Source organism: Haemaphysalis longicornis, unplaced genomic scaffold (genome assembly GCF_048455015.1).
Source record: "Haemaphysalis longicornis isolate Haplotype H1 unplaced genomic scaffold, Haemaphysalis longicornis Haplotype H1 scaffold_1, whole genome shotgun sequence".
Lineage (NCBI taxonomy): Eukaryota > Metazoa > Arthropoda > Arachnida > Ixodida > Ixodidae > Haemaphysalis > Haemaphysalis longicornis.
Window position 1 is genome coordinate 157,542,307 of NW_027526203.1, and position 60,948 is coordinate 157,603,254.

General features: G+C 45.1%; 1 protein-coding gene across 2 annotated transcripts; it reads right to left on the minus strand.

Annotated features, from left to right (window-relative positions):
• Nucleotides 1-17,129: 17,129 nt before the first annotated feature.
• Nucleotides 17,130-60,672, minus strand: LOC144166828 (putative ferric-chelate reductase 1 homolog). Of its 2 annotated transcripts, XM_077696318.1 has the most exons (5): nucleotides 60,408-60,672; nucleotides 29,461-29,633; nucleotides 22,258-22,482; nucleotides 18,010-18,220; nucleotides 17,130-17,241 (listed from the first exon to the last, which is right to left on the minus strand). In XM_077696318.1, the coding sequence occupies exons 3-5, from the start codon at nucleotides 22,460-22,462 to the stop codon at nucleotides 17,178-17,180; spliced, it is 480 nt and encodes a 159-aa protein (XP_077552444.1). In that variant the 5' UTR covers nucleotides 22,463-22,482; nucleotides 29,461-29,633; nucleotides 60,408-60,672; the 3' UTR covers nucleotides 17,130-17,177. The 2 variants fall into 2 exon arrangements, with proteins under 2 accessions (XP_077552444.1, XP_077552447.1); XM_077696321.1 differs by lacking the exon at nucleotides 29,461-29,633.
• Between the last annotated feature and the right edge of the window lie 276 nt (nucleotides 60,673-60,948).

Genomic DNA, 60,948 nt, shown 5'->3' on the forward strand with positions numbered 1-60,948 from the left:
GCTACCACCATGGGTGAAGACTTTTTTTCTTTAAACTTCACGCTGGCGTGCTACCCGTAAAGACGTTGCAGAAAGAGAAGGGTTTGTACCTTCCAGGGGGCGTTCAGTGTTATCCGTGCAAGAAACCCGAGTCGATCGAATATGTGTTTTAGTGTTGGGATGGGGTATTTTTCTGGGACGTGCTTCAGCGCACATTAAAGAAAGATTTCCCGCTAGACGCACAAGGAATCCGTTTTTTTTTCCGTCGAAAGTGAGGACGGTGTACCCTTCGACCTCGTCATGGTTCTGAACCTGCACAGCATTTGGAAGTCACGTATGGCCATACGCCATCGTGATGTTGATGCCAAACGCTCTAAAGAGTATTTTTCTGACTCCATTAGGTTGATTATTGCAGTATGGAGGGCTCAGCCTTAGCCTCCAGAATGGTTGCCTGTGATGGAAACGTTAACAAGCATGAAACAATTTTAGCTGGCTTTCTGCTACCCAAGTGTCGGCTAGCAGTTTTATCAATGTAGTGTTTTGTTGTGGGATTTTGTATTGTCAAAGTAAGGCAATAAAGAGAAAAAAATGGTCGTAGCCCAATGGGTCAGACGACTGACACTAACACAGTCTGGTCCAGTAGACGCAGGCTCGAATCCTACCAGTGCCTGTGTGATTTTTGCGATTTTAAATGCTGTGCTGACGGACGCGGACGCCCATTGTGTGGTCCTAAGGTACTGCACACCTAAAAGCAATACAGAACCGGCAATTGCTGATGCAACGGCGATAAGCCTGCCATAAGAATAGAACTTCCACAGTGCCCCTGACGCATCAATAAAAAGTTCGTCGAGCACGTAACGCCGAACGAAACAATATTCGGAAGTCTAGATACACGTTATGGTGATTCCTAACCTTGAAAACCAACGGAAACTTTGTAGGTGCTTTAGGTAACCCCGCAATGTTAGCCGCTGCGATGCCAGGTATAGACGGTACCCGTATCTTTTCGGTAGGTATTTTTGAGACAATCGCATGTGTTCACTCATGAATCATCTCCACTGTATGTTCATTGTTGGGAATAGCAGGTAACTGTAACAAACGTCGGGCATGATATCAAGCCGGTAGTCCAATACAATGGTCACCGGACATTCTGGAAGCGGTCATTCTGTTGAGTGGGCAAGGTTGAGCTGCGAGGTCTTTGTTATGCATGCTCGTGCTGGAGGGCACGCCTGTTAGCAAATTCTCTCTTATGCGGGCATGTTTTTGCCCGTGTACTGTGGTGAAAATGGCAACCCACTTGACGAGTACTAGTGCTGGCTTCTCTGTTCAATAGCTTCTCTTTCGTTTTAACTCAGAGCAATTTTTTCTCCGCACAGCACCAAATTCAGGACAAAATTAGATAAACTAATCGTCTGAAATTGCGTGAGTGACAAGGCAACGGAAAAAAGGTAAAGGAATACTTTTTCGTCCCCCTTCTGATTGTTAAAATGCTTGTTAACATCTTGCCATGCCTCGTTCGCGACACGTAATAGTAACGTTCTAGCCTTTTGAACTCATTGAAGATCTCGTTGGAATGAATCAAGTCATTAAACATTTACAGCTGCTCTTCCCTCACCAATCCGAAGTAGAGGGAGGATTTTCTCTCGTCAGAAAGAAAATCCTGCAGCCCAATATATCGCACTGCTATTTAAAGTGGCAGCTTCAACCCTACGAGATCACTCTCAATTTTACTCAGCCTTGCACAGGGCAGCAACCGCATTTGGCAAACTATGGGTTTGCCAAATGAAAAAGATATTAGGCGGAGGGGGGGGGCAGAGGCGACGGAGGGGGAGTACGATTCACCTCACAACCAAGCGACACCAATGCTATGAGGTGTGTTTTAATGAAGGAAATCTGATTAATTTAACCATCTAGACGTGTTTGTGAAAGTCGTGACATACAGGCATTGTTCATTTTCACGAAACGACTAGAAAATATCCAAAAATTTTGAGAATTGTTCACTGCGGCCTACATATTCGATTGCCGCTTGAATCAATTCTGAGCTATTTAAGACAGATATGGTTATGCGTAGCGAAATGCTTTGGGGTGATCTATTCTTTAATACTGGTCCCTTGTTTCCTTAGGCCAATGATGTACCTTTGCCCCATTACCGTTATTAAATGCCTAAACTTCGACATTTATGTATTGTGAATATTCAAGGTGTACTGTACGGTTGCGGCTTTTTCGCGATTTTACAAGGAAAGCTCTACTGCGCCATGTCTGAAAATGTCATTCATCGCGTCGCAATGACCTTGCATGGCAGGAGCTTCAGTGTGGCAGGTGTGACTTCGCGCCACGTGATCCGCTGCGGGAAAGCGAGGCACCTAGGCTCACTCGAAGAATCACCGGTGTGGGGCCACGTGACTAAGCGGGAGTTTAGTGGCGGCTTCGCCGGGCCTTATTATGAATAAATTTAAAGTTATTATGAATAAGCATTTCACAATTGTCCTATTTGCCATGTGTAACGAAACGCTAGAACAACTACAAGTATATAATGACCCCAGACAGGTGGTCAGTGCTGATTGAAACCATGAGAAAGAAATCTGTCGCAGTAGAGGAATGGGCTGGGGTGTACTCGGTCAGCACTTCAAATAATGAGAAGTAAGCTACCTCTATCACTGGAAGAATACAGAACCAATGCGTCCTGCCGGTGGTGACATAGGGTGCGGAAGCTCGGCGCCTTAGTAAACAACTGGAAAGCAAGCTTAGCTTGACTCAATGGGCAATGGAATGAAGAATGATAGGAATAACGCTTAGGGACAGGCAAAGAGCTTCCTGGAGAGTGAAACACACTCTAATTGAAGATATCGGGGTTCAAAAAAGTTGGCGTGCAGTCGCTTCTTTTGAAAGGGGGGACACCTGTCTTCTATAGAATGGCTTGATGTAAAAATATCACCAGGGCCTGCGTGTATTCCAAATAGCTTCTTTAAAAGGTACGCTGAGTGGGTGTGAAAATATCTCGAGGTTGTATTTTCTATCTCTTTGTGTTATGGAGAAATTACCCTATGCACCATTCTCGAACATATATTTTACAATTACATCTGCGAATTTCTGGACAGCCATAAAGTTCTCACAAAACAGCACGTTTTAAAAAGGCTATTCAACGAGCACCCAGTTAGTCGAAACAATGAATAACTTAGCCAAATCAATAAATAGTAAAGCACAGACCCAGGTTATTTTTATGGACTTTTTAAAAGCCTACGGCAAGGTTTACAACAGAAAATTAATATACAATAAAGACCAGATAATCAAAAATTCTGAAGTAGTTATTTGCATTCGGCCTCTCTAAGAAATTCTGAGCAATTTCTTGTCTTTGGAGACCAGTGCTCCAACCGACAGCTTGTTGACTCTGGCGTTCCCCAGAACTCCGTGCCGGAATCGCTCCTTTTTCTCCTCTACATTTATGATATTGCTGATGGTAGTTCTGGCAAAATCAAACTTTACCAATCAATGAAATTGTTTATTATCAAGGGGTACATACAAAGGAAAAATGGCCTTTCAAAGGCTACAGGTAGGCTTGTGCGGCGTCGCCCGGCAGCAACGGCCTTCACTTTTGTAAAAAGCACTCATTGACAGTGACAGTGAATAAGGAAGTAAAAAAAAGACAACAAGAAAAGAAAAGAAAGAGAAGAAGAGAAAAATAAAAGGCAGGAAAAAAGCAACGAAAGAACAACAAACACACAGAAAAGACAAAGACAAACAGGCAGACAAAAAATACAATAAATTAACGTGGGTTCTATCTACATGGCGGCATTTTCCCCATCACCAAGAAGCGATTAGACAACAAAGAAATAAACTGTCACCGCGCTTACATACATACTGCAGCATATTTCTAATGCTAAAATAGCAGCAAGCAAGTGTTTCCGCGTAGTTGGGAACAATTCGTCAGGCAATTCGTTGAGGATTCTTCAGGTACATTATATGGCCTTGCACCCATTCCGTAATGGGTACGGACCCTTGGCGTCATATAGCGAGGCATGTGCCGCAGAGGTATAGGTTTAATGTTGGGAGTTCGGTAATCCGTATACCAGAAATATGTCAGCGCGACGATGTGCTTAAACAATATATCGAATGACGGTAAACCGCTTGCATTAAATACACCGTCCGAATCTGGCACGTGTGACTTACAAAGAACACTCTTGACTATGTTTTTTAAAATACTGTTAACTCTGCTTTTCCAGGTGGCGAACCAGTTGAAAAAACAGCACAAAACAGCACAAAGAAGAACACAATTACCCAAAGTTTGAGCTGGTATTTTTCGAACAGAGAAAGGCAGAAACACTTTTAAGTTGTACAACATACAGGCAGTACTTCTATGCTTTTATATATGTGAGTCATGTGTTTGTTCCGCAAAATATCCCCATCAAAATATACACCGAGGTATTTAACGGACTCTACAAAGAAAATATGGGCACAGGAACAAGATGTATAATTTGATGTGTGTATCGTAACGAAATAGTTATTCGGCACTATTTTCTGTCGATTTCGGAAACAAACTAGCCGACTTTTTACAGGGTGGAGTGTTATTACATTTGCTTTATGCTGATGACTGTGTCCTTTATAAAGAAATATGTTGTCACTCAGACCATCACGCGATAACTAATGCTCTACAAAAAGTGGCCTTTTGGTGTGACAATTGGCAAATGGCGATTTGCCAAGTGCAGAAACACTACAAAAGTAGTGTTTCTGCAAATTACTAATAAAACAATTCATTACAGTTTGATTACGGTACTAACCACTGCAAACTATCAAAATTCGCACAGCACAAAATATGTAGTGTTGTGGATCAGAAATGACGTCAACTGGGCCAAACACATAGATACAGTGACTAACACTGCTATGTGAAAACGTTTTTCCTCAGGGGAGCTTTACAACTTGCAACCCCCTCAGTCTGTCTTTCTCAGTCAGTCGAGCACTTATTGCTCGAACAAATCTCCCAACATTATACAAAAAAACCGTTCAAACAGATTAAACCTTTTACATCAAGTAATAAACGGACAATACCAAACAGACCTTGTCCGGGTACGCTACTCGGCAAAGGCATGACCTCACAATAACGCTGTTTTCAGCCCGTAACAACTGCGTCAAATATTCATTATTTCAGTGAACTATAAACGATTTGAACGAACTAGCCAGCACCCATGTTTTACAGCCATACTTTACACTATTTTCTTCTATCCTCAACAAGAGTGTATAAATGTATATGTCAATTAAGCTGTGTATCACTGTATATGCTTCAATTTTGCACTGAGGAATGCAAGCACTTCGTTAGTATTGGAGTTTTGGTGAATACTGTTGTGTTTTTTTATATTGCCTTGCTTCATTTGTTGCTTGTATAAATCGTTCTTGTTTGCCTTGTTACCCACTCTGCGAAAATCTCTAACAGTGATTGTGGTATTCATAAATAAAAAATGGCTCCTCCCGATTTTATTTTTCCGTCCGCTCCCTTTGTGCTGGGAGAGTGTTTTCCCCTATTTCCTGAAATGCGTTAGGAAGACGAATTTTGAGGAAATATTCATCGTCGTTATGACCAACATCCCATTTTGGGTTATTGCAGGATGAAGGCCTCCCCAATTAACGTTCACCCGCTCCTGTCCTGCGCTTTCCGAGTGTATTCATTGCTCAAAATATTGTTATTTCATCTCTTCATGGAGTTACTTGCCTTACCGGCCTTACTTTCCTTCGCAGGCCGCTCCCGAGGTCGAAGAGACAATGGGTAACGAATGGAGGGGAATTTACTGTCCGTGTAGTGCCGTGAGCGTATAGCCTTGCCTTGGGGGGACTGCTCAAGATGTTCTTGAAGACGTAGCTTGGTCTCTTCGATGGGGGTATCAGGGGAGGGAAGGTGTACATTTTGGTGAAGAATTTCTATGGTGGTAAATTGAGGGAGACCACTAATTGTACGGAGAAGGTGCGGATTTAATATATGGAGATCATTTACGTGCGCTGGGCGAAGATCATATACCGGAAAGCCGTAAGTTAGGCGCCCGTGTGCTATTGCACGGCCGAGCATTGTACAAGCGTGTTGACGGGCACCACCAATCTCATTGGATACGGGGAGGATGGCATGCATGGTGTTGCGCCAAGTTGCTATCAGATTAAGGATCTTGGGGAAAACTTAGTGAATCCCGTTGTCTTACATTGGTACTCCCGCAGTTTGTGAACGTTATCGAGTCGCTCAGATAAAAGGTAACTGTCCCGAGGAACAGAGGTTCTATATAGGTATAAATATATCATGGCCACACGCCTAACGCTGCGTTGTTAGGCGTGTGGCCAAGTGTTCCCATTTTAATGTTCACCTTCAAGGCGTCATACTTAAAGGGGCCGTGAAGACAACATGCAATTGTGTTTTAGTTGTAGCATTTGGCGTTTTATAGTGCGGTCAGCGAATGTCAGGTAGCAAACGGTGCTTTCTTCACTGAGAAAAATAAACATTGTAAGCCAAAATTTCAATTAACCCGCTAACGCACCTGTTTCGTGATGTCGGCAATGATGTAGTCATCGAAGGGCTCACCAGAGCAGCTATACTCGGACAAAACTTAAGAACTGCACCGGAAGTTGCCGCTGCGCCTCATCACCGCAGGCGGATGTTACTCCGTGCGGCGCAAGTAGTGCGTGAGTGGGAATACCTTGAACACGGCACGAGCCTTTTCCGTGACTTGATGGACTTAATTTGCTTATAAACTACTGCAGCGACGACAAAGAAACTACGTGAGAAAAGGCAGACGATATCACGCATTATTAGAACTCTCCTTTCAAAACGCGCGCGCTCGCTGGCATCCAGGTCTGTCGCTTAGGCGGCGTGATAGTGTACTTGAGCTATTCCGTTCTTTGAGATCGAACGCCATGAATAAAGCATAGCAAGCTTTCATTTTAAAAACCCGCCGCGGCGGCTCAGTGGCTAAGGCGTTGTGCTGCTGAGCACGAGGTCGCGGGTTCGATTCCCGGCCGCGGCGGCCGCTTTTCTGATGGAGGCGAAAAGCAAAAACGCCCGTGTGTACGAGATTTCGGCGCACGTTAAAGATCCCCAGGTGGTCAAAATTAATCCGGAGCCCTCCACTACGGCGCGCCTCATCGCCTGCGTTGCGTCGGCGCGTTAAACCCCACAATCATTCATTCATCATTCTTTCATTTTAAAAAGCTTCAGCTTTACGACTTGTAAACCTTCTTATCACAAACGAATCGTCTGTTTGGTTTGGTTTGGCAAAGGCTATGCAAGTGTGCACGAAAAGTAACATAAGGAGCTTAACGACTAAAATTGTAATGCCATATATATCGCTGCTAACACGAAAACCTAATGTCATTTGCTGTAACGCAATTATTGGTTTATGGGGCACCGCACAACCCATGCGCCTTCATGGTCGCCTTAAATACGCTTGCTCTCGAACGCCGTAGGCAGCAAATGAAACCAACGAAATTCTCTACAAAGAGTTTTGACGCGAAAACGTAGCTAGGGTTACCAAAGCAAGTGGATTTTTTTCTATCCTGTTGTTAAAATAATTTTATCTCTGGGACTTTATTCTCTACTTCATGAATTAACTGTAGCTAGGTCTGATTGGCTTTTAGTTTTGGTCATGTGCTTTCGGTTGACAAGGCGCTTGCGTGCGCTTCTGTTATTTTGACGTTTCATGGCATTTGGTAGCCCTACTTCTAATGTTTGCCTTATTTCTCTTCATGCAAGCGCATAATTGTTGGCCGGCAATGAAACCTAGTACGAAATGCAGCAGGCATGACAACGTAGGCCTGTATTTGCTATTCAAAAAAATTCCCCCGCATTTCCCCGAAGGGGAGTATGAGGAAGTGCGAAGCACGGGGTGATGCTATGAGGGGGAGTTTGTTGAAGTTTGGTGGCATTTTGCCCGTTAGTTACATTAACACCCCCTCGTGATCACGTTCGGCTTAACACGCCTCGTTTGTCCCTCTGCGGAAATCTTGGTGAATTAACGTGTATGTTCGAGAGATTTTCGAGAGGGAATGTAATCACGCACACACACACACACACGCAAAGTAAAGTGAAACGACAGTATTTATTTCAGCACTTGTTTGTGTTGTCGTTGTATGAGACGGTCATTACGACCGCCTTGTGATCGCTAAAGTGGACCGTTAAGGGTTGTTGCAGGACAGCCCTTACATTACAGTTCCTAGCAAAGGCCAGGTCTATATACCCGCCGTTGACGGTGGTCGGAGACTCCAACGGTAGGCACGTCATGGAGTGATTGTCGAGCATGGAGTCCACCAACCACTCGCCGCCCTTTCGCACGTCCACGTTAAAGTCCCGACCAAGACGACGGGGTCCGAGTCTCTTACGCGCGCACTCGCGCGTTTGAATGCGTTAAAGATATAAGGCGCGTTACTAACACTGATATCAGCGTTGCGTCCGTGGCTTAGTCGGTAGAGCGTCGCGCTGCGGCCGCAAAGTCCTCGCAACGAAACCTGGCGCTGGATGCTGTTTTTTTTTATATAGTGTAGTGGCCTCGCTGGCGCGCCAAGAGAGGGTGTTGCGAGCTGGAGAGTAGTAAAGGGGCTTTAGGAGAGTAGGCGAGGGGGGAGAGGAGGCGCTATGCGAGCGCCCTCACGCGTCGGAAATCCGGCGCCGTTGCTAGGCACGGTAGCTAGCTCCGTTGCTAGGCTGCGGACGGAGGACGGCGGTGGAAGCAGGAGTAGGCCCGACTAAGAAGTGCTTCCCACTTAAAACATTATGGCTCATAAGTCACGCGTTCTCTGTGATGTGACGTAACATAGAAAGTTGGCGGGAAGGTTACGTCGCACAGTGGCAAATTCAGCCTGCGTAAAAGTGACATGGTGCTATAATAGCTTGCAAATGGCAGGGGCTGTCACCGTAAAATTGGGAAAAAAATTTCACTGTCCTTCTCCGCCGTGAAATCACTGTGAATTTGCATAAGGCGCAGTTTCGCACGACTCGAAATTTAAGAGCCCTGTTCTAGACGCACTAAATCCACCGTGAATTGTGAATTCCCCGGAAGTCTTTTGTGATTGGCTTTCAATTTCTGTTACGTGCTTCTGGTTGGCGAAGGGGTTGTGTTTGCTGCCGTCATTTTTAAGTTTCGTGGCGTTTGCTAGCCCCCGTTTTACACATTGCTCTATTTCGCTGTAGTGAAAACGCATAATTCTCGGCGGGCAATGAAAAACCGGACGAAATGCAGCGGACATGACAACGTAGGCCTTCCGTTGCTATTCACCAACGATAGGGCTTGTATGCCACGCCCTCTAGGGGATTGGCAGAGAAGAGGTGACGTAATTTAAATACTTGGCGGGAACGCTTACGTCACACATTGGCAACTCCGCCTGCGTAAAAGTGGCGCGTTGTTACGTAACAGCTAGGAAATGGCGGCTCCAGTCGCCGTGAAATAGAACAAAAAAATTCACCCACCTCCGGCGACATAAATCCCTGTGAATTTGTAGCAGGGGCCGTTTCTCCATACGGGCGGTTTAATGCTGTTTTCTACCGAAAGAAATGTTAATTTTGAGTGTTTCCAAGTTATCGATCACGGAGCATAGATATAAGGTGCCTTATTTTGTTTGTATATTGGGCAATAAAAATAAAATTATTTGTTTGCGGTAACACCAACATAAGTGGGCAGTACCAGCCTCTCCATGACCAAGAGAACGCAACGCGTGGCATTTGTCCACACTCCTCCTAGTAAGCTGGTGGGTCATATGGTCGAACTCACGAGAAAACTAACAACTAAAAGTGACTGCTTTATTCCTTACTGCGCTGACTGAGTTCGAGCTTGAAGAAAAATTAGTGCCCTTCCACTCTGTGAAGAAGGATGACCCAAAAGTTGGGCGGAGTCCACGCGGTGCACGAAAGAAAACACGTTTGTTCGTAATTTGCGATGAAGCATACTTCCTAGCCAATTAGCTGAATGAAACTTGGAAGGACTCAAGATTCAATCTACCGGACAAACATGGAGCTGCCTGTTTTGCTCCTTCGTCGTGGGCATCTAATTGTCTGCGTAACACACCAACCCAATCCGTTCGAGCGCTGAGTCGCATTGGGCCGTTTGACGTCCACGTCTAAACCTTCCGCCAGCACAACCGACATGTGATCAGTAAGGACACAAAACCTATAGCTTCGCATGCATGCCCACCCTCCCAACCCGTGCATTCCGGCAACCGGTAATGTGCGTAGCCTTAGAAGTGAAAGAAACCGCCGGAAATGTCGCTCTAAAAGGCCATTGGGCTGAAAAAGTAGTAGAGAGTTTTAGCGTAGCGTGCTCCGTCCGCTAACGCTACGAGGCGGGTAGCGGGGCGCGACTGGGGAGAGAAAATTCGTCACGGTGGGGTGGATTAGTTCCGCGCGGCCTGCCTTCGCCATGCCCGCTCTTTGCCTCCGCTGAGGGGCAACCTCCTCGCACTCCCCGCGCGCGCATGCGCAGTCCGGTCCCGCTACCCGCTAACCTTAGCGTAGCGTACGCGAGCCGCTATGCTAAAACTCTCTAATAGGCAGTTTTAGCATATCGGTACCGTGTTTGCGTTACCGTTTACCGTGGGAGTGCACAGCGCGAGAGTTACCGCGAACGTTAACTTACCGGCACAGGCTTCACCGTCGCCAGCGGCTTCCGGTAACACGGTAAACGGTAACGCAAACACCGTAACGATATGCTAAAACTGCCTAATATCACCCCAAGTTGGCATTCCACGCGGGCATGTCACCGTTCATCCGGGAGGTATTCGCAGCTATTCGACGAGCTGAAACTAGAGGACGCAATGGCGGCGACAGCGGCTTTCTAATGCTTCCGCGCCTATTCGCGCTTCTGTTGGGGTCTGCGCTTCTTCAATTCCCGCTCTTCCTCTAAGCGAATGACACGCGTCCCTCCCATAGCGAGTTAAAGCTGTAATGTCTCCAGCTTTATTCTAGTGGTGAAACGTGTGACTGTCTGTTTTCGTCCCCATGGTAGGCGTCTTACTGTCTGTGTAACACACCAACCCAGACCGAAACCGTTCGATTTCGAGGGAGAGCTGCCAGGGCGCATTGAGTCATGAGACTTCTACGTTTAAGACTCGAACCAGCACAACGGGCATTATCGGTAGCGGCATGGAGTCCAGCTGTGTGTGCTCGCCCCACTTCCCTTCCCCCGCTACCCGCAACCCGTGCATGCTTAAAACGGCAACCAGTGATGGGCGCATACTGGTCAATGTTCGAATGAATGTCTCGAATACACTGGTGAAAATGTCGCTTGGAAAGCCTTTAAAGTTGAAGAAGAACTATAGGCTCACTCCGGCGTTCCAACTGGGCAAGTGGCTCTTGAAGTCACTCCTACTCGGCGAGGTGGAATATTTAACTGAGGCGGCTTTCGAGGCCACGGTCAGACGGCTTTCGGTCATTTTTGCGCCCATTCGAGTTTCTGTGTGTTCTCCGCAATCATCTGATAACGGCGCTAGGGCCGTTATCAGCCGATAGCGCAACCTGTGAAAGGGGCGGCAATAATGGTGGCGAGGGGAATGGCAGTTGTGAGATAGGGCGGTCGGCGGTGGCGAGGAGGAGCCCCGGAGCGGAGCCGAGTAACTCGGCTTCACCAGACTGACACACGGGGGGGTAGGGGGTAGTCATATACTGCTTCACAGTAACAAGCGATTCGGCGGCACCGGTACGCTCTGCCGTTATCAGGCGTAGCGTTTCGTTGTCCTTACCGCATCATACTCCCGATGGTCACGGCCGTCTTTTAAATGCAGAGCATTTTAACTCACGATGTCACCCGGCGTTGTCGGCGTGCCTCGGCGTCCGCAACAGCCGTTCCAGGTGCGCCATCTCCCCCACTCCTCCTCTCCCGCATCACGCTACCCTCATCGCTCTCAACAACAGGTCCGCGTCCCTCCCCCTACACTTTATAAAAAAAATAATACTTACCGGCGCCTGGTTTCGATCCCACGACCCTGCGGGCGGAACACAAGGTCCATGGTGCTCTACCCACTGCGCCACAAAGCCGACACAGAATGGAAGGCTACGAACGCGCCTTATATCCTTGACTCATTCAAACTACGTCAAGAAGCTGCTGATACAACGCGTTCACTACCTGTGGGCGGAACGCGAGGTACATGGCGCTCTTCCCACTGCGCCACAAAACCGACACAGAATGAAATGCTACGAACGCGCCTTATATCCTTGACTCATTCAAACTACGTCAAGAAGCTGCTGATACAACGCATTCACTACCACCAACTCCCCAAACACTAAACGTTAACGCAATACACCCACCCCCTATGCGACGCATTTACTCGAGTCCCCTCGCGGGGAGATGGGCCCTTTTTCTGTGATCACGCCATCAACTTGTAACACAGCAGCAGATGATAGCGTGGCGGCGGCGATGGCCGGGAAGGTGACAACGCAACAAAGCTTACATGAAGCACAGAGCTCAAGGATGTTACTAAAAGCGATTGAAATAAATAAATAGGTAAGGTAAAAAAGATTGTGCGATGTTCATTAGCACAACACCCGCCTTTCGCTCGCTTTTGGATCGACGTTTCTCGAATGCCATATGGTGTTGACGCCTTTTTTTACCCGAACAAATGTGCTCTTCCTGCCCACCTAAGCTCGCGTCCTCCTGTTTATAATACATGGCAGGTATTTTTACATCCCTTATGCGCAATATTTGATCGTCTGGTTGTAATCTTTAAAAGCTAAGCGTCAATTACACTGCAAGTCGTCACAGCTATGCATGCATCACGTCACTGATTGCAACTTTCTCTTTACACAAAGAACATGAAGAATTCACTGTGAATTTATGCAGTCGAGAATAGAGCCTTAAAACTGTTTTGATATTATATTTTACTTTTTCAAAGTCAACAATGCTTGAGCATAAAGATAACGTACAATATTTGCTTTTTATGTTGGGCAATGAAGTAGCCATTATTTGTTTTGCCGCCGTAGCAGCAACAATAGATGTCATGCGTGGGGTTCCTTGCTGGGTTAAATAATTTAATGGGCCCTATTCGCGACTGCATCCATTCCCAGTGAATTCGCCATGCTTTTGCGTAAGCACAACGTAAGCATTCAGTGACGTATAGCTATAACGACAGGCAGTGTAATATGATGCTTCATTCATAAAGATAACAACTAATGTATCGAATATTGCACATAAAAGACCTAAAAACACTTGGCATGTATTGTAAAAATGAGAACGCCAGCTAAGGATGGCAAGGAAAACACATTTCTTGGGGTAAAATTGGCGTCCACTCTACAAGGCGATCAAGTAACGTTGATAAAAAAGCGAGCGAAAGGCGAGCGTTGAGCTAAAGAACATCACACAATCTTTTTCATCGTTTTTACTAACATAGTTGAGCTGTCTGCTTGAATGCAAGCTTCGTTACGTTATCACCTTCCCTTCCGTTACCGCCGCCAGGCTATTGTCTTCTCTGCTGCTTTGTTACGAGTTTATGACGGGATTACAGAAAACGACGGCTGTGAGCATCGCTTGTATGACGCAGTAAGGGCAGCAAAACGCTACGCCTGATAACGAAGGATCGTACCGATGCCGCCGCTCATTCGTCAAGCCGGACCTCAGTCTGTGCAGTAATGAATAAAAGATTCAGTTTTCTTTGTTATTTTTATCTCGAATTCGACCACGTGACCCGCCAGCTTACTAGGAGCATAGTGACTAGGGGGAGTGTGGAGATATGCCATGCGCTGAATTCTTTGTATTGGAGAGGCATGCACTTCCCTATTATGTGCCTGTTACGCCAAAAAAAAAATAAATGCTACTGTATTGCAAAACATAAAAACAATTTACGGGACGGTATTTTTATGCGCCGTTATCGCTGACTTCAAGCAGTCAAAAGTATTATTTCTTTCTTTCTCTGGAAAACAGTTTTAAATTGCGCATCATGTGAAACTGCGCCTGCTTCAAATTCATGGAGATTTCACGACGCCCAAGGTCGGTGAAATTTTTTGCCCTATTTCACGGTGACAGCAGCCACCATTTGCAAGCTGTACGTAACATCACGTCAATTTCCGCAGGCTCCACTTGCCAATGTGTGACATAATCATTCCGGGCAACTATTTAAATAACGTCACGTCTTCTCAGCCAATGCCAGAGATCGCGTGGCATATAAGCACTATAGTTGTTAAATAGCATAGAGAGGCCTACGTCGCCATGTCCACTGCATATCATATGGTTTTTTATTGCCGACCAAGAATTACGCGTTTTCAAAAGAGAGAAATAAGGCAAACTTTACAACTGGTGTCTGCCGTAATCAACGTGACCCTAGCCGGGCGTGCATTTGAGCAGGCGGCAGCTGCCGAGTTTACAGAAGCAAGGACTGGTGTTCGCAGAGGTGTGGGGGCTGTAATGGATAATCGTAAGTCTACCGCAGTTTTGAAGGCGAAGAAAGATAGACAGCTTAGGCCAAGGGATGCCGAAGGGGAAAAGGAATACCTCGGACTTTATTGCTTCCCAAAGATGACAGCTAAGCAACAGTTCTCTGGAATCCTATCTCGGTCATAAAGTGAATTTCGGCTCCACGTGCGAGTAATAATTAACGCATGTAGACTTAAGCTGTCGCAGAAAGCGTTATGCAAAGGAGACCTAACATTTGCATGAGTAAATCACAATTAATCGATCGTTACAAGTGGTTGGTCACGAAAGCAAGTGAGTTCTCCATAACGAATACGCTGAATCTTATCGTGCTTCTCTGGTACCCCTGCCCCGTCTTTAGCGGACGACCAACAACTGCCGGGGCGCTAAGTCATTTACAAGCAGGGACCGCGGTGGAAGCAAACTACCACCAGTGACCTCCTGCTGCAATATCATTGTTAGGATGGAGGGTGGCATTGCGTCTGTTATTCTAGCAAAGTAAAGGAGACATTGATGTTGAAATATTTATACCCATCCCATCGATCTAGTAATAAACCTTGAATAAAAAAAGAAACAGATGTACCGTTGTTGCATTGCTGTGGGTAACATTAGAACATATAAACAATATACAAACACTTCGACATGCGTATGAGCTTCTTAACAAAATTGTTTTATCCGTTGTAATATTAAAAAAACATAACTAAAGACAAGCCCCCGCAAGAAGCAATTCCATTGTGCTAGCCGTCGCAGCCGCCGTTTACTCGAGCTTTCCGGCGCCCAAAGCGTGAAACTTGAGTGAGCGACTACTGCGAGGCCGTCATTGCGACGCCGCCACGAACAACCGAAAAGAAAAGAAAACATGACGTCACGAGTGCGAGCAACCTCACGCAGCCCGCTCACTCCCCTTTCCAGTTGTTGCCATGACGGCTAATCCAAAGTTTTTTGAATGCCACGTGCAAACTCTCTAGGATTTGGCGCCGGTGGCGTCAATTACGAGGGGCAACGGTGGATGCTGCAGATCACTCCCCAATGGCTCTGCTGTTAAAAAGACGAAGTGACTGTCTTGATTTCGCTCCCCTTAGTCTTCGATGGCCGACAACAGATGGGCGTAATTTCTTCCTATTTTTTTCTTTTTCAGGCTGCAACCAGTGCTACATTCAGGTGTCAATGGCATTCGGAAGAACACGAAGTTCGCTAAAACATAGGCGAAACATAAAACATAGGCGAAAGGAGAACGTCAGGCTACTCGTCGATGATATCGGTGAACACCTGGGGTCCTATTCTCGACTGCACAAATTCCCAGGCAATTCGCCATGTTTTTTTGCCTCAGCACTGCGTAAGGAATCAGTGACGTGATGCACCTACAGCTATGAAGACATGCAGTGCAATTTGACGCTTCACTCATGAAGACCCCCGCCAAGGTATAAAATATTGCGCATTAAAGATATAAAAAGACTTGGCATGTACCATAAACATTAACGCGATAGCTGAGGCTGGCAAGAAAAACACTATTCTGGAGGTCACAATTGGCGTCAACACCTCAAGGCGATCGAGTAACGTTGATCTCAAGGCGAGCGAAGAGCGGATGTCGAACTAAAGAACATCACACATTTTTTTTGCCGTATCTATTTCTTTCAATCGCTTTTAGTAACATAGTTGGGCTCTCTGCTTCAATGCAACCTTTCTTGCGTTATCACCTTCCCGGCCGCGACCGCCGCCACGCTATCCTTTGCTGCTATGTTAAATGTTTATGGTGTAATCACAGAAAAAGACGCCTGTGACTGGCCGTGACCATCGGTTGTATCACACATAAGAGCGAAGCCGCGCGCCTGATAAGCGCGGAACGCACCGATATCGCCGATTCACTCATTCGTCAAGCTCGACTTCACTGTGCGCTGTAATGATCAAAAGGGTCACTTTTCTTTGTTATTTTCCGGTTTAGTTTGATCATGTGACCCAGCAGCTTACTAGGAGGAGCGTGGACAAATGCCACGCGTTGCGTTCGCTTGTCATGGAGAGGCTTGTACTGCCTTCTTATGTTGGTGTTACTCCAAAAAAATATTTTTATTGCCAAACATAAAAACAAAATACGCCAGGTTATGCATGCTCCGTGAAAGCTAACCTGGAAAAACTAAAAACTCTTATTTCTTTCGTAGAAAACAGCTTTAAACAGCGCGTCTTGCGACACTGCGCGTGCTGCTAATTCACGGGGATTTCACGGCATTTGCTCGTGCATATACCAAATGTTGGTGTTTCCCAGGTAAAATGCCACAACGCACTCGCTTAGTGCACCAGCCCAGATTAAGTCACGAAGCGATAGGGGCGCCGGGATACGGCCTGTACTCAGTTGCCGATTCCGGGGTTCCGTTCCTACCCCGTCCCCACCATCGGCTATTTTTGGAGCCGTTTGGCTGCTGCAGACACCAAATGGAACGATGTGTTGCTTTCGCATAAAACTATCGGTACCGTTCACTGGACACTGTCGCATAGCCGTACAATCGCACAACATCACCGAAGTTGTGAAACGGCGAAGAGCCTCCTGCTTACCACTAAAGCGCGGGTTCGACGCTGGCTTAGTACATTTTTATGGTGGTGGCAAAGGACAAAACACCTTTATATAGGAGAAATAAACGCAACCAGATGGTTTAAAATTATCTGTAGTCCGCCAGTACAATTGCGCCTCACAGCCACAATGCGAGCGAATGCGGGGGTAATGCCCTTAAAATATATTTGGGGGAAAGTCTCGGTTTGTGTAATTTCCGGGGCTATTCTATGATAAAAGTCACTGGAAAGCGAGGATATGCGACATTGGATGGTAAAGTTTATTCGATAAGAATGCAGAGCAACCTAAGGCTGGAGTGTGCTGGTCAAGTTCATGTAGAACTCGTTGTACCTGTGAACCACAGTGGCCCTGAAAGGAAATGAGAACAAAAGCTGCTTCAATACGGTTGCGTGAAAGTTAAACCGTTATGATCTTGAAGCTGAGGTAAAAAACGATATAAGGAAAACAATACGGCGTTTCCATTTTTAGCTTCTCAACATGCCGCCAATGTATGCGAAACATTAAGTCTATTTCACAGCAGTTTCCAGTGAGTGGCTAGAATATTGGAAATCGTTTCTAGGCACTGCTGCATGTGAAAACTGTTTAGCCTGATAACTTTCACTTCTAACAAGTATAAAAATTCCGTGCTACTCAGCGATCCGCCTTTACATCCCCATGATAACATCGACACAACGGCCTCGCGGGATAATAATTAATCGTTTTCTAGTCTTCAGCACCTTCTTGGAGTGCAATGACGTCGTCACTAGAGACAAGGATATTGCTACTAGGTGTGCCACCAGATCAGCTGCAATGAAGTTTTTCAGTTGTGTTATTTACTCTGGGTAGCGTGAACTGTTTTCATAAATCTAATTCATATCTGAAAACAAAACGATCTCCATCACTATCGCGTGAGTTAATCTCTGGAGCAGCAGCGCTAATTATGAAAAACTAGTCTGTTCTGTCATGCAGGTAAAAAAGAAACAGCATAATCTGCCGGAAATATCGGCGTTTGCTTCGAATTACATTGCCGCATTATATATTAGTCAGACGGCGTGCGCCATGAAGGCGCACACGCTAGGTTTACCCAAGACTGCTGGCCAGAGTCTCGCGATGCGGCGAGGAAAAAAAACTACTCACTTGAAGTGCACTCGTCCGCACTTGTCGGCCGGTGCCAGCCAGTGCATCTCTACGCGCTCCTTGTCCGCCCTGCTGACGTGCGTGGCGGCCGCGCATTCACTAAGAGTCTTGTATCCGGCACCGAGCATGAAGCGGCCCACTTCCTGGCCCTGCTCGTCCACCGACTTCACCTTGAAGCCTCGGAAGGGCTTTCCCACAGTGTATACGGTCACTGGAGCGCGCAAGCGGAAAAGCATCAGCGTAAGCTTACAGGCTGGCTCGACGCAGTGAACTGTATTTCACGTAAGCATACACACATCTTCTAATTTTTGTCGTCATTGCTTATCTCGCTGATCTCTAAATAACGCTATATAACGATACTTCTCCTACATTTTAACATTATTAAAAGCCGTTTTATGGAAAGGACCATACGTATTTTTGATCATTTTCCATCACACAAACATGGGTATTAGCCATTCTGTCGTAGATGCAGCACTGGCGCTAAACACCAGCATATCGGTTTGTAATTTATTGAGTGAATGATTTCCTTCTCACGTGGAATTCTTTCCTTCCAGGACCCTGACTTAGTGGCTATAACGGTAGCAGACAGTAATATCCGCTGGAGGTTGGAAGGTCGGCGCAGGTTCGGTAAAGTGTTCTCAATTTCTTCAAATGCAAATTCATTCAAATTGCAAATAGGACACAGCAACAATGTCACATCATACCTGAACATATTGAATTTGCTATAAAAGGAACACTTTCATGAACCTTAGGTCGTTATATGTACCAGAACGGCGGAATGAAATACGTGAATATTAAGAAATATCTCGTTAAGTTTTCCCATGATTAAGTGTGTGGATTTTGTTTATTGCTAATTTTAATTTTTGTTACGTTCACTTCTTTTGCCTACTTCTAAGGAGTACGAGCATTTTCTTTTGATAAACCTACCTGTTATTAACGGCGTGTTTTATTTACTTCACCTGCATTACGCGAGAAGAGCTGACTATGCGAGAAGCAATACATTCGCCATGTTGTACCTACATCTGCAACGTGGAATTTTATGTATAAGCCGTGCTTTTGCCTTTGCAATGCCTAAAATTGTGAAACACTATAAATCGATTGTTCCCGTTTCGGAGAAATTTGTTAGTACCTGCAATCACGCCCACGTCTTATTTTTCTGTTATTCACGGTTGTGACATAGCTTTGAATCGTCCTACCCCAGTAACATGTCATAACAAGTGTGCGAGCATATTCTTGAGTAGTTCGGTCATAACGACATTTTCCCCTCTGGCTTGAATCGTTCACAGGCCGTTTTGGAAATCTGTTCATTATTATCATTTATTCGCGTACTTATGACCATTTATAACCTTGCCGCTCTTGCTATCAGACGAGGCATAAAACGTATTGTAAGGGAGACAACTGAATGAATATTGAGCCTACACTTTACAGTAGGAGAGGTAGTTACTTAAAAGAGAGCTCTTCTTAAGCGGATGCAAATTCCGAAACCGAAAACATTCGCTTGTATCAGCTTATGGCATTTTAAAAGCAGTGAATACGCCAGCTACTACCTCTTGTAATTTTTACTAAGGCTGTTTTATTTCGAGCTAGAATAGCACTTTAAGGTGATCTTCCATATTGACAACATGCTGCGTCGAGGTTATCTTAGGCCTGAACTCAACTTTCAAGTTGCGCAATATATATTTTCTGAAATGTACTGAAAATACGGCATTACATAGGGGAATCACGTTACTTTATTGTTTTCGTAAAATTTGCAGTCTCGGAACCAATTTGGCATTTTTGAAACCTTAGTTTCTTGTTAATGATAATGCATATTGAACAGTGTCTGCTGAAGGCTTCCACAATAAATATTTTTACTCGTTTCTGTGTGCTGTAGCTACAGCAGAAACAGTGGGATGTTCTGGTGAACAAGAACCCGTATTTGTTGGAGTGAAGTTGAGAGGTGTTTGTGATCTAAAGTACCAAGCATTTGTACTCGTATACCTGAATCTTTCGCATCAGGTTGAGGAAAGCAGTGAAACAGTGTGAAAGGAAAGTACACGCAAGTAATTTGTGGAAAGTTATTTATGTACCGGAATAGAGTTATCTGAACGCAGATGTTTTATAGCTCTATCAGAAATCGAACATTTGCTTTTATGTTTACTTTCTCGAAATAAACAATAAATAAATGTTGAAGCCCGAATTTTTATGGCTATTTTACCGTGCGCTTTGCTTGTGTGTGTGCGTGTGCAAAAATATTACTGTGAATATGCTCAGCGCATAACTGCCGGAGCTCCTGTTGTATCCCAGCAATTGCAGAAATTCAGAAATTCAGAAATATGCAGAAATTCAGAGAATTGTATACTAATGCGGAGCATTTCTTATGCCGCTGTCTTGAGTGTGAGTTCTTTAAAACCACATTTTTCGGTTTTTACATGTACGGACCGAACAATTATTTTCATTTACTCTGTTACAAAGATTACAGGCGTCACTTGCGCCAAATCTGCATTGTTTTGTAACGGAAGGGCGTTACAGGCCACGCCATTGTCCTTATTTTTTGAATATTTTTAGGTTCTTCAGTTTTTCAAAATTTTGTTCCAACAATTAGCTCCATTTACGCTAGTGCAACGATTACAGGTAGAACTTCTGCCAAATCTGCATTCTTGTAGAAATGCAGGGCGTTACACGGTTCGCAATTTTCCATACTTTTTTATATTTTTGTTATTTTTCAGTTTTCCAATATTTCGTTCGACAAATTATCTCCGTTTACGCTATTGTAACGAACATGTGGAACTTCCGAAAATACACATTACTGTGGAAATGCCTGGCGTCATACGGCTCTTGAATTTCTTCATTTTTTGTTTTCTGTTTTTTCATTTTTCTGAAGTCTCTCTCGGCCAATTACCTCTATTTACATTATCATAACGATCACAAGCGGAACTTTCGCGAAATCTGCACTGTTGTGGAAAGGGAGGGCGTCACACAGTTCACGCTTTTGCGTATTTTAAATTTTTTTTTCTCGTTTGTTAGGTTTTCAAAATTTTTCTGTACCGATTATCTCCATTTACGCTATATAACGATTACTGGTTGAACTTCAGCGAAATCTGCCGTATTGTGGAAATGGAAGGCGTCATAAGGTTCGCATTTCTTGTAACTTTTTTTATATTTTCTTAATATTTAGTTTTTCAAACTTTTTTGTGCGACCAATTGTCTGTATTTACGCTGTTATAACGATTGCAGGTGGAAGTTTTTCGGTATCTGCAGTTTTACGCGAATGCAGATCATTACCTAATCCTGGATAGGGGGGGTTGTTACTCGGCAAAGAAGGTTACGATTTAGAATTATCTGACAATTCTCCGCGAAGAGAACTCAATCTCATTTCGAGTTCATTTTATTAGTCGTACTAAGTTTGCAGTGAAGTTGTAAGCGTTTCACAATTCGCATCTACTCAACACGTGGCTGTGTATAGCAGGATTGTGGTCACAGGAAATGGTTCACACTCTTGTTTTATCAAACCTTACCCAAAAATAAATGACAATATCTTGCTAATACGTCCATTAATATGCCGGGTTTTAGGCACACTCTTCATATTTAGTCCATTCACATTAAATGAGTTTATATGTGTGTTCTAAAGTAGTTGCTTTGCCGAGCTCTGAAAAGCGTCTCTGGTCTTCCCGCTGCGCAGTGCGGAATGGCCCATTATATAATCACAATCACATATAATTTCGTAGATGCTGCTAATAGACCAGAAATGACGGATCTTCGTACGCATGTTCTTGTGCCTCGTTCCAAACCTGAGGTGCCAATAAGCTGACCTCATGTCTCATTCTGCAAATCTGTTTTAGCGTGGTTTTACCGCCACTCTGCGATGTTCTAGAACTACAGCTGACACGTCGAGGTACTTTTTCAAATCGAAGGGTTGACCGCATGGCGCACAAACCCTAGCCTGTTGTGAAGAATTGGCCGGAAGCTTTTTAGGAATGTCCCCCTTGGCCACTCTGGTGGCGCCGTGGCTAAGGCCTTAATTGTGCTGTTGAGTCCGACGACGAGGGTTCGATAGAAGCCGGGAGGCCGTTTCCCTCATGGAGGCGAAAGACGGGAATATCCGGGAGCCGATGTTTCAGCATATATTTCAGATCTCCCGGTGGTTTAATTATTCTGTAGCAGACTACAATGGCGACCCTCGATCCCTGTAAGCTTGTAGCTTCTCGGGGAAGACCCCCGCTGGAAAGGAAGTAATATACGAGCTCGGAAGGCGTTTTCAGTGCGTACCCTTGACACTTTCGTTGGGTGCAAAGTCCACCTTGTCCTGGATCAGACGGTAAGGGGAGATCTTGGCGTCGAGGGGTACTATTCCTGAGTGTAAGGGAAGCAGGTCGACGAAGGGATAACATGTGAATTCCGATGCCCCGTATGGAAACGCCTTGGAAGCAGCCAAGAACAGCAGCACCAGCAGAGGCAAACCGAGGCCAGCCATGAATGTTCCTGCTGAAAAACCTGGAGCAAGTACAATAATTCGTAACCTCAATGATTAAGTAAACAGCTCATAAAACTTCTGCGACCAAGACACAACGCGACACGTTTCCTAAGCCGTGCTTGGGCAGTTGTATCGCGCCTCCAACAGATGGCGAAACGATACCCGCCCGATCGCGGCGAGGCAAAGGTGCGGTAAAACTGCAGTGCCGGCGCACGCGATGACGCCATCGCTCGGAGAGGTTTTCCTCTGCACATTCAACGGCCCAACCACCAGCTTAAACAGCATCGCTGTTAAAAATTGAACTCAGTTCGACCCAGTGTGGAAATCTTAAGTAGCGGTGGTGTGTTTCCTATGCATCGCCTCGAACGTCAAAGGGCTCTCGCACGAGAAGGGCAGCGTCGCCACGCAAGTTCTGAGGTTAGCGAAAAATAATCGGTAGCTTAACTTCACAGGCATTAGGCTCCCTCTACTCTTCCTACCTTCGCGAAAGGGAGAGGAACCCTCCTCTGCGAGATCACTCCGAACTCTATCGGTGGTCAGTGCACTGTATCTGCGAGAGTTCTGGCGGGCCTGGCAACCTGCGCCTACCAATGCGTGACATGTCATGCATTGGTAGGCGCAGGTTGCCAGGCCCGCCGAACGCAGCGAACGCAGGTAAATGCGTTCGCGGGGGTTATTGACCGGAACATGAGCACGTAAAAGAACAACCGCATCGCTTGTTTGACAAAACAGGTTTGCGTTCTTATTTATTTGAAGGATGCGGTCTTTATCTGGTGGCTTTTCACAGCTCGGATTAGGATGAAGTTTTTCGCAGTGTCTACGCACGAAAGGGCGTTTTCTACTTGCGCTGTTTCGGACGTCGGGAGTTTTTTCAAGTCTCTTCAAAATTATGTGTTATCTTAAAATTTTTATTTCGCTACATGCTAGCTTCCGAGTTTTGAGCCGCGTGCTAGCCAAATATTGCTTCATTACAGCCGATATAGCACGCGGCTTAATGTTTCAGTTCTGTTATAAAAAGAATGTGCCTCTGAATTGAAGTGTGACCACCCAAAGTTCGTATTCAGTTCGCTGCAGCTGATAATTCGCTATATTAGCGTTCATTATAGCATCGTTCATCTGTACTCCACTGGGCATTTAAATATAGCTTACACATCTTAATAAAATAATATCCACGGGGCTTTCACCTATACTTTAAAGAAAAGCCGGTGAATATAAATGCATGCTAATGAAATCTTAGAAGCACTACCGCCATGTCAAATCTGCCCGAGAAATGTGCCCCTTGCATGAGCATGCTCTCCTGTTGAATTTTGTTAATGAATTTTCGGTTATTTCTGTTTCTTGTTTTCGGTGTTAGCACTACAGTGGGGTGGAATAATGAGGTGCTTTTTTGCCTCGTTAGATTCTCCAGAAAAGGTTTAAAAGCCAAATGTTAGCACATTCCAGCCATCCAGCAGACACCTCTCCATGCAGAAATTCATGCCATTTTGGGCCGCTTTTTTCTTCTTATCTCCATAAGCAGAAAAAATGTTCGGTAGGCTGGAATGTGCATTTACATTAGACGAAGTGATTAGCTGAAGTGCATTTGTTTAAACCTCAAGCTGAATAGTCCAAATGAGGAGGTCTCGATTGAAACGAATAAAATTTATTAAGTGTGAATACACTTTATAAGCGACCCCAAACCAGCCACCGCCGGCGGCGGCGTCGGCGTCCACAGTGCTCCTCTATAAAGAAACAGCATCCGGCGCCAGGTTTCGATCCGCGGACTTTGCGGCCGCAGCGCGACGCTCTACCGATCAAGCCACGGACGCGACGGTGATATCAGTGTTGACGCGCCTTATATCTTTAACGCATTCAAACTACGTCGTCAGCGGCGTGCGTTGGTGACTCAGCGGCGTTATAGCGGCTTGATAACTGCGTGGTGTACACGTGATACTACAAACCCGATGGAAGAGATGGAAGAGAAGGCGGCGAGGCGGTGGGCTGCGGGGGCCGAGCGCAAGCGCCGCAAGCGGGCCGACAACCGTGCATTCGCACTTTCACATTCTCCCCATCGGGGAAATGCGCGGGAATTTTTTTGTAAAAGTTGCCTGAAGGTTGTAACTTGGACTATGGTGACAAAATTGCAAGGAATTACCTTTCAGCACCATCAATAACAATTGTGCTCTGTATCCTGTTGTGAAGAATGTAAGGCAGAATAAAACTATTACCAAGGGTGAGAAATTGGTTCAGGCCCTCTAATTATTTCAGGACGTGACAGTACCTTTTACGAAATTTATTTTCAGGACAAATGAAAAAAGAGATTAGACATTTACTACTGATAACTCCATTGGTTTCATTTCATTTGCAAGATTTAGTAAAGTCACAGGTAAATACAAGAGGTAAATCTAAATAAATGCATTAAGAAACTTGTGCTTCCATCAAAGAGGGCCAAGCTGGCCAAGAAGAATGCAGCCACTGACCCATCGCCACATCAAAGCAACCTGCAACCACCTTAATTCGCATGCACGCGCAGCATTTTGTGTAATAAAATGTGGAAGGTATGTGATGAAGTTTTTGTCAGCATTTGGGGTGCAGCATTAATTGCTGCTGTTAAGTGAAATTCATTATATATGCTATCCACGGGGTCATAAGCTCAATCCAAATATAGCCATATATAATATTAGGCCACCATATATGGCTCACCCATTTATGGACTCGCCCATATATGGCCACGTCAGGAATTGGGCATATAAGGCCATATATGGCCCACATCCATATATGGCCTCACCCATTTATGGCCATGTCAGGAATTGGAATATATGCCCACATATGGCGCACCCATATATGGCCACGTATGCCCAATTCCTGACATGGCCATATATTGCAATTTTTATATATGGCCATATATGGCATTTTCGTAAGGGACATGACCCTGTGCAGACTTACGAACACGCTCCACGTATGACAGCTCCCCCCTTGAAAGCTGAAAGCGAATCATTCATTCTGTTAGGAGCGTGATTTTTGTTGTGTCACCCTTACTCGTTTTCGTTCACATAGGAGTACGGTCGCAAATGCAGTAGTTCTTGTGTTGACTCCTCTGTTTACAGTAAAATATTTGTCCAACGCGCGGGCACTTCTTGTTTATTTTAATCGTTGTGGTCGCACTTTCCTAATCTCATTGTTCGTAGTCTTACTGGTATTGCTGCTAAATTTAAGCTGTGAAGGGGCGTGAAAAAGCCTCCATCCTCAGTCGGTGTTCTTGTTAGGATTTGTCTGTGAATCACTGGCCTACCCTTACGAAAATGCTATATATGGCCATATATAAAAATTGCCATATATGGCCACGTCAGGAATTGGGCATATGTGGCCATATATGGCCTTATATGCCAATTCCTGACATGGCCATATATGGGTAGGGCCATATATGAAAGTAGGCCATATATGGCCTTATATGCCCAATTCCTGAGGGGGCCATATATGGGTGAGGCCATATATGGGTAAGCCATATATGGCGGCGTAACATCATATATGGCTATATATGGATTGAGTTTATGACCACGCGGATAGCATATATAATGAACTTCAGTTAACAGCAGCAATTAATGCTGCACCCTGAATGCTGACAAACACTTAATGACATACGTTCCACATTTTATTACAAAAATGATGCGCGTGCATGCGAATTAAGGTGGTTGCAGGTTGCTTTGTTGTGGTGATGGGTCAGTGGCTGCATTCTTCTTGGCCAGCTTGGCCCCTTTGATGGAAGCACAAGTTTCTCACTGCATTTATTTATTTTTACCTCTCGTATCTAGCTGTGGCTTTACTAAATCTTGCAAATGAAATGAAACAAATAGAGTTATCATTATTCAATATCCAAGTTCTTTTTTCATTATTCCTGAAAATAAATTTCGTAAAAACTAATGTCACTTCCTCAAATAATTAGAGGGCCTGAACCAATTCTCCCCCTTGCTAATACTTTTATCCTGCCTTGCATTCTTCACAACAGGATACAGAACGCAATTGTTATTAGTGATGCTGAAACGTAATTGCTTGCAATTTTGTCACCATAGTCCATGTTAAAACCTTTATGCAACTTTTACAAAAGAAATTTTATTTGTTTAAATCGAGAACTCCTTATTTTGACAATTCAGCTTGAGGTTTAAGCAAATGCACTTCAGCAATTCACTTCGTCAAATGTAAATGCACATTGCAGCCCACAGAACATTTTTTCTGCTTATGTTGATAAGAAAAAAGCGGCCCAAAATGGTATCAATTCCTGCATGGAGAGGTGTCTGCTGGATGGCTGGAATGTGCAAACATTTGGCTTTTAAACCCTTTCTGGAGAATGCGACGAGGCAAAAAAGCACCTTATTATTCAACCCCAATGTAGTGCTAATACCGAAAACAACAAACAGAAATGATCGAAAATTCATTAACCACATTCAGCAGGAGAGTATGCTCATGCAAGGGGCACATTTCTCGGGCAAATTTGACATGGCGATAGTGCTACTAAGATAGTGCTACTAAGATAAAAACTGTTTGTGGTGCTGCTGCATATATGACACATAAAGAACTAAGGCAGCTGCATTAAATATAATTGCAGTTTTGAAGTACGCAAGGAAAGATCTCTGTATAGTAGAAAAACTATCAGCAACGTATCTGGGTAATTAAAGAGAAAGTGTTTTCGGAGAATTTATATTCACAGGGAATTCATATTCCTGTGATTGTTAATTAAATAGTTAGAGTATTTGCATATATATATATTACTTTGGAACTGCGTTAATCAATTGTATATATCAGTAACTGGCCGCATATCTGGGTGCATTTTGTGTAAAACATAAATCTGATTGTGTCATATAGTTGTTGTTCAAGCCATACAGGGTGTCCCAAATATCATGCACCAAGATTTAAAAAAAGAGTAATGGCGTAACTCGAAGAAACCCTAGTGCATAATGTTCGCAGTATTGTGAAGTGGGCAGCATTTTTTTGGTAATGAGAGTTAACTAATTCTTTGTAATTAATTTTCTAACTCGAGAAGTACTGTCCTAATCACTAAAGTGTCAATGAGGCACTTGCAGGTACCCACGAGGGGCATCTAACTGCGGTATTTTGAGTGGCGAACCAATTGCGTACTCATTTATTCTGACTGATAAAGAAAACCCGCGAAATACGAAACATACCATGTGACGGCGCCTCCGCGTGCATCGTAAAGCAACGCCCTCAAACAGGCGGCCTCTGAGTTAGCCACAATTAAATAAACAAAAGAAAGAAAGAAGAAATCGCGACCGAGTTTGTGCCTTATCTGCACACGTGCCCCGCAAATCTTGCTGTTGCTGCTCCTTCCATGCATTCCATTATCAAGGTGATGCGCTGTCTCTTCGGGCAGGTGACAAGGGAAGCAGTTCCTTTCAATCAGCTTATATGGGAATGCTGCTTTACAATGCGCGCGGAAGCGCCTTCACGTGGTATTTTTCATATTTCGCGGGTTTTCTTTGTCAGTCATAATAAATAAGTAGGCAATTAGTTCGTCGGTGAAAATACCGCAGTTAGATGCCCGTCGTGGGTACCTACAAGTTCCTCATTGACACTTCAGTGATTAGGACAGCAATTCTCGAGTTAGGTAATTAATTACAATTAATTAGTTAATTATCATTATCAAAAAAATTACTGTCTGCTTCTCCACAGTACTGCAAACATTGTGCACTAGGTATTCTTTGAGTAACGCCATTGCTCTTTTTTTAAATCTTGGTGCACGATAGCTGGGACACCCTGTATAACGAAGAACGTAGCGCCATATATGGATTAGAAGGCGCCATATATGGGTTGACCAGGCCATATACGGCTGTACTTGGCGCCATATATGGATGAAATTGGAGCCATATCTGGGTTGGACGTGCCATATATGGCTCCACGTGGGGCCATATATGGGCTGACCACGCCATATATGGCCCTATTTGCCCCCCCCCCTATATGGCAAGTTATAGCCTGATATGAACACATATATAGCTATATATGGCCACATATAATTTATATATGGGCCATATATGGCATTTCTGTAAGGGTAATAGGAACTGAAAGCGGTAATTAGACACAGACAAAGAAAGGAGACAACAGGTCGAGCGCTCGTCCTGTTGTCGCCTTTTTTTGTCTGTGTCTAATTTGCGCTTTCAGTTCCCAATATGCATCACCAACAGGCCCAAACCATGACCCTTTGAATCACTGGCCATTTTCCTAATAATGCTACTGAACTAACTCGTTGAAATCCAGGGCACCTCTGCCATATGGTAGTTGTTTTCTAACAAATATCAGTCTATTTCGCTTTATCAGTAAAGGAGCGTTGGCTTAGCCAGTCCTGCAATTTGCTACCACTGGTGACAAAAACTTATTCGGAGCTGCGACATTCACAAGTCTAGCGTGACATCTTTCAATGTGTTTGGCCAGAATGGGACACAACCGTAAATATTTCTGTAGAATATAGAGTGTGCCGTAAAACGCACGCTTCATTTAAACAGTAGTATTTGGTCGATAGCAGGCGCACCTGTGTGCTACCACAGTTACCATTACGTTTCCGTCTTCCGTAATAATGATTATTCGTTCGGGAATGGTGTAGTGAAGGGAAGTCAGATATGTTTGTATTGTGTACTTGTAATGGTAAGCTGCACTGGACTTAACTCCGTGCAGGTTTGTACTTCCCAACCTGTATATTTCATGTTAATGTGTGGTACATAGCACACTAACCGCAGCGTAAATTAACAAGAGAAAATTTAAGCGTAATAACTCTAGGCTACCATTTGTTACCTGCTTGCACACCTTCATACAAACTAAGCGAAGGTTAATGTGAAAACCTGCGGTATTTATACTGCTATAGTTTACTTCTGCAACTTGAACCAATCTTTGATAGCGACGCATGAAAAGATATGCAATTACAATGTCTTTACCCAGGTAAGACTATCGTACTATTTCAAACAAAATACATTGCACAAAAACCGCTCTGAAGACAAGCTGAGCAGGGTACCCACCGAAAACGCGGTGCAAGGCGACCTAGCTGTTCTTCTCCTCCACCGAAACGGCTTGCCTAAGGACGGCTGCCTTCAGTATTTATACAAGGTAGGACTGTTACGTGTTTCCTACACGTAAAGATTACAGCACATCATTGCCGTGAGTAGGACCGATAAACCGTGGATATTGCTCACTGAAATAAGACAAAGGGAATGCGCTTAAAACGTATTGTTTGAAGTGGACAATTCAATGCCCTATTATTTTCGCTAGTCGCGACTATCATCCTGAGTAAGTAATTTATCGTTACGCGCTGCACATTGCTTCAGAATTGGATTGAGAAATATGCGATCACGAGCACTAGATGTAAAAAGCGTGATTCAGTCGGTGAACCCTTAACGTCCCGAACGAACGCCCTATTACGGAATGAAGATAAAGAAAGGGAGAAGGAAGTGACGTCAGTAATGGGAACGGAACCCGGGGCAGTACACGGCCGTGACACATCTCACTCCTTCCTTCTCCCTCTCCGACCTGGTCGCTTCGAGCAACGAAGCGCGATTTTATCCTTGCGGCCTTTTCAGTGGGGAGTTTTTGGCCGCTTAACAAATAATTATTTTATTTTTTCATAAATGCTTAAAGTTAGGACTGGTCCCACAGAACTCCCTATTCAGCGAAATCTCGGATCCTGCGAATATGTACGCATTTTTCTTGTAGTTGAAAGGCAGAAAAGGAGGAGCGTACCATTCTTAATATTCAATCAATCAATGTTTATTAGTGTGCCCAGAGAACGCCGGAGGGCCTCAGTGCTGGCGCACGAAAAAAAGAACAGGCAATGTACGTTGCCGACACCTTACAAGTAATGCAAATAAGGGACATCGTTTCTGACACGCACACAAAAAAATTACACACCATCATACACCTGAATATACATGCACCCACGAAAAAACCGTCACAAACACACATCTACACAAAAACAGGTACAGCGCCTTCCAGTAAGGCATGCGTCTCCACGTCAGTGGTTGTAATACAGAGATAGGTTAGAAAATATACGTAAATGATAACAATGTTTAGTTGTGAATCAAAGAGTGAATCAAGATTGCCTATATGTAAGAAAAGTAGTATATACTGAATATACATGTAGGCAACACCGGGCATTCAATAAAGGGAATTGTAAAAAGATAGAAAGGAACGTTTTGTAAGCATTTAATGCTCAAGTGAGGTTGTTATGTAAATGTCATTTACATACCAACCTCACAGACCTGTTTATGGCACTGTGTCAGGGACATGTCCAGCTTTCCGGCTCATGGCTAGTAGTACTGGCTTTGGCCACCACGTGCCGCATTGAGTTCCACTTTTAAAATTCCCGGCTTCAGCGTCAACGTTTGTTTATCAAGCATAAATGTAGAAAGAAAGGAGCCGACTTCTTAGCGGCCACGCGATAGTCGAGCCTTGAGCAGCTGACTGCGAATGATGAGGCAGCTGTAGCACGCGGCGTGTTGAGAGTGAGAGCGAAGCGTGGGTACAGGTGAATTGTTGGCCGGACGAAGAAGGTTGCTTTGGTGGTCGAACTTTTTCCATGTTTTTTCTTCACGAGTTAACGCGAGAGGCTACTCGTACTAGAGCCAACCTCGCATAGAAAATGCAGGCAAAGGTTAGCTGGCCCAAGCTTTCCTGATTCTGGGTTGAGCCCAGTTGAATTGGGTTGAACCTGCTTGCTCTCAAAGGGCTAAGCATGATGTTTGCCCTTCGAGAGCAAGATGATTTTTGCTGTTCAACTTGCTACAGGTGGCGGGCACAGTACCGGGGCGCCGGTTAGACCCTGACAAGTTTTTTCTACGACCCACTTCGCTTTATCGCAGTTGTCTTGTATATACGCTCTATATTCCTGTACTTTATATAAAGTGTGCATAATTTGGACACCACATTTTGCCACGTTCCTAACGGCGACACTAGACACGACAACGCGTTCCTGAAGGATTAAAAGTCCTAAAATTTACTGTGATGTATACACTATTCCGAATATATGACGCGTATGTGTATTGTCCCAGTCTTTCACAAGGCCATTCTTTAAGGGCCAATTCCTCATAGCTAAACTGTTCGCCAATGCCAGCTTCTCATAGGGCATTTCGCACGAGGAATACTCGGGTTTCGGGAATTGTCAGTACACGAAAAAGACTCATGAACAGCTTGTTTTCGACCATTAAACAGTGTTTGCGCCTGCTGTCGCCTCTATAAAAAAGGTATAGGCGAGTGTGCATAGCTTTTGACGTAGGAAGTTAGGTTGAATATACGGTCACACCTCATTAGTTATATTGAAATGATAATTGGATTCAAGCTCTTATTATATGACACAGAAAAATTAAAAAATAACCGTACAGATGAAGCAGTAAACAAGTTCAGTATGAAAATAACAAATCTGTTTATTGATCTCGGTTAACACGTCAGCTCAGAAGTGGATGTTCCGGGCAATATTGCGAAGCGTATTGACTGGGACTCCGCTGAGGAGCACACGGGTTGACGAAATTGTTGTTCACGTGATTTGACCGTACCCAACCAATTCTTTCTGGCACTTTCCAGCCAGGGCTTCGTTTACAATGTCGCCGAGCAACGAAATCCAAGCACTAAACATTTAGGAAGCTCACACTAACACGTAAGATTTGAAGGTAGCGAAGCTGTGCGCCACCTTCACGTCTATCACGACAGTTTAAGTCTACGACTGCAGAGGATTCGCTTCTTATTCGCTGCCGCAACGACCTTTACTCCATTCTTGTTGCTATAAGCGTGAGCTTCCTTCGGTTTTTTGAAATTGTTGCCACGATTATGGTGAACGCTAGAGTTTTTTGCCGACCTTCGCCAATCGTGGCCAATGCTTAGCTTGATAAACGTGCGCCGGAAACGCTGGGCGCTCGCCGCGAGGCACACACTGACGAGCGCTCAGAATTTTCTTATTTTTTAACGTTCGGGTCGTCGCCGCGAGGTATAGGCGCTCACGTGCGCTAGGTATTTTTTTATTTTTCGGGGATTTTCGGACGCCGGAACCCACGGATTGCCCGACAGCTTCTCTGTTAAAAATACACTCTTCCAGGTGGACGTACTTTATGTGCACAAATTTCCATTGTGGATTTGTCTGGTATCAGCCAGCGTCCAGACACACGTGCAGGACGTAACTGATTTCTTCCCCTCCCTCGTGGAGAGTGCTTATTTATTTTTTGATCAATGCTGTAAGCCTTTTCAGGCTCTTACAGGAAGTGGGCACTTGGGGCGCGCTACATGGATGAATACAAAAATGGGTGCACTGCTCGTTCGTACCTTCTCGGCGGTAAAATGAAAAAAATCGGCCACGTCACTGCCAAAGCACGCACAAAATATAAATGCGCTTTCTCAGCTGTACGGTTCAGTTACCACACAGCTGTGGGGAAAAAGTCATAATAACATTGTGCAGACTATTCTAAAACACACAACACAGTGAGACACCCCTAAACGCTACAGATCATCCGTAAAACAAGGCGATCGAGTGTAAAATTAAAAGCATGCAAACAAGAACAGGTGACGACCTGCTTGCCTTGTAATCTCGGCTGTATTAGGCACAACAACAGGATGAAAGAGTGTGCAGGAGCCGACATAAGTAATTGTAACAAGGATTTGAGAATATCACAAACCAGTGGGTCTTATTGGCTTTATGAATTACCGGTTTATAGGAAGCTTTTTCTATTGCGAGGACCTATGTAAGCGCACACCAATGCAGCCAGGCAGTTTCCGGAAAAATAAATGTTTGTAAATTCCCGAAATCATGCTCCAATTACATTTGACGGCGCCTGTACACACTTTTCAAATGCCTTACTGTTCCAGGGATGAAGTGAACCACAATTCTGCCTTCTTAACAAAGCGGTCAATTGAACCGGCGTTGATAACGTCGGATGGTACTAACACATTCCACGTTTCAATGCATCACGGAAAAAAATACTTGAATGTATTTTTACACGTGTTAAATGGCCTTATATGCTTTTCATGATTGGTCCTTGTCGAACGCCGATGTGGAGGTTGGATGTAACCACTTTTCAATACGTTTACAGCTCCCTGATACCAAACATACGGGAACTTCATAGCAGAAAAACAACGACGTGGCAAGGCTTAAAATTCGTGTTCGAATGCGTAGTGTTACACTGTTGTTTCTAGAATATTTAAAATAAACAAAAACGATGCTTAGCGTGATGGCACGGGTTCGATTACCGACCTTGGCGGCCGCTTTTCTAATGGAGGCGAAAAACAAAAGCGCCTTTGTGTACCAGATTTCGGCGCATGTGGTCAGATTGAATCCGGATTTCTCCACTACGGCGCGCCTCATCGCCTGCATTGCATCGGCGCGTTACACCCTACAATCAATCATTCACAGTAAATGAAACAGAGTCCCTTATTCTGATTTTTTTCTAAATTGTGTACAAGATACTGTTCATGTGGGTTCCAGACTATACCGCCATACTCGAGGATGGGTTTTAGAAGTGTTTTATATGCTGTTAATTTGACATGAGGCTGTGCTGCCGACAATTTTCTACGGAGGAAGCACAATTGGGCGAATGCTTTGGTGCACGTGTTTTCAATATGGGCATCCCATGTCAACATATGCGTGAAAGTTAAGCCTAAATATTTTATAGAATTTGTTCGCGACACTTCGGAGCCATTGAATGTGTAGTTAAATTCTAGGGGTGACCTTTTCTGAGGTATGCTCACACAGTTTGTTTTACTAGTGTTAATTTTTAAGTTCCAGGTCACACCAACGACATGTACTACAGAGCAAAGAATTTAGTGTCAATTATTCCGGGCTATTACGCACGATTGAATAAACAACGCAATCCTCACCAAACAGTTGAACGGTAACTCTAGTGTCCCAAAATAAGGCTGCAGAGTATCGGAACTCTTTTCTCCAATTGTTTCATGCCGCTTCCGTGATCATTGCGCAGTTCACATCGCGTGACGTTTGTTTACACTGTGACGGTTCATGGGTACCGCCATTTTGTTGTTTATGCGTTTTCTGTCGGTCAGCTGTGGTAGTCTCAGCTTGTCCTGCCTGCTCTACGGCTGCGCGCGACTGGCCTCGTTACTAACGCTAATCAAAATTTTCAGCAGCATTTCAGCTACGTAAGTGACTCCGAAGATGCCGTGTTGCTGCGTCTTTGGCAGTGCTGTTTACAAATGACCTCGTAAATGTTAGCGGTGAGGCCGAAGAAGCGGCACTCTGGCAACACTGATGAACACCAAAATGGCTGCCTTTGGTCACTTGCGTGCCTCAGCGACGATACTCTGTATTTTAGTTAACGACACTAGGTAACTCCATCTCCAACGCAGTAAGCAACGTCATTAAACATACAAGAAAAAAGAAGGGCCCAAGACAGAAACCTGCGGGACCCCTCAAAAAACGTCAAGACATTCAGATTCCGATTTGTTGATGACTGTGTAGTGACTGCGGTTTGATAAATAAGTTGTTTCCAACGGTAATTTTTGAGATTTTATATAATTGACTTCAGTTTTCCAAACTTGCTATGCCGGACACGGTCGAAGGCTTTAGTGCAGTCAAAAATATTGTAATAACTTAAACATTGGAACCTATTGGGATGCAATTGAGTTATTTCAAAAGGCTTAGTCACCGTGAACAAACCCTTGTGAAAGCCGTGTTGCTTTGGGTAAAGCAGATTGTTTTTCTATAAGTAATTTATTATTGCTTTGTTGAGAATGTGTTACACCAATTTGCAGCAACAAATTGCTAGTGAGATTGGGCTGCCTGTTGTTTGTTTCCGCCAATCTCTTGGTTGCAGAAGCCAATCTGCGGGCAGAGTGATCGTCCTGAGGGACGTTGTAAAGATTTCATGTAGAAATGAAACTAGCTGTTCAGAGTATTGTATAAAGAAAACATTTGATATATTATCAGGACCGACACTTTTTCGAAGGTAATCTATCCCCGTCATTGCTGACAGAGGCGTTGTCAACGGCGCTGCTACGCTAGGAGCACGTGTAAAAGCACTTGAAAATACTTACTGCAAGTTGAAATTGATTTCGCGTCGCTTACAACAGCACCTGCCTCTTCCAATGTGGTGATGGGGCAACTGGCTTAGACAAATATTGCCAAAACTACTGTGGCTGATTTATCATAAAACTTGTTAGCGTTGTTGAAAAGAAAATATTTCTGGCTTTTTTATTTTGACCTTTAATGTTCATGCGAGATGACTTCTGTTTGCTGAATCTGTTCTCTTTTTTCCTATTCTTTCTTTCTTTCTTTTAATATCAATGATAGCACATGTAATCCTAAATGTTTTCCGCTATGTAGGATTCCATTTAGTAGGAATAAAGTTGGCTTCGCAAAACTATATTGCTTGTGTAAACTTCAGCCATAACTGATTAATGCTTGTATCATAATCACATGAAAATTCTTTAGAGACTATTTCGCGACGATCGATAATGCTTTCGTCGTTTGCCCTGTTACACTGCTTGACTGAAACCATTGAGAGATTATTGTTGCGGCTGGAATTATCATTTTTGTTACCAAATGTAGGTACAAGCATTTGGCGATCAGAAATGCTTTCTTCTACACTTTAAGGGTTAACCGTCGGGACGTGATACAAACGCCTGATCAAGTACTGAATGGGTGATAACTTTAATGCACGTGGGTTCTTTTACAAACTGAGATGGCAAGTATCTATACATTATATTTAAAAGCCGCTCACAGCCTTTAACGGCGTGACTACCAGTTACAAGCTCATCCTAGTCAATGTCACCAAGCTTGAAATCACCAGTTAAAGAAAAGTTGAGTGCGCTCAATTACATTCTGCTAAAAGAAATCCTTCATTTGAATGAGGTAATCTTCAGTCGTCGTTTGGTTTTCTATAGATTCCATCTATAAGAATTGAAGTAGTATAACCTTAATACTATTGGGGTTAAGGATCCCTTGATGGGCGAAAAATGAAAGACTACTTTTATGGCAATAGCTACGGTCCCTATCCGTACGTAGCACCATCCGTACGTCACTATCCGTACGTAGCAGGGCATAGGGCAAATGAATTAGTTCGGAAATATGTATGCCAGTATTTAGCCACGTATTATAACTACTATATCAGGGGAGTACAGCAAAAACTCTTCTAATTTATCTGTTCAACACACTTCCCGCATTGAAACACAGAAATGGAAGTCGTGTAGTGTTACTGATGCGTCACGCGTCGTAATTCCTGGAATCTGCAGGCAAATCGTCATAGGATCGCTTTATTACCACTCGCGTATTCTGCGCGTGTTCCCAAGCAATCGAGCGTTTTCATTTTAGGTTGTCATACACCCGAGTGCCTTTATCGCTGCTGTCAGGGTTAACTTTTGCCGATTGCCACAGCTTCTGACACGTTTCATGTACAGCCAGTGGAAAATCCACCGAAACAGATATAGTTGGACCCTTCAGCTTGAAACAGTGACGTAGCACTGCCATTTTTTCTGTGAAGTCATAAAATAGAATCACAACACATCATTCTCGCTTAGCTTTTTTCTTGCCAACGCAGTGTTTGCGCTCGACCGACGTCCCTTTTACCCTTAGCGCGCCCGCAAAGATGTTGGTCACGACACTTCCCAAAAGGGTTCCAGGAGCTTCGCCTCCTTTTCGTTTAAAACATACATAACTAGGTTGATTTATGGATTGTATATATGTTAACGCGCCAACGCTACACAGGCGATGAGACGTGCCGTAGTGGAGGGCTCGAGATTAATATCGACCACATGGGGATCTTCAACCTCCACCGAAATCTAGAACACACGGGCGTTTTTGCTTCTCGCCTGCATCAGAAAAGGGGCCACCGCTGCCAGGAATCGAACACGCCCCTTGGTGCTAGCTACGCAGGACAAATACACAACTAGGTTGTTCCGACGACTACGATTGTCTAAATCATCGATATCTTAAATTCATCTACTTGACCTCGCAATGAACGGCAGTTATTTCTTCGGCACAGTCATCAACAACCTTCTCGTGGTACTGTTTAAGTGTGGAAAGAGTGGCCTCTATGGAATCAATTTTGGTCTCTTCACTCTGTAGATCAGTCTGCAGAGTTTGCTGTTAAGATTTGAACGGTGACAAATAAGAGTATTTCTTCTAGCTTAGTGTTAGGACCACCGTTTTCCTCGGTCTCACCACAAAGTTTCAACGAAAACCCAATTATGTGCAATGAGTCAGACCAAGAAACAATGATACACTGATTCAGTGACACATAAAGGGTTTAAACACATGTGCAGGTCGCACCATCGCTTACTCACAAGGACCTCTCCACGTTTTCCGCAAACACAGCTGTAAGCAGAAACCGCCTAGGTACCCAATCTCAAAGGCCCTGTATGATGAGCGCTTCAAACAAATGCAGGTCACGCTTTCACAATCCACAAACCATCATCCTAACTTCCACAATAAAAACTGTAAAAGTCCTAAGCCAAACTCACCTTCAACTATACGCCTAATTCCAGAGCCAACGCAGGCGCTATGACCGCAAATGAAATCCCTTGCGAGCCGAGTTCGATGGTTGCGCAATCGGATAGACACCGCTTCTAAAATACGAGAGACTCTCGTTCGATTCCGACTAGGAAAGGCCTTTCTTTTTTCTTTCCAATTGGCTCCACACGTTGTTATTCCCGGCCCGTACCCTCCTGCCTTTGGGATGGCCCAGTTGTAAGATACCATTTTGAGGGTGTGGAGGTCCCGGGATCGATTCCCCAGATCCACATCAGCCGCACTTCTTTCTTGAAGCGCGCACTCTCAACACCTGCTTATGGGCTCCTTGTCTCCTCGCCACACCTGCACGGACAGAATAACGCTTCTACAGCTCAGCTTTTAAAAAGTAGTTGCGAGCAGTAGGCATGCCCGCTTTGTATACCTCACGATCAATGCCTAAATCTAGCTGTGGTGAAACAGGCCAATGATTTATCCGAAACCCTTTTCGTAACGTAATTCTGTCGTTCTGCTGGTGTGTGACCGTATTAATAAATGAATGTGCACCGCTCATGCGATAATTAAGCCTTACTAAAGCAGCTAATGCTGGGAAGGCACGTGTATGCTGAGTTATCACGGAGCAGTTGCAGAGGACAATTCGCTTTTGCTATCTATGACGCGATATCGTTGTATTAACGCCCAGGAAGCGTTTTGGAACGGAGTTATTACTGCATTTAAGACTTCCACTTCATGAGCACGGAGTCACCAGATAAAGACTAGCAGCAAGAATGTTAGCGGCGAAGCCGCTTACGGGCTGGGGCTCGTGGCGTCTCTTGTCGTCGTTTTATAAAATCGTCGTCTCATGTAGTCACGGTGTTAAAACACAAGGAAACTCGTTTACGCCTCGCGCTAGACCGTAGCGCGTACTAAAAAAACAGCGGGACACTCGTTTACGCCTCGTGCTAGAGAGCTTCGTGCTTCGAAGAGAAGAGACCTCTACAGCAAAGCTGTATATCTCTACCCCCAACGGTTTAATCTGCGTTGGCAAAAACACCGAGGCGCCAAGAATACAATTATACACTGCAAGCGTCGCCCTTCGCCAAGTTTCACGTTAGTGGAGATGGACCGGTATTTTTGATCACCGCGTCCGAGGATAGATAGAGTCCTCACCGGTTCTGGGGATTAAGGTGTGATCGTGAAAGATTGTAGCAGCGTGTGGTGATCATTATAAATAAAAAAAGCAGGGTAGTGGTCAGTTTGAGCGAGAAAGCGACATCGTCAGTGTTTTAAAGTGTTATGCTATATTGTCTAGGCCGGACTGAGCGGTGCAGTGTTTCGTAGAGAGGGAGTGAAGATGTTGGTGGTGGAAGGAGTTTTTACGGTATAGGAAAATGGGTTAGACAGATGGTACAGAGCTCAAAGGTGGAACCTTAAGTTTAGGGTACAATATGCCAAAGCTCCTTTCCGTGCCCCCTCAGTCAGTTCGCGGTGATCTTGAGGTAACGGATAGTACAAGCTGGCTTCCACGTGCTGATAGAAGAGGAATATATGTTATTGATACGATTCTAGGCACTCCCCAATTCTAAGGGCCCTCCCCTACTTTCGGGGAAAAAATCTGGAAAAAAAGTTTGCATGCGAATCTAAGTATCCCCTTTTCTAAGCAGCCACCGCAAGGAAGTGGATTTCAGACGAGTGGAAGCGGCGTCTAGTCGACGTTGTGGCCAAGTCATTTAGGTAGCTTTCAATTACAAACCACTTCAATGGAACAGAAGACGATCTGCTGGAAGGTACCGAAAGCAGTGGCCCAACCGGCCCAACCCACTCGAATGGTAGTAAGGTGGCAGGGTATCATACGAAAGTGGTGGGTTCACTATACCTATATTTGGTTGAATAAAACATTGTTCCTTGCGGCCGTCTCGTCGAGATACAGCCGCGAAAAAACGTGGCCCGGGAAGAGGGAGGAAGTTTAGGTTTTTCGAATCTAAGCAGCCCCCCTCACTTTGGGCATCGCAATCTTGGAAAGAAGTGGGTGCTTAGAATCAAGTAAATACGGTATAATGTTTAAGTGATTCCCCCATAGCGTTCACTTGGAAATGGCTAGGTTACACGCAGAGGATGAATGTGTTCCCAAATTTAGCAGAGTGTTAAGCTTATGCTTCATGTTCCCGCCAAGCATCTTCGCCCACGTAGATTTCTGCATACTTGTGTTGGTTTGTCATCTACACAGTTTGCGATCAGTCAGAATTGAGACCCCTTGTGGCACGGTGAAGGGTCGTGTTTCTAGAGTAGGATGAGGAAACGTTCTTTATATTTATCGGAAATCGCTCCTCGATTAATCAGCGATGGCTTCTCGCGACCACGATTATTGTGGTAATAGTTGTCGCGAGGAGCAATGTTCGTGAGTTTACGTGCCACTTGGTCGGTGCCTCGTTCTCTTCTAGATACTTCTGCCCAGGCGTCCAGATAACGTTAACTTCTTTATTGTGGATGGGAGTATCTTACCAAAGCGTTAAAGTATTCTGGCTGCACCCAAATGTCTAATTATGGCTGCAGCCTAGAGCCTAATACACTCTCCAATGCCATTTGAGAGTCTATAATGATATTCGCGCATATATTCGGCACTTGAGCTAGTCAGAATCCGGAGAGGATTGTGCCTACTTCAGTTTCTTCGTTCCAGCTTGGAGGAGAGTCACGCAGTCAAAAAGATTGCCGGAACAGTTAACTACGAAAATTGTTTTCGTAATTTTTCAGATCCAATAATCAGTGTATTGCTACCATAATTTTGAAATCCTGTTCTCATAATTTTCGGACGACTTTGACCCTATGCTTTGACCTACCGGAGAGCCATTGCGGACATTTGCGCCTTCCGTGGAACGGCTGCGCAAACGGCGGTATACCGAACAATACGCACGGTCCATTTCGCTAGCGGAACAAGCCAAACAGGCGGCAGATCGAAAGGCTTTTTTCGTCGCTAGATAAAGATGACCACAAAAGGAAATATTTCACAATAATCACAACAAAATATTCTCACGGAACATTGTTACTTATTATTAAATCCTTTAAATCCCACCAACTCAGCTTTCTAATCAATCCTCAAATCAATCTCATTGTTCAGCCCAGCACTATATGTAAGGGTTTTTCAGCTAACTTCAGCCGGAATTTAAATATATGCCGATGCACTCTAAGACGACGCGACCAAATGCATGTTGCTCTACTTTGTATGTAGTGTGTCACACTATTTTTTGCATCTTTCCTAATCAGATAATGAACCATGCTTAAATAGCCAACTTCCGAAGCAACGAAGCTAGGCAAGAATTTTCAATCTAAAGTTGCAGAACGGTTTGCAGAATGGTGGAATAAACAGTTTCTGTCTTTCTATACATTCACTATTAGTGATTTTCTGCTTACTGAAAAAATACAAAAAACACCACGTGACATGCCCACTTGCGCGTCCTGATTGCAATGCTCCCAAACGTTTCGCGCGCAAACAGCCATAGGCGTGCTGCCGCTTGAAAGGCGACCGTTGAGCGATGTAGGCGTTCACCACGGAGCAAGAATATTATTCTTGCTCCGTGGCGTTGGCTGTGCCGTTTACGCCAGCGATGTGCTCACCTCGCCACAGTTCGTTATAGCGATAAGCACAGGCAACCGTTATCGTCTGTGTCGCTGACCTGCGACGCTCGCTTACGATTGTTTGTGCACCGAACGTTTCGGAGTACTGCAATTACGACGCGCAAGTGGGAATGTGACGTTGTGTTTCTGCACATAGCGGACATCATGCATGAATAAGCTGAAAAACACTACGGAAACTATTTGGTCCGAAGCTCTGCAAACGGCTTTGCAACTTTCTCTTGGAATTTTTGTACCTAAATTTTATGCTTTAAAAGTTCGCTAAATAATCTTCACTAGTTACCTAATAGACCTCTCCCGGGGTACGTCACGCGGCGGCCGTGACGTCACGGCAAGCGCACGTACTGGGTGTAGCCGGGAGGGTGGTTGGCAAAACATTCGAACCGGCGCGCGGGGCCTATGCAGTGAGGCTGCATTAGACGCGCCCAGAAGTGGAGTTTTCGTTTACGTGTTGGCTTTCCTAATGCCGGTGGGCTGCTGTGCTCTCGGCCAAGCAATTCGTGGGAGCAAAATCAGCGGCGTCAGACTTTTCCGAGTCCCCGAAGAGAAATTCAGCGTGTATTGTGGATGTGCGCAATGTGCCGAAAAGGCTGGCAGCCAAAGCAGCGACATGGTCTGCTCTTACTCATAGCAACATTTCCCATTCGCGAACTCCTGTTCTTCAAAACGCAGTCATACTGTCTACATTGGCAGTCCGCGCTGATTCGTGCCATGAAATGATGCTGTTTATCAACCATCTGCTATCATGCAGCACCGCAGAAATTTGGTCCAGTGAAATAGTGCAGGGGGTGGGGGGCAGAGGGAAATTTTCTTGCTGCGAAATATTGTCATATTTTGACGAGGTAGAGAACTGTATTAAAAAGACAATGAATGCCTAACCTGCTTAGGCGAAGCGAAATAAATGTTTCGACGAGGGATCCGCGATAGCCGCCTGCCGCCAGATCAACCACGACAAGTTTGGTCGTATGGGGGAATCGGTTCAAGAGGAACGAAATTCATTGCTTGTAAGTGCAATAAATTTTTACCTTGATAACTTATATTATGCCTTGAGGATGCGACAAAACAGAGATGCTTGCCGCGCTCACATATAGCATCGTGCCTTCGGCGCGAGATAGGCCGCTCAAGCAACTCTAAAAATCTCTTTTCCCTAAGCGAACGGACTCAGTGAATGTATTCGTTTGCTGCGGCCTCACGACGCTGGCGTATGCAGCGGGCGTACAAGGACACTAACTTAAACTATCATGAAAAAATGTCTACCGATAATTATTTCAGTGCAACTGTCGCAAGCTATATATACGCACTAACCATATGTGGCTGCTATGTTACTCTCACAATGACGATGAACCGCTTCGCGATTTCACTGCGGAAAAACGTAACAAAACAATCGGTCGATTACGTAGAGCACGACACGCGATATTTTTGTTGGAATAATTTTTGGCTTCTTCTCTTTATATTTTGTTTCGTTGCTGCTTATTTTACTTTTTAATCCTTTCATGCTTTACCTTTCCTTTTTCCCCTCGACATGAAATCGTGCGTACGCCCTCAGGGCGACGCAAAGAGGCCAAGAACAGGGAGCGTATATGCTGCCTGAGGCACCGCGCTCAGCTGAAGCGGACCTCGAAAGCAACAATAAATGAGCTTTCCTTGGTATGTGTCCGAACACAAAGCATCTCAAAAAACGTTCTTGGAATGCGTCGCAACAGCATCACCCTTTAGAATGCCTTGTTTACGCTGCTCTGTCGCGCACTGATTATCCGTAAGCGTCACCTGTCAGTTGACCGTGCGATACACGACAGGGTTGCGGAGGTTGTACATGCGGAAAGCTAAATGGAGGTGCTGCGGCAGCGACTCCACACCTGCAGTGTAGGAGGCCAGTGACGGCCCGAACCAACGGCAAATCGTTCCTCTCGATCGTCGCGCGGCCGGGCCGGGCCGTCGGCGTAGGCGCTTTCTGCCAACCGCCACCGCATTTCGCGGCCGCCAGCAGGCGCCACCCGTCGCGCACGTGCGCTTCGTGACGTCACGCTGTTTGCATACAGGGAGAGGTCCATTAGGCAAAATACAAAAAATTACGGCTCCAATCCACGTTGTGAACGTAGACGGACTGCGAAGCTGAAAACGACACCCACAATGATTACCAATATGACGTCACTTTAATTCTCACACGGGGCTCTAAAAGAGTAAATCCAGAGACAACAGAAATGTACTTAACCAAACACCAATACTACACAACGGCCTGCACGAATGCTTCATGTTTTTCTTCTGGCTACTCTACTGCCGTCTTTACTTTCCGTGGTCCACCCAACGTAGCCTGGATTGGAATTAGGGAGGTGCACGCACGCAGGAACACACGCACGCACATGCACAAACATGCACGAAACTTGCTTGAAAATGGTTTCGGTGAGGGTCCTCTTTGGGCCCCGATCAGGTTTAGAGAAGTGCTTAGAGAATACCATGCGAAATAGTATAAAGCAGGGAAGGGGGTACTCTCTTCTCTAGCCATACCCTGAAAACTAGAGAGTTTCCGCAGCTCCCTCTCCGGTAAACGGACAGCGATCCCACCGCCCGGAGCTTAACCAAGGTTCCGACGGCCAACATTAGAGGCTTTTCTCGCTCCGCCTTTGGACTCATTGCCACGGTTGGTCACAGCGTGAGTGTGGGGGCTGGGTGTCTGCGGTGTCGCCAATACCGCCACCATGAATACTCAAGGTGCCCCGTGCGGCGTTGTCTCTATAAAGGCTGTTCGGCTGTTCGCCCAGTTTTTACGTGCTGCGTACTGCCGATTGACATATGTGGATTGTTTGGTTGCCGGCCGGGGCCCTAGATTCGCCCCCTTCCACCATACCCCTAAATCTACCTTGTGTCTTGTTTAAGTGGATGGGAGAAAACTATGTGCACTATATATAAAGACATACCATTTTGCAATATACAAACATCAGCATTTCGTCCCCTGAAAGTACGATTGCCTGTTCATATATACAATGCACGAGTTTAAAACTGAACAAATCGTGCCAATGACTCAAACGATGCATTGACGTTTGATATGGTAGTTCCACAGTTCAACCAAAACGTTTTGTTTTGGATTCGCGAATACGATTCGCAAACCATGCCCCTGAGAAGGCAGCAAAAAACGCAGAACATTAAGGGATTCGAACCCGCCAGTCTGAAAGAGCCAGCGCCAGGTGTTAGTCCGCCGCGCCACGGAACAAAGGCAGACCAGCGCATAAAACTTGTACACTGTACTTCATACCTGACTTCCCGAAACAGCACTGTTTTGGCTGCGACTACGATTTCTCCCTGCGAGAACAGTGCTCGCCGCGCTTTTATTTTCCGCTTTTGCTAAAAAGTGCGGTCGATATTGATTCTTTATTACCTTATAAAACTTGCGTAACTCCTCTTCTGCTATTCCCTGAGCTGATCTTTTCTACAAGCTTTGCTGGTCGTACACGAATATGCCGTTTGCAGTTCCGGGAAAAGAATTGTTGCCAAAGCGAACGGCCGAAGCGCGCTAAGCTTAAATACGGATTACATTAGCGCTGGTGTGAGTTGTATCAGCTTCATGGACCTCAGTATATTTACTACACTCTAGGAACTGACAGAACAGAGCCGCATTCTTTATAGCACGAACGGTGCTGGGGAACATGCACTTTTCGCTTCTCGATCGATTCCCGACGACCGTTCCGCCGATCGTATTGTCGATGTCTTCGGTCACCGAGACAGTCCCAGCACACGGACTTTCCATCGGCGGACGTGTTCGTGTCGCCGCCGCCGTCGTGTCGTCGTCGTGTCGGCCTAGCCCACCACGCTTTAAGTAGAAGCGTGTTAATAGGGTAAAAGACACAAATATGGACGAACACGATAGCGTTGAGCGTGCTGCAAGAAGCGCTAATTAACCAAAGGCGCCGCCGCGAGACATTGACCCTGAACAGACGACGCTTGTTTTCGGTGGTCGTGCGAGAACAAGCAGTTCAATTGCGAGATTTCTGCTGCTTGACGGGCACAGGGGAATCGATGACGTACATGGGGGAGGATGGCGCAGCCCAAAAACACGCAGGAAAGGGTGGGAACGCGGCAGCGAACTTTGCTACGAAAGTGTGAGCTTTCCGCTGCACATGAAACAATTACACTTGGCACAGATGACGTTGACCACCCAAGCTAACGATAGCGCTAGTTGATTTAGTGTGCTCAAAACGCCTTTCAGGGCCCCTTTAGGATTGATTTTTCTGGACATCTATCATGGTAAAATTAACCGAGCGATTAGTTTTTAAACCGCCAGCTCCTTTCATGCAGGACAGGCAAGTACTTAGTTCTGCTCAGATTTGCTTTAGCTGGCGATGTTCTATTTCGAACGCTCATGTGAACTAGGAAACCAGGATTCGCTTGATAGAAAAAAAAATGGTGTCAGAATTAGTGACCTCAGATGCAGCTAAAGCGTATTGCAGTGTCGAGCAAAGTATCTTGGTAAACAAAATAGCTCGCATAAACCTCGCCGCAAGCTTTTTTGCTTGGCTTGGGGAGTTTTGGGCTGATCGGGAATTCTTTTGTTCAGACGGAAGGCTATTTTGAAGAAGATGTCTAGACGCTAGTGGCGTGCCTCAAGGATTTGTTCTATCGCCTTTAGTTTTTAACATCCTTATGAGAGACATTCCTCTACTCCCAGATGTAGCAAACTTCGTTTATGCGGATCATATACCGTCCTTTGCGGCCACAGTCGACATTCGTTATATGAACGTTCGTAGGCCTATTTAGCTCTGTTGGAGACAGGGCTTGACAGCATTCATTTAACAATAAATGTGTCGAAGCGTGCTCTAACCGTCTTACCGATTGCAGGGCGAGTTTCAATTTCTCTGGCTTACAAAAATCAAGTCATTCCGAAGGTAGATTCACTGAAGCATGTTCGTATTACATACAGTTCTGCTCTTGATTGCCATACACATATTGATACATCAGTTATTAAAACGGAGGCAGCATTTGGTCGCCTCACGAGACTATTAGGCAAACGAGCATAAATACGCCGGGACACACTTTTGCTGTTGTACCCGTCCTACGTGCGCCCAATCATGGAGTTTGGTTGCGTCATGTTTTTGCATTTGCTCATTTACAAACTGGGGAGAGGAGAGGCGCGTCCTTTGATTTTGCCTTAGCCTCCTGCGGTTCGTCCGAAACCGGGTTTTCTACTTACAGGCATGCATTCCAAAACTCAGGGTCCGATTTTTCTTGTGACGGTTAAAACTTACCTCCGCATGCACGAAGCCGCCCTGGAACTGACAAGCCTGCATTTATTTGTGCTCCGAGTTTATTCTGTACATCGCTATGGCCGAAACGTATTTTCCACCAAGTGCAATTCATTCAAACATGCCTTGATTGTATTTCTGTTAAGCTATAGGAAGTTATCTTAGCATCCGCTTTTGAACGAGAAACTGAGCTTTTCTTTTAAAACCCCTCACGTTCGGCTGCAAAACTTTCCCCACGCTCTCTTTCAACCGCTATTTTCAACCGTAACACTTCGTTCAACTTTTTTCTAAATCTTGAATGCTTGCAGAAAGTAATCAACTAATACAATGAGTACATACTTAGATTAGAGGGTCTCAAAGTGCCTCAGCCAAAAAGTACTGCTATGTCCCCATCAGATAAGTTAGAAATTTGCTTAAAATACTTTTTTTCTCCTTCCCGGTCTTGGCGTTCTTTTAACACTGGAATGACGTGATTACAGTGGTGTAGCGTTTCTTTGCCGGTTTCCTTAAATTGCAGCTAAGAACACATTCGATAGCCACTGTAAAAAAAACTATAAAAGCGAATCAGAAACGGAAGGCGTATCCGCAGCGACAAGCAAATCATGCATTGCTGCTCTGTGCTGGCAATAGCAGTAGCTTCCATAGTGCTTGCAGATGCGAAGAAAAGAGTTAAACTGTTTATCGAAAGTGTTGAACAGTTCCTTTTACTGTACAATCTACTGCAAAATGTCTTCTATGGTATGTCAACGATTACAACACTAAGTGAAGCGAAATAAAAGGTTCGCTGGGACACTTAAGGCTGCGTATTTCTATGAATGTGAAAGCATTACTCTTTATGGCCGCAAGTTTAATGTTATTAATTTAATTTCATCAATTTTTATAATTTATTTCGTTTTATTATTGGCGCATAAATCTGAAGTTTTATACCAGAGGTTGTTTTCTAAGAGAAACAAAAGAAATTGGCGGACGATTACTATACTCGCTAATGCGTAATTTCAGTGCAGCGCAAACCGTAGTCTTCTCGACACGGGCTTACCTACTTCGTCTCAGGAAGTGTTCGCGTCATCAGCAAATGCACGATAGTGCGCGGTACAGGGATCGGGAGGCCGTTGTATGGCACCACCGTCGCTTCAGCCGACAGCACCGCCCGTGGCGAACCACTCGTCAGTGGAATGCCGGTGGCGGTCAGCGCAGCGTACTTGTGCATGGCTTTCTGTCATTCTGCTGCTGTGTGATTTGCAACGCGTAGATAACCACAAGGACTTTTAAATGCGAATGCATTTATTAGTCGGGGGTTGTCTTGCGTCCATCGAGCGGCGTGCGCCTGCATTCCTCCAGCGCGAGCGCACGTGAGCGCGCGCCTCGTAGTTCTGCCTTCGTCGTCGTCGTCGTCGTAAATGCGAATGCATTTCTTAGTCGGGGGTTGTCGTGCTCCGTCGGCGTGCGCCCGCAGGTGTTATCTCTCCGCGCTCAATGCCGAACGCATGCGCTTGAAGCGAGCTGTACTAGTTTGCTCGAAGCGGCAAGGACGGCGAGTACTGCGGTGTTAGTCTCGTGTCTAACGTGTATGGGAACTTGATATCGCACGCTGTTGCCACGTCTCCCGTTCGAGACACGTCTCCGTACAAGGACTTGTACACCCTTGCCTACACCGGAGACGGAGTCTTTGTGGTGACCGTGTACCTCGCGCCCAACCTCGCTCGAGACGCCGTTGCCGCGCAGCTGGACGCGGCTATGGAAAGTGTGCGCGTGCGCTCCAAACCCTCTGACCCCATAGTCTTGGTTGGCGACTTCAACGTTGACGTGCGCAAGAAGAGTGGCGAGTGGCTGGTCGAGTACATGCTAAACCAGGCACTCTATGCATTGTCTCTCTGCCGGCTTCGACACGTGCCCCACTACCATTCACGGGAGTTGCATTGATCTGGTCTTTACGCGAAACTGTGACGCGCGTATGCTTCTCAAAGACCCTTTGGCCGTGCACTTTAGCGATCACAAGGCAGTGATTGTGGCCGTCAGGTACAACGATAACATAAACAGGTGCTGATGAATAAATGATTACGTTCACACTCTCGTCATTAATTACGCCATTACTCGCAACACACTCATCGGTGCACCCAATGCGTTCGCATTTCTGCACGATTCCCTTCGGGGAGGTGCGGGGGAATTTTTTTTTCATACCGGTAAATATTGAAAGCAGAGGCGACATTTACGAGACATCCCATGCTTGTGATTTACGCCGATACTCAGTAATTAAAATAGCAGACGACGCTCAATGCGCCAAGCTGAAAGTCAAGCTGGAAGTGCAACTCCGTTCCTTCGTGCACATTTTTCAGGCCTGCATGCAGTTTGTCGTATCGATGAATATACTGCAGCTAAATGATCCTACAAAGCCGGTGTGTGCAGCCGATCTAGGAATGCTGCGGCGCTGGCCTTTGGCAGTGGATGACGAAATGGAGTCGTGCGCAAACAAAACACTAAGTTGGGGGTGCCTTCCAAGATTTACCTCAAAATAGAAATTGTGATAGACGACGCTCCGTAACTACAATACTACGGCAGAAACTTGTTTAATTTCAGAGAAATGCGTTTACTATAGCCATCGGCAATCGTTTACAGAATAAACAACGCATGATAGTAGAACGTTATTGGTTGTCGTGGAAACGCATTGCGTTATAGGACTTGCAATGGTTCCTGGATAGTTGGTTAATGGTTTTTCAAAAAACAATACCTGCGTGGCTGAAGGACGAGACAGGAGCGAGCCGAAAACGTGCCCGCATACTGATTGCAGCGGTCGCGCTTTAGAAGCTGCCACCTACCCTTGAAAAATCATGCACTCCTTCGTCTAACAACGATGAGGGTTTATCACAAAGCTTTCTCGTGTGGGTTTCCTTGGTTGCCTTCAGGATTTAAACTTTGAGTAGGTGAGCTTTGAATTTGCGAAGCACGCAGTTTGATCTTTTTATCGCAGTGTCATTGACTTGGGCCCTTTCCCATTTTATTCAGTCGTTAGACGGAGGGCTGGATGATTTTGCTGTTTTTTTTGCACCTCCTTGACCCCTCCCAACTCCTAACTGCTTCCAGCGTGTGGGAAATGTGTCTGTGCTGGAGGACTCGGGCTGATGCACCCCTGTTTGTAGCAACTAGGCGCGCGTTTCTGGTTTCTTCACAAGGCATTACACGAATTTTTAGGTACTCGGCCAAGAATACTGAAGCAATAAAAAACACGGGCTGAAGTTAACACTGCCGCATTTTTTAACCATTGGTGCCAGCCATTATTCCACACAAGTGGCAAGATGGGAAAAGGAGGCGGATGATCTGTAGCTTGGGCTGTAGGGTGGTTGAATAAATTTGGCTCTTTGTAAAATGATCACTACAAACGTGGCAGTTGCGCTTCAGCTCTCAGGCACCCATACAGTCACTCACCAAAACCGAAGGCAAAAAGCTTACGGTTACAGAAAGAACGTGTAAACTGCCGCGACGTTGCCACAACCACATGGTAATCGACCTCGTACATAAGTGCCTTTCTCTTCAAAGCACACGTTTCGAAGTATCCCACCGTTAAGGCTGGCGTGGAAACCGTAGTTACTGAAACCAGTAAAAGTAATTTAAAGTGGCAGAAATGAGTACTGTAATACTAATAATATATTTATTCCTTTTCGAATAGCGCGGAGACAGGCGCAAAGCGCTTTGAAAAGCGCTCATGTCAATGTGGCCCATTCCCAACCGTAGAAGCGTTCAATAAGTTTACGTAGACGTTAGTTGATTTAAGAACAAAAATAATACTAATAATGGTAGTTTTATTTGTACTCAGATCAGGTGGAGCCAAGCGTAGATAGCTGAAAAAGCGCTCATGTCATTGTAGCCCATACCCGACTTTATAACAGTCCGACAAGTTTACGCAGCCGTTGCAGCATCTAAGAGCCAAACACATCTTTCTAAACTTTGTTTTACCGCACATATCCGCTCTCAACACGACCAAAACATTCAAAACACCGAAGCAAACACGGCAAAAACAACAGAAAGCGGCGTATCCGATGCAGCGGCTCATTCCACTAACGAAAGGAGCGCCGAGTAGTTGCGCCACCTGTCCAGCTGCCCAGTCCCTATACTACGCCATTATCTTGAAAGGCGTCGCCGCCGTGGAACATGTCTCACGCAGTCTCAAAATTCCGCCCTCCCCCTCACACTTTTGTCGTACTTGTACTTTCATCCTCCGCTTTCCTGCTCCCTCTATCTTCGGTGGCGTCTTCGTTCTCTCGGTTACAACGAGGCCGACGCTGAGGGACTACGCAGAACCACAGGAACGGGCACTTAAGGGCTGCGCTCTAATGCATGGCTCTACGTAGCCGCTGCTGTTGTGCCGCCCTGTGCTCCACTCCATTCGCCCACGAGTGACGGGCGGCACATCGTCTCCAAACAATGAATTCTCGCCACAGTTTTCTGGAAAGCAAACATGTAGTCTCCTGGCCAGTGGACAGTGCCCCGGTGCCTCCGACGCCCCCCAAATGGGTGCATCCTCGCCAGAATCTTCTGGCAATGGGCAGTCTCCCTGCAGGCTGCCTATTGCCCAGTACTACTAAGCAGAGGACCCGTCCATCCACAATCGTTTTTAAATGCGGAGCATTTCTTAGGCTCGCGATGTCACTCGTCGATGTTGTCGGCGCCGTCCACACGCTCACTGCGCATGCGCGTCGCGTCGAGGCGCAGGTGCGCGTCTCTCCCCCGTACCCTCCTCGCTCTCAACAACAGGTGCGGCGGTGCGGGAGGAGCGCGTGTACCCCGTGCGCTGCGTCGCGCTCAACAGTAACGGCGGCAGGGCGTGTACACGTGATAACGGCGTGGTGGGTGCGTGAAAGTTCGCGCGCTTGTGTACGGAAGTGTGCGCATGCGCGTCTCTCCCCCGTACTCCTCTCCCTCGAACGCGGGCGGTGTGTATATAAGCGGCGGAGCGCGCGTTCGGAATTCAGTCAAGGGCGTCTTTGCTTGGCTTTCGCTTGACTTGACGCTTTGCTTGACGGCACCAAGCAATAAAGACAGACTTTAACTTTACACTCCTTGCCTTCGCTTCTCCTTCATTCAATAAATAAGAATAATAAAGACGAAATAACAATTAAGCATTCCCAAACCATACCCAATTACGCAACATTCACGCGATACCCCCACCACTCTGCGACGCATTTACTCGAGTTTCCCCCGTGGGAAGATGCGGGAGGGGTTTTTTTAATACCCTCAAGTGTCACCGTGGTGAGGCGTTTTGCGACTCCTCGTCCCCCCCCCCACCCCCCCCCCCCCACGCGGATGGCTTGTGACGCGCCGCCCCTCGTCGCCAAATCACGCATCCTCGCCGGAATCTTCTGCCTAGCCGGCAGGCAAGCTGCCAAGCAAGCAGGCAGGTTGCGGGTAGTTTACTGGCTAGCGGGCAGTCTCTTTAGCGGGAAGGAGAGCCTGCGCGCCCGCCATCTTTTTTGGATCCATCAAATAAATGTCTACGCACGCATGCGCGCACGCATCTCTATTTTTGCACAATGACGCAAAAAAATTGCATTGTAAATTGGTTGGTCTGCTACGCTTTTCAAGGACCCCTAGTTTGAACGGCGCTTTAGCTTCAACACGACTGAGCGAATGAGTGACAGGGCATGGTTGCCGATGCTGAAGCGATTCAATTATGCATTCTGCTGTCTCTCGAGCTGCTTATGTCTGCAGGTTTATTCCCGTCAAGCTTAACTCGAATCAAGTTTTTAGTGCGCCGGCCAACTCAACAGGATAGATCACGCGTTGATTTCAAAGAAAATGGCAAGTGCAAGAAGTTTGTTTTTCTAGCCTACGGGTAATTATCGAAATATGATTATCTGACGACAATCTTCACGTGTATTTGTTGATGTGAACAGACTCCCTGTGAGAAACCCAACGGATTAGTCCCTGACGAATTGCAGTACTCGAAACGAAACTTTATTTTATTGACAGGCGACATTGCTAAAACTGACCATAGAATCACGGTACAATCCGCTCACGTGTGCGCTGCTGAGCCGAAGGTCGCGGGTTCGGTTTCCGGCCGCGGCGCCCGCTTTTCAGATGGAGGCGAAAAGCGAAAACGCCCGTGTGTTCGAGATTTCTGCGCAGATTGAAGATCTCCAGATGCTCAAAATTAATCCGGAGCCTCCACTACGGCGCGCCTCATCGCCTTTGTAGCTTCCGCACATTAAGTCTTTTTTTATCACTGTGGCCCAATATTAAGAAATGTGATCTCGTTTTCATACTCGTAGATCCTCATATTTTATTGATATTGTGGATACAGTGTTTGAAACTGAGTTACTCATTCTTGGTAGCAGTTGCCTTAAGTTTGGCAGAAAAATAAATAAACTCATTAATACTTTCACCCTGCCCTCTGGTGTGCCGAAGTTGTCATTTTATGCCCAATCTACTGTGCACCAGTAGAGGTGTTGGCAGATTCGAAGAATATCACGCGTTGAGGGTGTCTGTTTTTTAAGGTACAGTTATTCACACCCATGAAGCATAAAGCTTCAAACCCAACTGCACTGCTTCCAAGATCTAAAAAAGTAACAGAAAATATATTTTATGAAGGACCGTAACCGAAATTGTGTCAACGTGCTGAGTACTTTTTCTTTGGCTTAGTTTGGCAGACATGATGTTTGTACGTTATACGTGTAAAATGAACCAAGCAATTTTGCCACGAACGCAAAACAGTAAATTATTATAATTTTTGTCTGGAAAAATAGTGTATGCACAATACAGTTATTCTGTGAGACAGTGAACAATAAAAAACACAAAATCACAGATTTTTCTGTTCAGGAAAACCGAACTAGGTATGTTGTAAAAAGCCGAAAACTAAAGCCTGAAAACAGGGAGTTGACATATTTTCTGTAGTGAAAAACACAAATTGCTTGGAAAGGAACAAAAACATAGAAAACGGAAAACCTAAATTTAGAGAAAATTTCTGGCAGCACATCTGCAAGAAAACTTCTTTTTTCGAGGAAAAAACGATTTATATTGTAGGCCTTTCCAAGCGGATACCTGGGTTAGATGGCTCTTAGTACTGTGAAACATATCGGCAGCACGAATCAAACGAGGACAAAAAAAAAGAAAAACAAAACAAGCTGTGGGCTTGACCTAATCTCTAGAAATTAAGAGACTAGTAAAACTTTATTGGAATTTGTGCGCTTTTTCTGCTCTATGTCTTTCACTCTTATTAAAAGCTCGAGGCACTTACAACAGAACACTAACCAGTATTCACTAGGTAGTTAATGCCTTTACTAACTGGCCATGGATAACCTAGTAAAATACTACGCGGGACAACCTGAGCGTGCAGAACGACATAGACACATTCAACACGCACATATCACACTTAGACGGTAATTCATTTGAAGAACAAAACCAACAAGATGCGCGAGGGGAGCGAGTACCGCTAAGTTACCTTAGAAATACATGTGCTCTTCTTGCTTTGAAAGCGAAAGTGAAAATGGAAGTTTATTTTATAAAAAGTAATACAAACCTATTATACAGGCGAGGGTCCCATAGTCAACAGACTGTAAGGGGACCCTCGATTATGAATACACAAACAAATTTGTCAAAGCAGCAAATGGGCGTGACATCTCATCATAATAGTAAAAAGACAAGTGAAGTTAATTTATAATCTACATGCACTCAACAGTAAGCCTAATATATAAAAAGGTATACAAACAATGGGAAGTAACACAAATGAAGTAACGGCAGAAGCAAACAGGAATACCACTCATAAATACGAACAAAAGCACGATTGTAATTAAACCAGAAGAAACTCTCTAACATTTTTTAAAGCATGTAATAGAGACGATGATTTAACCGTAACAGGCAAATTATTCACAATGTGACAGCTGTGAAACAAGATGTTTTTTTACTGTAATTAGTGGGAACAGTTGGTAATAAGAAATTATTATTACGTGAAAATCTGGTGAAGGTATTGCTTCCTAAACAAGCAAGATCAATCAAATTATAAGAATGGTAACAGTACAATAATTTGTAAAAAATATTCCCAAGTTGTAGTGAAATGCTGCATTAATTGATAGTATGTTATTCTGACGTAGAATGCCTGAAGCATAAGAACGACATGAACTAAACGTTATAATGCGAATACACTGATTTTGAATATGTTGAACCGATGAAACGCGAGAAGAGTACGCGTCGCCCCATGAAACGATGCCATAATAGAAATGACTGAACAAAAGCAAAACATAAAGACAACAAAGCATGATGTCGGAAAACGCGCCGATACTTGATCAAAGCTCGTATGCCAAAAGCGGTTTTTTGCTTAAGATTGGAAAAGCGCGATATATATGTGAGGTTAGGGTCGAGATAGATGCCAAGGAATGTAACGCGGTCACATGGTGCAATTAATTGAGGCCCAAGTTTTAGTTCAGGAAAAATAGTGATAGTTTCTGGTAGGACCTGAATAGCATAAATTTAGTTTTTTCCGGGTTAATAATTAGGTAATTGTCACGGCACCAGTTTATAACGTTGTTAAGCACTGAATTCAAGTTCGAGGTAGCTAACTTTGATTTATTAGATAATGATATTGTAGCATCATCCGTATACAAGACGCAATAAGAGGGATTGCTGTAATCGGGAACGTCATTAATATATATAAAAAAGTAAAGGACCTAAGATTGATCCCTGGGGAACACCTTGGTTAAATGTTCTGGTTTTAGAGAAGGTATCAGCAACATATACAGTGTATTTTTTGTTCAGTAAGTAACTTCTCAAAAATGATAATTCCGGTCCGGTTATGCCATACGTTTCTAATTTAATTAACGAAATTTGTGATTAATGGCATCAAATGCCTTAGTAAAGTCTAAAAAAAACTGACCTCAGGAAATTTCCATACTTAGTAGATTTCTTATAAAGTCAGTTAATGAAAGCAAACCTAGGTTAGTGGAACGTTCAGACCGGAAACCGAATTGACAGGGGTTTTGTATATTAAACTTAGTTAGGTAGCTATTAAGACGTTTGGAAAACAGCTGTTCAAATAGTTTACTTAGACAGGAGAGAATGGAAATGGGGCGGTAGTTAGATAGTTATAATCAATCGCCTTTTGTGAAAATGGGTATCACTTTTGCTTTCTTTAAAGAAGATGGACACATTCAAGACTTAAATACAAAATTTATTATATTGGTAAGTGTATTTCCGATTAAATTGACACCAACTTCAAATGGCGAATTGAAATGTTGTCTAGGCCTGGGCTCATGTTTTTTAGTGTAGCAAGCGTAGACCGCACTTCTGGTGTAACCGGGAATAAAAAGAAAGACTGACTAGCACGGCGCATACCAAGTTCCGCATCCACAGACTGAGTGGTATTGTTGTAGACAGCGGAAAAATAATCGCCAAAGGCATCGGCAATGTCAGTAGGTTTATTTAGGTTTGTTCCATTGTAGGTCATTTTTCGTATTGGCGCATTAACTGTAGTCGAGTAGAAAGGTATTAAACAAATTCCATTGTTTTTTGTTATTTTCGTGTTTAGCAAATTCACTCTCATAATTACTTTTTTTGCCTGTTCTAAAAGAATGTTTAGGAGCGAGCAGTATTTTTGTATCGCTTGGCTAAATTGGAATTGAAGGGCTGCCTTTTTGTTTTCTTGTAGAGATTATCTTTCTTTCGCATGCTTTATAAAAGTCCGTTAGTAATCCAAGGATTGTTCAGGTAACTGAATCTTTTTTTACAGTTCACAGTATTAGTGCCAGATGACACAGCTCTTAAAAATGCCGAAGAAAAGTGCTGCAGTGCTACTTCTGCCTTATCCATAGAGTTAATGGTACACCAGTCAGTCGCCCAGATAGCTTCTCTAAATTTTGCTCAATCAAATACGGATGGAAAGGGAAAACTGCGTTTTTCAGGCACGTCCACGTCAAAAATAAGCAAAATAGAAAAATTACCGGTGCTATCTGAGTCAAAAACGGCTGAGAAAGGTTGGGGTGATAGATTAGATAGTGCATGGTCTAATAACGTGCAAGGACCATTGCGCACGCATCTTTTGGGAGAATTTATCAGAGATTCGAATCCGAACCCAGTAAAGCTATCTGCGTAATCTGTAGACGAGTTAGATTCGGTGTCAAGTAAGTTAATGTTTAGGTCACGAACTAAGAGAACTTCCTTATTTTCGAACGCTAGCTGGTTAAGAATAGTATCAAGGTTAAACAGAAATTCAGAGAGAGGAGATGAAGGGGAACGAAATATGCAACCAATGATGTACTTTTTATTGTTATAGGGAGTAGTGACCTATCCGTTTTTATCCACACCGATTCGCAATGATTATTAGTGAAGGACAGATAATGCCTACGCGTGTACGAGATATTAGGCGATATAAAAACTTCTGTTCCTCCATGGCTATCTGAAGCTCGATGACAATATTCTGATTGATATGACGGGAAACTGTGGATATTTCTGTCACATTCAGAAAGCCAAATTTCTGATAACCATATGAACGAGAAAGAACGGTTCAGTGAAGCTATGAAACTATTAATTGTGTCGAGGTTCTTCTTCAGGCTTCGTGAATTAAAAAGGATTAAAGACTGCTTGTTGTTAGAAAAAAGGGTTTTTGCATCATCGAGTGACAGCAAAGCCATTGGTTGCAGTTTGCCAGCAGTAGCTCAGAAAGATACAAGACTGAGGATTATCAGAAAACCCTCAAGTCCCTGTCTGTGCCTGTGCGAAAGACCTTGCTGTCCTCGGTTTTTCGAGCGTTGATGCAACAGCTGCCCGTCCATTGAAATTGCCAGTGGTGCTCCTTCTTAAGAGCTAGGGCCTTGGAAAAAACCTTGTTTTCAAATGTCAGATGCTCGCTGGCGAAGACGGGCACATCGGTGTTTCCAGAAAAAACAAATGTTTCTCGTGCACAGCCTTGCCTTGCGAGCCTTCCGGAGGAAGTAATTATTTTTTTCACGCGAGAAGAATCGAACGATTATATTTTTTTCATTCTTCTTTTCGACATCCTTGGGACTCGATGCGCGACATCAATGTCAGTTACCTCAACAGAGCACTCGATAGCGTTTGCGATGGTCTGCAAGATCTCATGGCAGTTTTCACCTTCCGTCACAGTGACTCCCTTGAGCTCAACGTTGTTCAGTCTCGAGTACTGTTCTAGTTCGCCAACCCTTTTTTTAAGAGCAGCGTTCCGTGCCGTAAGCTCGTGATTTGACGCTATCAGCTCCGCCTGTTTCGCCTTCATCAAGTAATATTCCGTACTTAGGGAGTCAACAGTCTCAGATAGCTTAACGTTTTCGCCGAGTCCCCGGTTTTCTAACTTCGTCTTAAACTTATCGGCAAGCGCATTCAGCATACCATCTAACTTATCATCAAGCATCGCCTCAAGGGACGCAATCTTCTGAGCTAGCTTTGCATTAGTAGGCATTGCACCGCAGAAAATGAGCACCAAAGCGCCACAAATTCTGGCCGGCAACAGTCCGGGCAAAACAAAAAATTAGTGCCCTTCCACTCTGTGAAGAAGAATGACCTGCAAAGCTGGACGCAGTCCACGGAGTGCACGAAACAAAACACGTTTATCGTAATTTGCGATGGAGCATATTTCCTAGCCAATTAGCTGAATGAACCTCTGACGGATCCAACCTTTGTTCTTGCCGATAAATATGGAACTGTCAGTGTCCGTCCCGCGTCGTAAGCATCTCACTGTTTGTGTAAGGCCGAGTTCAGACTTTTGCCGGAACTGTCGTAATAACTTTAAAGAATGACGTCATTTCATGTCTCAGCCAGCCGAACTGCGTGACATGGCATTTTTTTACGCCCATAGATCAGGATACGTGTTTTTCGTCGGTAATCTGCACATACCCTAACTCACAAACCCAATCCGCTCTACCACTAAGGAATCCGGACAGGTCCCATTGGGCCGTTTAACGTCCGCGTTTAAGTCTCGCACCAGCATAACGAACATGCCATCCATCAGTACGGGCATGAAACCTATAGCTGCGCGTGCACGCCTCTCCTCCTCCCTCCCACCGTTCTCCACTTAGTGGAGAACGGTGAACGGAGAACGGAGAACGGAGAACGCATAAAACTGCAACCGACCGTTTGCGTGTTCTTAGAAGGGACAGACGCCGTCGAAAATATCCCCTGAAAGCCCTCTGAAGAAGTGATATTGGCTCACGCCGGCATTCCAAGCGGGCAATTTGCGGTTCATCCGGAAGGAATTCGCCGCTACTCCACGAGCTGAACTTGAGGCGGTAACGGCGGTGCCAGCAGCTTTCCGTTGTTTTTGCACCCACTTTCGCTTTTGTTCGGGCCAACGCTTCGATTCTTGCTCTTCTTCCTCCAAACGAACGGAATGCATCACTCCCATAGCGATTTAAAACCTGGAAGTCCTTGAGCTCTATTCTCGCGTACAAACGTGCGGCTGTCCGTTTTCTTTCCCTCTCGTAGGCATATTACTCTGTGTTAAGATGTCTGTGTAGCACATCAACCCACACACGAACCACTCAATTGAGGAGGACAGCCGACTAACCGCATGGAGCCATGTAATTCGGACATCTAAATACCAGTACAACCAGCATTTCATCGGTAGCGGCATGAAGCTTACCTGTGCCTGCTCGCCACCTTTTTCTACCCGCAAACCGTGCGCGCACAAACCAGCAACCGGTGATGGCGCATACTTAGACGTGAAAGACAGCGGCGAAAATGTCGCTCGGAAGGTCTTCCAAGCTGAAAAATAAATACGGGCTCAAGCCGACCTTCCAACTGGGGAAGTTTCTCTTCTACCAGGAGGGATTCGCAGCTACTTGGCGAAGTGAATTTGAGTGGAAACGGTGACGGCAGGTTTCGGTCGTTTTAGGGGGCAGCCCTTTGGTAGCCGTTACCTAGGCTTCGCTGTAGCGGCGTCTGTTTCTGTCTTCGTAACCGACTCAGCGAATGCAGCACTGACGAAAGGGAGAAAACGGAGAGGAGCATCTAGCCAAGCGTGGACTGGAGCACGACACCTGCGGCTACGGCCTCATCCCTCTCACTGCCTTTCCCTCTCATGTGTTTCATGTGTCGCCACCAAGGAGCGCCCTCCTCTGACGCTTTCCCCAGAAGTTGTTCCATTCTCCGCTAATCCAAACCACATCACGTTTGCGTGAGAGGTTCAAACACGATATGCAACAACATGCTCGCTGCTCTCTTGTGCGGGGCTAATCCGAACCACGTGACATTTGCGCAGGATGTTCGAACATGATTTGCAACATGCTGGCTGGCAGTGGCGCACTCCTGCTGCCTCGCCAGCACAGTAGAGCCCGTCGCCGTATGTTCGCTAATCACGCGAACCACTTCCTGAGACGCAGCCGAAATACGCCGTGACCGAGAACACTGCAGCTCGCGCTGCACACAAATTTCATATGAGGGAGTGTAGTAATCGTCAGTGCATTTTTTACGCCCATTCATGCTTCTGTTTATTTTTCGCAATCATCTGATAACCGCACTACCACCGTAAGCTTCCGAATGCACAACTTGCCACTGGAGCATGGGTGGAGGCGACGGGGAAAATAGCTGGGGAAGAGGTGTCAGCGGTGGTGTGGAGGAGCCCCGGAACGGTGCCGAGTAAATCGATGACACCGGAATGAAAATTATGGGGGGGGGGGTAGAAGTATACTGCTTTGCAGTACTAACCAACACTAGGAATGTTTACACAACCAACCTACAAATGCAGCAGATGCGACCTAGGAAGCGCGTCTTGTCACCGCCACTGTTGCTTCCAAATGAAGCCGGGTTACCGTGGGTGACCCCGCTTGGTGGTGACGAGAGCCGCCAGGTGTAGCAGGCTGCAGGCAGCGCAGGCTGAGAGGCTGTCTGTTGGGCCAATGCTCAGACGCGCACGTGTGGGTAAGCGGTGCAGGCGCACGTGGATTTGACCACGTAGGAAGGTGATGCAGCAGGAACCCGAAGATGGTATCCGGCAAACAGGCTGCAAATAGAGCGGATGCGACTTAGGAAGCGTGTCTCGTCGCCGCCACTGTGCTGCCAAATCCGTAGTGGAATAGCCAGCAGCGGAAAGTCATATGATAAAGTCGGAGGGCTTGTCGCAAAACTCAAATACTGTAATACCTCTTGAACACTAACTCGCACATCTCGAAAAATCGGCTATGTCGAAATTTTCAGCGGCACCCAACCATTTTCTATACATCCCATGCATTTGTTGCCCTTTATTTCGAAGTATTTTGGGGCCAAACTGCGGATAT

Excerpts from the sequence above, each read along its gene's own strand:
- LOC144166828 (XM_077696321.1), bottom strand. The coding sequence starts at position 22,462 with ATGGCTGGCCTCGGTTTGCCTCTGCTGGTGCTGCTGTTCTTGGCTGCT. Across the intron at positions 18,221-22,257 it reads ACCCAACGAAAGTGTCAAGG|TGACCGTATACACTGTGGGA; the intron begins GTACGCACTGAA and ends TGCGCGCTCCAG. Across the intron at positions 17,242-18,009 it reads TGCGGACGAGTGCACTTCAA|GGCCACTGTGGTTCACAGGT; the intron begins GTGAGTAGTTTT and ends ATTTCCTTTCAG.